Here is a 72089-nt window from a genome sequence, read left to right as displayed (position 1 = left end):
TCAATGTTTGCTACAGCCTTTTCTGTTTTACATTTGTGTTAATTTTCAACAGCATTTAGATGCCTATTCCCAGGTATCTAAAGGTTTTGGTCTCCCAGGGTATTTGTAACATGGGTAGGTGCTCTTGCGGAATCTCTTTATATCTCCCCAGGAGAAATATACACAATTTTTTGGGGTTGACTGCAATGCCCGAGAGCGACGCAAATCGCTCCATCACTTCTAGGATGTATTGCAGGTTTTCCTCCGGGTATCTTAAGTATAGCAACATATCCGCATACAGTGATATTAGATGTGATCCTCCTTTTGTGAAAATCCCCACCTCTCCATACTGTTGTTTTAGGTATATCGCTAGGGGCTCTAATGCAAGTATATATAGCATCTGGGACCAAGGGCATCCCTGTCTGGTACCTCTACCAAGTTGCCATCTTTCTGAAATAACCGCACCCGTCTTAACTCTGGCCACTGGCGAACTATACAATAGTTTAACCCATTTCAGATACTTGGCCCCTATTCCATATTCCTGTAAGGCCGCCATCAGCCATGGCCATTTAACAGAATCAAAGGCCTTCACTGCGTCTAAGGAGACAATTGCAACTTCCTGCTCTTCTCCTTCTGTCTGTTCCATGAACTGGTGGAGCCTCCTAAGGTTATCTGATATACTTCTGTGCGGGACATATCCAGTCTGATCGGGATGTATACGTTTGTGTATGACCTGTCTCAGTCTCCCCGCTAACACAGCTGTGAGGATCTTGCTATCCTGGTTCAGCATGGATAGTTGTCTATAAGATCCGCGATCCATGCTTGGCTTATTCGGTTTAAGAATCGGGACAATTATCGCTTCCTGTAGGGATTCTGGCAATTTTCCAATTTTGAGAGCTTCATTTAGCATAACCAGCAAACGGGGAAGCACTTTCGTCTTATATGCTTTATAGAACTCACTAGGGGGTCTGTCTGCCCCCGGAGCCTTGCAAGTGGGTAATGCCTCAATCGCTGCTTCTAGTTCTTTCAGTGTGATTGGGGTGTCTAAGTTCTCTCTTCCCTCAGCACTCAATTTGGGCAGGCCAATGTCCCCAAGTGTTTCCACTATCTCGTCCCATTCACCTCCCTCCGTATCTCCATACAATTGTTTATAAAACTCGAGGAACCCTTTGTTCACTCCCTCCTGGGTATCGAGTATCTGTCCTTTCTCCCCTTGTATTGCTCTAATCATCTGCCTTGGTGTCTCACTTTTGTATAACCATGCAAGCAACCTCCCCGGTTTGTCCCCCGCCAGCGTGCTGTTTCTTCGTGTATTTCCTATAGTTTAAGTTACATAATCTTTCCCAGTGTTCTTCACAGACCTGCTGTAGTTTATTTATAGTGTGAGCCCCTTCTAGGGTATCATCTCCTCTGCGCATAACTGCCTCCAGTTCCTACTCTGCCTTCTGCAGCCCTTGTAATATGCTTCCTTGTAGCCCTTTGGATTTTTCCATCGCTGATCCCCTCACCACCACTTTAAATGCTTCCCATAGGGTGCCGGTTGATTTTTCGCTACCATTATTGTTTTCAAAATATTCAACTATTTCCCCCCTCAAGTCCTCTCTAAACGGTGTGTCTTTCAGTGCTTCGGCCCTCAGCCGCCACATTGGAATTCTAGCTCTGGGAGCTTGGTGCTGCCATGTTAATATCAGCTTTTTGGAGTTTGGTACCTACCTGGCAATATGAAGGCAGGCAATAATTTTTCCTATTTTTAAGAAGGGTGACCCTAGTAGCCCCCTTTCTTATAGACCCATCTCTCTGCTTGATACCTCCTTCAAAATCTTCAGCCGTGCAGTTTTGGGACGGCTAGAACAATGGATTTCTGACTCTGGGGTTCTTAGAGAGACTCAATATGGTTTTCGCCTGGACCTAGGAACTAGGGACCAGGCTTTGAACCTGTATTTGGTGGGAGCTATGTCCGTACATGTGAGGGGTGAGCCTTTGTACTTAGCATTCATGGACCTGAGCACCGCGTTTGACAAAGTAGACAGGGCTAGGCTCTGGGCGGTGCTCAGGTCCATGGGTTGCCCGGAGGATTTGGTCAAGGTCCTCCAGATAATCCATGAACATACATCGGCTTGTGTCAGATTCGGGGAACAGGGACAGTGCACAGCCTTTTTTGAGACCTTCTTGGGCGTCCGCCAGGGCTGTGTTGTGGCCCCGGTATTGTTTGCCCTTTACATACATGGTGTCTACCAGGCATTGGTTAACTCCCATACCGACTATATCATGGTGGGTGGCGTCCCCCTCCCAGTCTTAGGTTATCCCGATGATATGGCTTTAATTGCCCGTACCCCCAGAGCTTTACAATGCCTGGTGGATGTCTACACCCAATTTATGGCTTCCCATAAACTGACTGTGAATTCACAAAAATCAGCAGTTATGGCATGTAAGAGTTCTGGTGTTAGACATCTCAAGATGCGCACGATATGGAGTGGAGGCAAGCCTATCCCGAGGGACACCAGCTTTGATTATCTGGGAATTTGTTTTACGGAGAATTGGCGAGGGTTTGGCCATGTCGATAAGCAATGTATGAGGATGAGACAGGCGCTTGGGGGTTTGTCCCGCTTTCAACATAACTGCGTGGGGCACCCAATCAAATTAATTCTCGAAGTTTACAGGGCTCAAACAAAAACTGCCACTAATTATGGAGCAGCACTGTGGGGTATGGAAAGGATTCCAAAAATTGAAAATGTGGAGAACTCCTTTCTTAAAAAACTGCTTGGGCTACCACAGTCTGCTCCAAACTATGGGACACATTTAGAACTGGGATGTCCACATATTGCCGATGAGTGGCTATTGGCTCCAGTCTTGCATTGACTGGCACTATGGGCTAACCAGAAAGCCACTCTTTCACATAAGATCATAAGAGCCCTGGTGAGTAGCTCAGCTGTAAAGAAAATCCCCTGGACTAATGCACATCCAGAAATGCATTAGACAGTTACATTGTGCTAATCTTGTCTGCCCCTCAATTTTCTTGACCCCCTGTGCGGTCAGGGCATACAAACAAATGTTTAATTCCATCTTGGTGGCAAATAGGCAGTCCGCTGCCTTGGGTATTCTTGCAAACAGAAGGCATATTGTGTTAAAATCTGCAGATGCTATTCAGCCGTACTTGCTCCACAGTGATAATCCTGCAGATCGCTGGGCCTTGACCCGAGCCCGGTTTGATTGCTTATGCCTAGGGGCACGAACAAAAAGCTGGACTCATAATGTGCCACCTACAGCTTGCACCTGCTTTTAGTGGCCAGTGGAGGACCTTCTACACTTTGGGCCTCATTATACGGAAGGCGGTAAGGGTTAACGATCACCGGTAATGGTACCGGTGACCGTTAACCCTTACTGCCTTACTACGAGGTCCCTTTGCGGGTTGGTACTTTAACACCTGCTTTTTAGCAGGCATTAAAAACCAACCAGCAAAGGGACCAGGGTGCTAATTACGGTACCGCAATTTGCGGTACCGTAATTAGCACCTTCCCCTTTCCCATTATGCCATATGGGGCAAAAATGGGAATGGGAAAGGGCAATGGGGGAAGGGGGAATTACCACCCCGCCAACCTTGGAATAGGGCGGTAATTCCCCTTTCCTCCAAGGCGGTGCCAGTATTTTACCAGCATGGACCAAGGTGCTAATAGCACCTTGGTCCACTGCCTACCGTTTAATGAGGCCCTTTGTGTTGTTTTGCCCACATTACAAAGACCTAAGACAAAAAACACTTCTGCCACTACTTAGGTCCGCTGGCTTGTCTCAGGCTAGGCCTGCTTTATGTTATCTGCTTTCAGCCGCTACAATGCCAGTGGCCTGGGCCATGGTGGACTACTTGAGAAGGGCCTGGTATCGGAGAAGTAAATTCACTGTCCAAAATATGATCAAACCCTGAACATTTTATTGAATCGTTTGGACGCTTCCTGTGGATTTTATCTTGATTTACACAGGTGCACATTTTAATCTTTTTTTATACATATGTAATGTTTGTAAGTTAATGCCGTGGACTTTTTTTTAAAAAAATGTTGAATTGGATTTTGTATTACTATGCAGTTCTATTTTGTGTATGGTTTATGGATAATTTGCTTCCGAATAAACTTAATATGATGATGATGATGATGATGATGATGAGTTAAGATCAGCGGTGAGTGATCTGAAAGGACTCTAGCTTTATATTCAGTGCACACTATCTCTCCTATCATCTCCGGGGAGGCAAACAAATAGTCCAGCCGTGTGTACAAATTATGTGGTGCCGAATAATGCGAGTAGTGTCTGTCATATGGGTGGTGTAGCCTCCACATTTCTTCCATCTTAAAGTCTCGCAACAGGGTCTTCAGAGTCTTAGCTGCCGGGGTAGGTTTATGCAATTTCCCATCCGACCTGTCTACCCTGGGATCCAGCGTACAGTTGAAGTCGCCTCCCCATATGACCGCACCCCCCATGTATGGGCCTATTTTACAATATAATGTCTTAAAGTAGGCCACTGTGTCTTGGTTCGGGGCGTATGTGTTAATGATGCATACTTCTCTGTTTTCTATCAGTCCCCATACCGTTACCATCCTCCCATCTGGTTCTGCCGCAGATCGTAATAGCTGAAAGGGGACATGCAGTGCCACCCAGGTGATTACCCCTCTGGCATATGCTGAATATGTGGCCCGCACGGTAGTTCCTTTCCATTTCCTCCTTATCACCTCTAGTTTTTCCTTTGTGAGATGGGTTTCTTGTAATAAGGCTATATATATTTTCTGCCTCCTCAGGTACATCATGATCTTATTTCTCTTTAGGTAGCTATTTAGCCCCTGATATTCCAGCTGGCTACCTTAAGATCTCCCATCATTCATCCATATCCGGTTCCGCCCCATCCTCATTTGTCTTCTGTATTTTGCGCCTTGGCGCATGGGCGTAGGCTTGTCTCCTAAATAACATCACTGCACACTCCTCAACTCCTCTCCCACCCCTTCCCTTCCCCAACTGTTGCCCAGCTCCATCCCTGGATCTCAGGCTATCCCGCATTTAGTCTGTTCTCGGCGCTGCCGGTACTAGGAGCACAGCAGGGGGTTACCACACTACCGGTAACCTAGCTAAACTATCAATAGGGCTATAAGAGCGAGTCCATTGTGTCTCCCACAATTTGACATTATTACACGTTCACATCTATTTGTTCAGCACATAAATTGTCTATTCTTGTCAGCCTTGCCCTGTCTTATATTCAAGTCCCAGTGAGCAATGTATACAGCACCTTGGTTACTGCAGTCGCTGTTTCACTTGTCCGCTCCGCCCTCCTTCTGGCTGACCGTTTCCAGCGGGCAATTCTTGGCGTCCAACCCACCACTCTGTCGCATCCTAGGGGGTCTCAAAGAACAGGGCCCTGTTCCTGTGAAACACTTTCAGCTTAGCCGGGTACATCAGCATGTATTTGTGGCCCGCTACCCGTAATCTCTTCTTCGCCGTCCCATAGTTCAATCGCCGTCTTTGCACCAGAACTGTATAGTCTGGGTACGCCGTAATAGCCACGGATGTTCTTTGTATTGTGCCACCTTTTCGAAAGTATTCCAGTATTCACTCCCTGTCTCGGTAGTTCAGTATTTTGGCAATTATTGGTCTCGGGGGAGCCCCCGGCGGTGGCTTCCTTGTCAGGCCTCTGTGTGCTCTCTCCACCGCGAATCCTTGGGTGAGCGCCCCTCCTCCTATTTCTTGCAGCAGCATTGTCTTGACGTAGTCTGTTGGGTTAGGTCTCTCCTCGCCCTCTGGGAGCCCCACGATGCGTATGTTATTTCTCTGGGCGCGTCCTTCGGCTTCCTCCGCTCTGTTTTCCAGGTTGCTTACATGTTGCTTTAGTATGTGAATCTCTGAGGAGTGAGATGCACATGCAGCCATGTTTGAAGTCATTTCTTTCTCAATTTCGCCTGTGCGTTCTGCTATTGCTCTTACATCTTGTCTAAGTAAGTTCACATCCTCCTGCACTGCGCCAACCTTGACTTCCAGTGTTGTCTTGAGTTTGGTCATAGCTGCCTCCAATTTAGTTTCCCAAGCTAGTTTCCGGTCTGCAATAGCTTCAAGGATCCGTTGATCATTGGGAGCTGGAGTTGTGTCCAGTTGTGGGGTCTTTTTTCCTTGCTTCTAGCCCCTTCCATTGGTTGTGGCGTCCTTGCAAATTCTTCCAATGTGGGTTGCTTCCCCTTTGCCTTGACCTGCTTAGACGCCATCTTGGTGTTGTCGTGTGCCTCAGTTTAGGATGGCACGGCTCTGACCTCCAGTACACCAAGTCTGTTCAGCCATTAACAATGTTTCTTGAGGATTAATGCATAGGCGATTAATTACCACTGGGGTCAAGCAATGAGGTTTTAACAAGTTCCTTCGTTTTCCTGATCCTGTAGGCTAATGCCCCTGCCTGTGTTATAATATGTCAAGCTGTCACCTTGCAGGTAGTTTGGATGAGCGACATTCTTTCTGTGCCGGTTTATGTCGGCCACTGTCACCTTTCCACAGCATCTATGGCTTCTACCTTCCGTCTATATACAATGCTATCCTCCCACTATGAGTGGTTGATGTTGGAGGGAAGCACCATACTTGTTGGTGCAGTGTCTATGCTTTTTGTCCTTAAAGGCTGTGTCGCAACATTTGTTGTTGAGTGCACTTCGGTGCGGCTCCCTGCATTTGACAGGCCCCTCAGCTAGCAGGGTCAGACTGGTTTTGCATGTCTCTTGCTGGAATCCAGGCAGTGTTTCGCTCTACAATACAGCCATATGCAGACAATATCCCATCAGGGCACGCGCTCACACATACCGTGCAGGACCTGGAAATTCAGCCTGTTCATGCCCCCATCCATCTGTGGTCGTTGTGGCCTCTTACCGCCTTTCCAGTTGGGTTCAGTGCCCATCCGGTGCGCGCAGTCCAGTTCTCTGCCATTGCATCAAATATGCAGTCTCTGCGTTTCATGCTCCACCGGGTCAGCAGGGTTCAGCTTTCCCTGTCATGGCTTGCTGTCCGCCACCGGTCCTGTGTGTGTGGAGGGTATTGGGGGGGCTGGGTGTGTCTGCCCCTAGGTTGGTTTGGTTAGCACTCCGGCAATCAGCCCTGCAATATTCGTCGGGGCGTTCGGTGCATGCGTCCGCAGTGCCCGAGTGCCATGGCTCACTCCTGCGGCTTGGATTTGCTTTGTGCGAGTTGTGCGCCTCTGTCCACAGAGCCCCAGCAGTAGGGCAGCATGTAAAGCACCCTAGCTCTCCAGTCAGTCCGGGCTCGCTGGTGCTCCGATCATCACGCTTTATGCAGCGTTGTTGGTGGGCATTGTTTACTACAGTCTTTAGAACGCTGCTTCATTGCTTTCGTTTCGACTCCAGCAGAGAACGATTCCTTTGTTCAAGTGCCTGCGCCATTTTCTTTTTCCTCCGCCGCAATTTGTACACTCCACACTTATGCTGATAACTTCTTTACCGCGTCATGAGTCCTCTTGAATGCACGGTCTCTATGCTGACGCAGCATTCATATAGCCGCAGTTCCACTTATAGCACTTGTGCTATGTTATTAGTTCATGTAACTTGCAGGATCTTGCAGGATCGACGGGAGACACAAAAAAACACGTGCTCTTACATGGCTACTAAGCCACGTCCCCCCTCCACATGCCATCCTTACTTAGTTTTTACTTGTTTTAATTTGAGTCGTGGGTTTTGATTTTATGGTTATTTAAGGGAACAAGATACAGGACTGCAAATCCTATTTGTTGATGACGCACAAAAAGAGCTAAAGGTGACTTTACAGGAAATGCGATGAAAATATGGTTTGCCAACAAAAAAGTGTAAGAGGAGAAATTAAACATAGCCCATCTTTGTGATCATTTTGTTTGTCCTTGTGAAACAACGCTGCATTCATTTCCAAAGGCACAGGGTCCAGGTTTATGTATGTCCTGCCAGAAAACTGTGTATGATTAGTGACTGGTCATGAATTCAAAAATACACTTTGTTTTCAGTGCACATTCTCTGCAGTTTATATTCACAAGGTGATGCTTCAGAAAGGGCAGAGAAAGACAAATAAGTAGCTAAAGTTGGACTTCCGAAAGTCATACCCAGGAAAATAAATGTGTGTAAGTATTTATAACGTTGCCCCAAACCAAACAGACACACATGCATTAATTTAGTTAATTTATGTATTCAATTGTTTTGTTATAACGCACTTACGAGTTTGGATTTTAAGTGCGGATCCAGGAATCGAACCTCTGTTGCTCTGCATGGTCTTGTTTTCAAGAGCAGTAGCTCCCTTCACAGACAGAACACGCACATACAATTGATACAAATTATAGATCAAAACATTCAAGCAGCTAAGAACAATAAAAACACTTGAAGCCACGTGCACCGATTCTCATCCCTCTGACTGAGAGCTGTGAACAAATACAATGACAATCCTGCATTCAAGTCGGTGTGCTACCATAAAAGTTACAGACTGCTTCCCTTAATGCATTCCTGGACACGGTGTGGCTATTGGTTTTTGGAGTAAAGTGCGGAACAGACGTCATGGCCTCAACAATACAACTTCATTATACTCCATATCGCATTAGATATCCGGGCAAATTCAACACATTTCCTGTTTTCGCTTCATCTTTTTTGTCGTTAATGGGATCCATTTGAGAAGGAAGGTCAGTTTTAAATGACTCGGTTATCAGTAATTTGTGTATTAAAAAGGTTCCAAGATAGTAAGGCTTTCAATCTGAGCAGGATCCCTGGAATTTAATTAAACGCGAAAGCTTCCGGCCATGTTTAGCATGGTAACACACGACAGTATCACCACGATAAGAAACATCAATGAAGATATGTGACAAGGGGAAAAGCAGGTGAGGTTCACTGGCTGCCAATCAAAGTCTGCACTGAATTTAAAACTTTAACCATTGCACACCGCTGAATCTACAAAGAGGCCTCTACCTCAACAACAGCATTGCCCAGAAATACCATGTGCGCCCACTATGATCATCCGCCAGCCTCACACTGCTCACCCCGCGATTCAGTAGCAAAAGAGCAGGAGGCATGAGCCTCTGTGTTGGTACCTTCTCTCTGGAACTCCCAACATCAGAAACGAGTGCTACCACCCAACCTTCAGAAATCTTGTGAACACTTGGTTGTTCAACAAATATGAATAATGTCTCAATTCTTCTATCTCTACTGTTTTTCTACCTCTGTACAAACTCAGTGAGACTGCTGGGTTTGGGGGATACATAAATGCAATAAATAAATAGCAGGCCTGATTATGAGCAGGTGACAACGGCAAAAGCAGATGTTTTACCACTCCACCAAATCTTGACGTTCATTTCTGAAACTCTTTCAGCCGCTTGCTTTTTTGCAGAGGAAATTTCCTGCATACAAAAGCAGCATTGCATGCGGTATTAACCATGCAATATTACCGTTTGTGGTTATAGCACATGACATTAATGTAGTCTTTTGGACCAAACTCCGACATAGGGAATAACGGAAGGGTCTGCATGACTCGGGATGATGAGTACCCTTCCTGTTAACACACTATACCACATGCTGTAATGATAAATTAGTTTGGCGGTTCTACCAGAGGTAATACCACCAAACACATATTCAGGATCAGCATTTCTAAAGTATGCCATCTGTGAATGTACCATTTTTCTGCCAGATGCTCCCATTCTGCATGTTACCTCATTTAACATTTCAGTGGCAAAAAGGAAAACACTATTTTGAAGATAAACAGTACACCTACCATTATGTGAATGGACAAGATGCCCCAGTGAACACAGAGAACATTTCAGCCACACATATAGACCCTAACATGCAAATAAATATTGGGCAAAATATGAGGACCAATCGCTTTATAATTCAGTGGTCTTCAAACCTTTTCTTACAGAGCCCCTCCTTGAGTAAAAATGTTGTTTCTGGTCCCCCCACCTAGGGGTTGGACACCCCCTAGCGGGCCCAAAGGATGTCTAGGGGGATCCTAGGCTCTTTAAAAAAAATATAAGCATATTTAATACTGCTTATATTTTCTATTGAAAGCAGTCACCTTAATCCTTTTTTTTATATTAAAAACAGTCATCTTAATCCCCTTTTAAAGAGTCTCCCCCCTCCCCTCCTGGACATCCATAATGCCCCCTCTAGTCAAGTCCCCCCCAATCTGAAGAGCACGTATATTTTTCTGTGCACAAGTTCCTGGTTCAAAACAGGGACTGTGTGCAATAGGAGGCACTGGCTGGGGACTCATGGGTTCCATATGATAATTCCGCCGCAAAAATATCGCGATACAGAAATATCGCCATATTTCTGCAGCGAAATTCACAATGGACCCTGCGGGGGACACCCCTGCAACCCCCACATGATTGTTTAATGTGCGGGGGACACGCCTGCAACCCACACTCCCACATAATATCCGCAATAAAAATATTGCCTATGACGAACCAAACGGCCATATTTACAGCGATATTTTTGTTGGGCATATTATTACCTGATACCGACTCATGGGACTCGCAGCCAACCCCTCCGTTCATACTGGTTGGAGAGGCACACTCCTGACACTTAGGAATGCTGTGACTAGCTGCCCCTGGGCAAGTTGGGGCCTGAGCTAAGCCAGCAACCGGCATGACGTCATATAAGTTCACTCCCACTTGGGCTGCACCTGTCTTACAAGAGATGAGTCTAGTTGGAGTGTGAAGAGCTGCTGTGATGCTGCAGATGGAAGCACCCTGCTGTGAATCACAATGCACTCTGGTCTGTAGCAACCTCTCCCACAGCACACCCTTGTCTATATTCTACTGGTAGATTAATTTGAAAAGTAAATAACAACAAAAGTGAGTTTTATTCTCCACTTGTGTGAGTTCATCGCAAGTGGTGTCAACATTGTTGTTGATTTGGGCATAGTCCACTCTTCACCTCATAGGGATTGTAAGTGTGTTTTTGTCCAGAGCATCACTGACATTTCAAACCAGTTATGGCTGCGGTCTACCTACCCCTTGTTCACCATGGCCATCTTGTAGTAACAGACAGTCACACATGGGCGAGCTAATGTTATCTGCTCTTGTGGCTCAAATCGGTGAAAACGCCCTTGCCAATGACATCTTTGGCCACCAGAGAAGAACAAACTCTCTACGCATTTATGCAATCACGCGTCACCCTGGAAAGGTGGAAGACGATGGACGATGTAATGCATATACACAATTACTTTTTCTGTTCGTTTGTAATTATTTATGTCATCAATAAGATCATATATCAAATAAAGAATCCAGTCGAAACAGTAATTTAAGCATTCCTATAAACCTGTTATTGTACAAATATACCATTGTTATTAAAAAAGAAAAACACTTTTCCATACGGACAGTTATCATTCTTCATAAGCATAAAACACACGATCATTTTTATGCCAGAGTGTCCAACCAGACTGCTGTGAATATTGAAGACTAATGGAAACATGTCTATGCTCTATTGGGAGCAATGATTCCGAATGATTCCAAGTCATTTCACGTTCCAGATATCAGTCCTCGTGGTATGTTTCGTGGCATTTCTAGATCAAAATGAGGTCCTCTGCAAGACAGAGGGATGAGAACCTATTTTCAGTCTTTAATCCGACAGCTCTGAAGTCAGAGTGGTCTATATTTGCAATGTTTGTCTTCTAACCTTGACCAATTCTTTATCTGCATTTCACAGTTGCATTTACAGAATGTTGCTCCAGATAACTGGAACTACAAGTGGGCACACCGGAGTTGGATCGTACAGTGCCATCACTATGAGCAGTTGGCCATTCAAAAGGACTGCAACAGAAGGGTCGCTGGAGTATCTGTGTATCGGAAGGGTCAGACCGTGACACATGCATCCCTGCAGACAGTATCAGTCAGAGACAATAACAACAGCAGTTAACCATGGAACCTCACCTGGCCTCACCCCATTAAGACATCACACTTGCCTCTTGTGCATAATAAACCACTTTCACTCACATATGCTTCCATCATGCCATGAATTGTCCATAGTGGAAAGCAGTTTCTGTTGTTTCTCAATCTATGGTCACTTCTGATGCGTTTCACCCATGATGCAAAACCTATATTGGCTTTGCTCTAGAAAAAAAAGATCTCTTTAAAAAAAAGAAAACGCTTTGAGCAAAACCCCTCCAGAGAGGGTACCCCATGCCCCTCCAGCCCACAAGACTTTTAACTTCAAACCTCTGCAGGAAGTTGAGACTCTACAAATCATCAATGACCTTAAGCCGTTGAAATGCCAAGGCGACATCTGCCCTGCAACAGTGGTCAAAGACTGTGCTGAACGGCTGTCTCCCATCATAACATCTCTAATATACGCCTCCTTCACGTCAAACATAGTCCCAACTAACTCAAATGATGCCTGGTCCCTCCCTTTGCTGAATAAAATGCCATTTGATCCAGGCAGACCCACTAACTATCGCCCCATCACCACTGTCCTCTGTCCGCAAGAAATACTTGACAGAGCAGAATATATGCAAATTCAGTAATTTCTGGTAGCAAACAACCTCCTAGGCCTACGAAAGTCTGGCTTTAGACCTGGTCATGGCACGGAAACAACACTTCTAGTCCTAAAAAATCAAATGGACAAAGTCAAAGATGCTGGCAAGGCTTCCTTGCTAGTCCCGATGGACCTGTCAGCAGCCTTTGACCTAGTGTACCATCAAATCCTATGCTGACATCTGACCTCAGAAGCCCATTTTTCAGAGCAGCCCACTACTTGGATCTCATCCTTCTTATCCAATATATGCTCCAGCGTACTCTCAGACATAGCAGCAGCCCCTCCAACACCCATCTCCTGTTTCGTCCTGAAAGGTTCTTGTATCTCTTCCACGCTCTACAATATATTCAACAAGCCCATATTTGACACCTTAGATGGCTTGGGCTTTTCCTGCATGAACTACACAGATGATACGCAAATACTTCTACCTTCACAGGCACCTACACTCTTGACTCCATTGCACTGCATTCTATCTACCTAGCAATCCAAGCATGGATGGCCGCCAACACATTCAACCTTAACGACGAAGAAAATGAAATTCTCTTGACTGGCTCACAAACCACTCTGAATAAACATGACCCCAAATACAAGTCTCTCACCATCAATGGCTTCACTATACCTGTCTCAAACTCTGTTAAAAGCTGAGGCATCTATTTTGACCCCACCCTGTCCTTAAATATGCAGGTCAATGCTATTGACCCTTCCTCATTCCACACCATGAAGTTGATCAATGTGTGTAGACCTTTGCTTTCATTGGACAGTTGCCTTGCCATCGCCCAGAACCTCATAGGCTCCAGGCATCACCACTGCAACACCCTTTTTGCAGGCTCCTCTATCCGGAACCTTAATAAACTCCGAGTCATTCATAATAATGGTCTCAGGACTGACTTGAACATCTCTAGACGGGTACATATATCTGCTGCCAGAAAGATGTGCACTGGCTCCCTATCAGACAAAGGATCATCTTCAAGTCTCTGGCTATCACGCACAAGTGCCTAGCCATCACTGCCCCCAAGTAACTATCTCAAAAATTCCAAAAGGTCAATTGCATCCGACCTATCTAGTCAATACATATGAACACACTTGTCGCCCCTAGATTCAGGAGGAAATGATGCAGGGGTACAAGCTTTCCAGTCATTACTTCTGAGAACTCTGAGAACTGGAATGCCCTCCCATTCCACCTCAGATTTGAAGTGTCGTATTGGCTATTCCGCAAAGAGAAGCTTAAAACCTTGCTGTGCCCAGGAAATATCTTCTCCTGGCCATACACTCTAAAAATCCTTGTGCTATCACCTGCATTTAAGTGTTGTTGTCTTACTATATGCACTGTCTGAAATACCTGCATACCACTTACACCTATGTAACTAGCGCCCTGATGCCTGAGGGTTAAGCGTGCTGCTATAAATGTAAAAAAAATAATAATAACTATCTTATTCCTGTTCTCATACTCTTGTGGCTAAATGAATTGCATTGTTAATAACCCGAGCGGGTTAATTTTTGATGTATAATTACAACTTTCTGCTCTCCCATCCCAACTTTGGTTTAGAACTCTCTATTTTCTCAATTTAAGCATCTTTATCAAACCCACAAATTGAAAACCAAATGATGCAAAGAACACATTGGAAGTTGTAACTGTTACATGTGTCTATTACTAAAAAGAAACGAACAGCCTATCACTGACATTATCCAATCCTTCACAAGTAGCAATGATGGCCATTAATGACAGGAGTACAGTTATTGTAGTGTTTCCCGAATTCATTTGCAGGATCCCAGAGCATCAAGCTCCCATTAGCCTCAAACCAGTGACCGATTTTATTTCTGGTTCCTCTTGGCATTCTAACCTATTGATAGGCACTTCCATTTTGGTTTCTGCACATGATCAATACATTCAGCACATATAGGTGAAAACAATACACCAATTCCAATAGGTTGACATAAGGCACAGTATCTAATACTTCAGTCACAGGTCACAATAAAGCTTAAATAGATCAGATCGAAATGTTCTTGTCAATAAAAGCCAGGCAGTAGGCTCAGACCAACAAGCGCAACAAAAAAAAAATACAGACAAGCAAAACCGCGGTGCACCCTCCTTAAATGCAACCGGACAAATCTTGTGACCAAAGATCAAGAACCACTGTCCCCATGCCTCTTTTAACTCCCAATGCGCCTCGGACCCAATGGAGTATGATTTGCCCCAGAGAGGGGTTTGTTACTAATGGGGTCACCCAAGGGGGACACAAGGGCGGAGACAGGGGAGGAGCTGACTGTGATCCCATTTTTTCTCAACTGCCCATGGCGATTACATCTTGCCAAGACATCCCTTGCCATGTGAGCGTCTCTTAGGACCAGTTTAACAATCCCCGTTTTGGAAGGGAATTTGGAGAGTCTGGAGCACACTAGCATAGAGCCCTTGGACACAAACCCACAGTCCCCCACATCCCAAATCCAATGAAAGCATTTATTCAGAAGAGCATCCTTTGGTTCTCTTGTAGTATGTGATAGTTTTGGGACCCCATGGAGGAACACCATGGAGCTACTGCGACCTTCATGTATAGGGTGTCCAGACAAAGAGCTCCCCTGACTGGGGGTTAAAGCGTGAGCCACCCTGGTCACTGGGTGCATGTTGCCCTTGGCCGTCAGAACAATGTTCCGCAATGGAGGGGGCTCGTCCCCCATGGTTAGGCTCCCTGTGGGCTCCATCATTCAGGGTGGCACTGGATGTAGGACCACCTCTGGTCGACTCTCCATGGGTGGGGGAATCAGATGAGCATAGGCAAGGGGGGGGGGCAGGGGCACAAGAGATGTGTCCCTATTTCAGAAGCTATGTCAGAAGCTGGGTACGGCCCCTCAGACGCAGCCCGTAAGGAGCCCTCCCCTTCCCGTGCCTCCCTACCCCCAGCCCCCTGACCCCCTTAATCAAAACCAGTAACCCAATTTTTTATCTCAGCCAGCTCAGAAAGCAGGTGTTGACAAGAACAATAGGGCTAGCATGCAATTTTCTCCTTTTGGGTGGGGATTGGCAACCCAAAGAGGACTGAGACGTAGGAAAGAGCTGGCCCCCAAGCGAATATCTGTCATGGGCTCGCTCCATGAGCTAGATGGAAGGCTAAGCTGCTTTCCCTCATCCAAACCATCTGAGCCCAGGTCCCCTTGATCAGAGGCTGTGGGCACAAGAGAAAAGGGGGGGTGGGCTCATTGAAGAGTCAGTGACGTCCGTGGGACTGTGGTGACAGGGTTTGTGCCAGAAGGAGGATGAGCAGGCACCAGCGCCAGATATGGGGCCAATGGAACACGACATACAGTCAAGTTTATAATGCCCCTGGAAATACTTTCACAGCCATTAGCCAGGGTATCCAGGAAGACAGCGGTGGTCACACTGTCAAGAACCCTCCTAGGGGTTAACAAGTTAGCAGTGGACACAGGTTCATCTAGAAAGGAGCTGGCCAGACCAGGAGTAAGGTATGGGTTTGAAACAAATCCGTGGGTAATCCTAGGGGGCCGTTGCAGGGGCCCCACCTGATAGACATGGGTGCAGGGTAACTCAGGTATAGACCCCCCTGGAGCCCACCCTGGGTCACAAATAAGGTCCTAGGACGGTTGGGAAGCTCCATACACACTAGACCTCCCAAGTCATATACCATTCCCCTTCATTGCCCTGTGTGCTTTGCTTGACAGACCCCCCCCCCCTCTTTCTTCGGCACATGATTGGTTTCTGGTGTGCCAGTGACACCATGGGGCCTTGTATGTTCAATAGAAGGGTAGGCTTGGAGAGGTAAAGGGGGACAGGGTGAGGAAAGGTCCCCTCCTTCCGTTACACTGGCCATTTACACGGTGGCACCCCAAGGGATGCTGATCCTCAAACACACCAAGTCGAGAACAGCCGTAGGGTTCAAATCCAAGTAAATACATCTCACCTCATCTCACCTCACAGAGGTTGTTCTGTGGACTACTGCACTGATCTCTTGTGCCTGTTTGAACTCCACTCTGGCAGGCCGCGAACACCCAGGTGGGAGCAAATACCTGCACCCTTTCACCCACGGCTTCCACCCTCGCAGAGTTCAGCCCGCAGTTTAAGTCCTGGAGGGGGCCGGGCTTAACAGGCAGCGTGGAGAGCATTGACAGACTCCAGGACCCCCCAGCAACACCCACGCCCTATCACCCGCAGGCTTCCACCCTCGCTGCTTTCAGGTCGCAATTTAAATGCTGGAGGGGTGGGTCTTAGCAGGCAGCATAGCAAGTGTTGACAGACTCCAGGACCCCCCAGCAACACCCGCACCCTTTCACCTGCAGGCTTCCACCCTTGCGGGATTCAGCCCACAGTTTAAGTCCTGGAGGGAGCGGGGCTTAGCAGGCAGCGTAGAGCATTGACAGACTCCAGGACCCCCCAGCAACACCTGTGCTCTTTCACCCGCAGGCTACTGAGTTGATTAAGCGATAATGACAGACTTTGTAGGGTGCTCTTTGTGTGCAATGTTTTTTGGAAATTGTTCAGAATGTGGTCTAGTCTATATCTACCTTCAAGGCAGTAATTTCACATTTATTTTTTCAAAGGTTGGCGGGGCTGCCAATTCTTTCTTTATTTTTGAGAAGGCCAATCCATAATGCATTTCTCTGCAACCTTCCTTTCTCTTTGCAGTACCACCAGTTCTTGCCTCTTGCCAAGCCACAGTTACAATGTGGGGTAAGACTGCTAAGCATGTCCTTGCGGCCATGCCATCAATGCTGAAATACAATCATTTTGGATGGTATTTGAGACACATGTAATGAAACACATATAAATTCCCTGCGTGGAAACATTCTGAAGGCCCATCAAAACTCTGGCCAGTGCTTTGTCCCATACAATCTTCACAAGGGCTGCATGAGCCAGTGACACAGACATCAGCCAGTTCTTCCTCCTGTCCTGCTCATTGTCCTGCACTATCACACAGGCATGATAGTGTCTGTTTGCATCCCAGGAATGCTTTTTTAGCAGCATAGTGCAGAAGTGATTGCCATTCTCCAATCAGTATTTCTTTGAATCAATCACGCTTAGTTCTTCACAAAGCTGTTTTTCCTCCAGCATTAAATCTGTTGAGAACTGAGCCTCATTACGAGTTTGCTGGTCCAGGAACTACGGTACCGGTTAGCATGCCGGTACCCACTGGCGGTCGCAATCATAGGGCGGCAGGGTCCCACCCCTCCCTTTTAGGCCCCCCACCAGGTCTGAGTGATGTAACAAATTCAGAAGAAGTCAGAAGTTCTTCTTCTAAATCTATTTATATTTTCCACCTCGTGGGGGCGCTGTGGCGAAACACTGACGACAACTTCCTTCCTACTGTTGCAGCCGGCCCATGAATAGGATTCCTTTTCATGGGCCGGCTGCAACAGCGGGACGTGTCCCGTTTTACATTGCTTTTGCTTATAGTAAAGTGCGTGGAGCTTATAGCTCCACGCACTTTACGTAACCCTTTTAAGTAGGATGCTGGTGGGGTGCTTGAGGGGTGGCCCCGCCAGTATCACTATGTGCGCAAACAGCGCAGAGAAGATCTTTAATCTGCAGGGAGGTAGGGAGCCTCCTTCTCTCCCTGCATAGATACAGTAATCTCATTGGCTGTTTGCCAATGGCTGGCAAACAGCCAATGAGATTGCTGTATCTATGGAGGCTGCCAATGACTTGAGTGTGGGGGTGGGGTGATGGCCCAGGCTGCATCCACCCACACGCCTCTCTCTCTCTTCCTCCATCATCCTCGTGTTTTGAACGTGTTCGTGGTGAGCTGCCCTGCTGCCCACCAGAGAGAAAACAGTCCGCAGTGCAGGCCATAGAAGTTTGCCCTCTCCGACTCCATCCACCGCAGAGTAAGTCCAACTGTTCTGTGGCCACAGCAACTTTTACTTGTTGCTTAGTTGCCAAGTTGCTTGGCCTTGCACTGCTCGAGTTAGTCGGCTGGCTCCATTAGAAGCCAGTCGAGCAGACTCAAGCTGCACCTCTCTCGTCTTGCGAGAGAGTGGTGCCTGACTGCTTCTCAAGGTGTACTGGCCTTGGATATGTGTGAAGGCCTGGCTCCATTAGAAGCCAGTCGAGCAGACTCAAGCTGCACCTCTCTCGTCTTGCGAGAGAGTGGTGCCTGACTGCTTCTCAAGGTGTACTGGCCTTGGATATGTGTGAAGGCCTGGCTCCATTAGAAGCCAGTCGAGCAGACTCAAGCTGCACCTCTCTCGTCTTGCGAGAGAGTGGTGCCTGACTGCTTCTCAAGGTGTACTGGCCTTGGATATGTGTGAAGGCCTGGCTCCATTAGAAGCCGTTGGGCACCTCTCTCGCAAGACGAGAGACTATTACCCATGGATGTTTTGTACGTATCATGCTGAATACTACAGCTTACAATGAGCAATTCGGTTTCACGCGGGAAACGAGGATACCTTTTCTCCAAAAGGTATATGAATCAAAAATAGAACACACGTATCTTTGAATCATTCCATGGGTTAGCGTGTGGAGTTGGACGCATGTATTGCTTTTTTAAAATATTGTTCTCCTCCGATGCCTGCAGTTCCTCCAGCATAATGCTGCTGCATGCAGATCCGTGTCCCCCCTGTGACAGCAATTGTCTGCGAGGTCGGCAATTTCACACACCGGGAAACATGCTGGTCATTTTAAGGGTGGTCTGTGAAAATAATTGATTAGACACGAAAACTCACATTCAGAAAAGCAGCGCATGGAGGGATTTCCTAGATGTTAATGGCAGTATGAGACATATAGCATTGACGTGCTTACGGGTTCACAAAGATGTTAGCCACCACACTATGAACTAACCTCAGCACACAGGGATTTATAACTGGACCAGTGTGGAGTGCGAGAATGAGTGATCAATAATTTTGAAACAAATGACACTCTCCGGATTTGCAGGTGCGCAGAGAAAAGGTTTGAAACAAACATCGCCATAGTCACGTGACATGACCTCTCTCCATTCACTTTTAGTAGATTTTAGATACTGTTTATGCATAACATGTAATTTTACTCATGTTTACCCATGTGTCTCAGGGGTGCTGCTAGGCCTCTGGCTCAGAACGAGTGCCCTGGTCCAGAAAACATGCACTCACAAATGCAAGCGCCCACAAGACCTCACCCTACCAAGCAGTGTGCAATATAGTACACACACAGACAGACACAGCACATGGCCCACTTTTTGGGATACCTTTCTGATTACTGAATTGCGCATATTTCTGTGAAAGCGCAACAGGAGCTTTCGCTTTGGGATTGTGGGTGATAGGGTATGATAAGTCATTTATAGCACGCTTGTACACAAGTGTTTCTAGGCACAAGTTTGGACTTTTTCTTACTTGCAAAAGTTCTAATTTAACTGGTGTGTGAGCTCAGGTAGCGACGCAGCAAATGACATTTTAATGCACTGTTGTTGTGTTGCCGCCAAACTCGTGTGTCTAAAAATGTGTCCTTCGAGCGCAGGGCAGTGGGTCTCGAAGAATTTCAATGATGAATTTCTTTATGCATACATCATAGTACCAGCTACTCTCAATACAAGCTGCTGTAAAATACACTTGCACTGTAAGAATAATTTACCACCATTAGTATGTAAAACCTAACGCTTTTTATGTTATATTTTGGTGGTATTTGGACAGTAAATAGCTCATTTTCAAGACCATTTTTCCAAAAATGTCACGGGGGAGAACCCCCCCACGCCCCGTTTGGGTGGTGTGGGCTTGCGCACAGCGCGCGCCTGCTCCCAAATTCCCGCCTGCCCCACCAGCTTTAAAACTCACCAGCCGCCACTGACGGTACTGTAGTTCCCGGACCGGCAAACTACGAGTTCTGTGGAGGGTGCCTTCCCACCCGCCAGGTCGGACCTGGAGGGTGGAACGGCACCCGCCCGCAGAACATGTCGGATGTACCAGCACCATTCTCAATGGTGCCGGTGCATCCGGCCTACCCATTCCCATTCAGCCCTATGGGGCTCAAATGGGAAGATCATTTAATTCCGGCGCCCGCGAAAGGGCAATTACCGGGTCTGGCAAGACTACCGCCCAACTTGTAATAAGGCCCCGACTTAAACGTAAGCCAAATATAAAATGTATGCATGCCTCTGGAAAGTTTGACTTTTAAACATCTGGATCGAATAACTCTTTTCTTCTCAATCACAACCAAGTAAGAGCATTCTGTGACCGGGACCAAGACAAAGCTTTCAATTGTTCTATTGCACACACACTGGAAATGATAAGTACAATATTTTAAAATACATCTAAGGCTGTCACACTAACCACCAACTACCATGCCAAGCCCTTTTCCTGTTCATGCATTGTTCAATGTTGTCTGCTCTTATCACCACACATCATCAATTCAGGTAAAAGGTACTTCCTCTGGTATTTGAAGTAGAAGTCTGGAAATTTCACAAATACTCAACATTTTGGTGAATATCAACTCAATAAACAAAAGTGCATAGAAACTAAGCATATGACCTGCATATGGCCTGCAACATTACCAAGAAGTGATTGGGCCCGCCAAGAACGGATGTCGTGTGTCACAGGATGCCACAGGCACCTTGCATTGTTAAGTTAGTTCCCATAACATGTTTTTGAAAATGAATCAATGGTTTACCAAAAGCTGTACCATTAGTTGACATGTTGGATTTCAGCCTCAGGCAACCTCAAAAGCTACATATATAGGGTTTTTCAACATGCCTTCATTTGGAAATTCATTTTCTTTTGCTTTCAACTTAGTAGTTTGTTACTTATAAATTAGTGATAAATATGTTTTAAATTATTTAAATCTTTAATATATGTATTGCTCTTATTTTTATATTGGCTCGTACTATCCCTTTTTGAAGTTCTTACTTTCGAAATGAAGACTTTCTGACTTTTAAACTAGATACACTGTATTTTGCGTCACGTTGTTTATTATCTGTACTATTTTTAAGTTCTTCTGAAACATCTAAAAGTGATATTTCTGGTGCATGGGATGAAATCAGTGATATTGCAAAATGAGTCTCTTGCAAATATAAGACATGCTCTGGTGGGGTAGATTGTAAAAGATATTGTTCTGATTTGAATACTGTTACCTCTTCTTTAAATAATGTCTCCTGTGTGGGAGACATTGCAAAGAGGCCAAGGTGTTTGAGAACCTTACATGCACAGTGTTTACCTCTAAATCTGGCCACTGCTTATGGGCGTCTTTCAATATTATATTGGAGTTATATTGTTATTATATGTGATTGCTACAACACCAAATCTGACCAAGACATTGTTGTTTGAAAGCAATCATCCCTTTCTATTGTTATGGGCTGTGGTGTTTCAATCTTTTCTTCTTTTTCCCAGGCCTCTGTGGGAAAATAGTAAAATTACAAATTAGAATGAGTGTGTGATTCCTTGATGATTAAAATCATATGTATGAATAACAACACTTTCTAAACAGGTAGCATAATTATATTTGGAAAATAAATGCCCAACTATTTATTCAACAGTGAAAGAACATCAATGTGGGCATTATTTTACTGACAAATAGTTGAATTGTGGTCCCTTGCTATTCATACTTGTTTTTTTTAGGAAGGATAGAAAATTGAAAATACATACTCATTATTCACATTTCTGTAACAAATGGCTTGTGTTTTTTGTGAGATAAATGTTCAAAAAATATAAGTATAGACAGGTCATGATTTACCAAAAAAGCAATACTGCTACTGCACAAAGCACATTTGACTGCCAGGCATGCATGGACTGCAAAGTGTCTGTGGTACAGAGAATGCACTGGCTGCCCCATGTCTTTTCCTGTGGACAAGAAATTAAATGTTTGATGGGTAAAAGGCACAGTTGTCACATGAGACTCTTTGAAGGAGAAACTCATTCCCCTTGGACTAATCACTAACACTAACCAGACAGATATTAGTGACATGCTGCTCAGTATTTTAACACAACAGACCATTCACTCTACTGCACCAAGCAACTGTGACTGCCATGCCTGTGTGGACTGTGATGTATGAATGGGCGCAGAGAAAGCACCAGCATGGACCTATTGTCTGCTATAGCCAAGGAATTAAATGGTGGAACAGTAAAAGGCACACAGATCACATGACAAACTGAGAGGGAGCAATACATTCCACTAGGCCTAGACAGCTGTCCGTGATATGCTTGCTTATAATTTAATTACAAGAGAGCATTTACGCTACTCAGCAAAACATCCAGGAAATTCATACCTGCAAGGACTGGGATATGTTGGTGGGTGTGAAAAAAAGAACTGGCCTACCCTACCATATCCTGCAGAGAAGAAATGAAATGGTTGGAGAGTAAAAGGCATGGTTATCACATGAGGATATGGGATGAGGCGATACATTTCAATAGGCATAGATATTAGACATACGCATATTAGTGACATGGTTGCTTGTAATTCTAAAAGAAGTGAGCATTAACTGTATTCCAAAATGCAGCTGTGACTGGCATACACGCCTGGCCCACAATGTGCAGGAGGGTACTGAAGGAACACTGGCTGGCACTGTCTCATTCTGGGGACATGTGCCAAGAGGAAAAGGGGAAAATGAGACATAACAAGTATACATCCAATACAGCAATATCTAGGATTGTATACCTTTGTTCTATAGTATACTCACTGCCCTATGTTGATGTTGAAAGAGCATTGGTACATCTCCACTTTCTCCAACATTACACAAAACATTTTCTTTCATGCACAAGGCCGTCATTACCCCACTGAGATTGGCAACATCCAAGCTTGCATTAAATGGGATGTGTTGGTCTTGTGTAGATACTCCTGGATCTTATAAACAAATGTTTTATGATTGCCCTTTTGTATATAAGTTGTGGCAAGAGGTGTGGAGATTCTTAAAAGCTATATTTAAAGTTGATATCCCTCTTTCTTTTACTAATGTTGCCCTAAACAGCATTGCCATTAAAAAGGTTACTTTACATTATTCCTCCGTGTTATATGACTTGTTAATTGCCATTGCCATCAAGCTTATTACTGCCAACTGGAAACATTTTCAGAATATCTCTGTTAAAGGCTAGTGGAACAATGTTTGCTACATTCATAGAATTGAACATTGCACGGCTATATACCTCAATGCTATGCCCAAATACAACATCAAATTGGCTCTTTTTATCAATGATCTTGATTATCATAATATGTCTGCACATGGTTCATAAATGTCTTCTCTTTTATTCTCAATTGCATCAATGTCAGCAATGGTTATAAGTCTGTGAATATATCACTGTTGATCTATGACCACACTTCCCAAACGCGCCCTCCTTCCCTACCTTTCCTTTCCTTTGTTTCTTGTCTGTCTCCTTGTCTGTCCTCCAGTGAGTCTAATGGTTAATGACTCCCTTTCTCTTATGCAGACTACATACCTTTTAGATTTTTATTTCATACATTCATGGCATTACTCTGCTTAGGTTTTACATTTATCCTTATGGATTTGTCTTATTTCCTATATACTGATGTTATATTAGATTTGCCTCATATTTTGCTTTCCTTGTATCATTGTTATCATAATGTTGATACTACTTCTCTTTTCTTGTCAATTGCTGGGATGTATTGTTGTTCATATACTAAATCGAAGAAAACGTATTAAACAAAAAACTGTTCTGCAAGCCCATATTAATTACCAGCCTGCATGAACCTCCAACACAGCTATAAAATAGACAAAATGACCGACCATAAAAGGCAATCTGTGCCCCACACATTACCTAAGTACAAGAAAGTTAGCCAGACTCCTTGAATATACAGTTCCATTCTAAAGTGCCCTTTCTAAAGTCAAGACATGGTACTCTCCATGGAAATTCGAAGAGAGTAAGTGCCCATGATTTCCGGGGCAGTTTCTTCCCATTCTCCGTGTTTTTATTCTATTCAGTACAGATTGATTGGCATTCTCGGACCACAGTTGGAAGGAGGTGCATTGATGCCATTTTTCCAAAATACCTTACACAAAAGACACAAAATGTTGACTTTCACCAATGTAGACACTAGTTGAAATGGTATGGCCATTTCTTGATTTGGTTAAATAATTCTGTCACTTTAGACAAGCAATTTCCTCAAGAATTAACTTTAACAATTTGGCGTTGTTACAAATATTTGATAGTAACATGTAAAAAAAATTCTTATTATCAACCAATTGATCTCTGTGCAGCAACAAGAGGATATTTTGCACCAAATTCAGTTGGTAGTGAAAGAACTGCTCCAATTCCTTTAATCTCACTAACCTCTCTAATATTTGGTTTTGGTGAGGGTTTTGTCAAACAAAAACAAAACAATATATATACACTTTGGACTGGTCTGAGCAACTCAACTAAGGAAAACATCACTTTAAACATTCAAGAACATTTTGCTGTGGCAGAATGACAGCATGGGCGGTGAAATAGTGGGTGAGGCACTCCCACAGACCAAGAAGGATGCACTTAACTCAAGTATATGATCTAGGTCTTCTTGAATTTGGAATCCTATTTCTGTGTGACTCCTTTCATGAGTTGGAAACCAATGGATTTTTGGGAGCAGCTTTGTGAGAATGTATCTCAGCATACAGGCTTCCGGCTTCTCCAGTGTCATTTTAAAGGACAGTGTAAGTACGTCTGAGTTCCTGATGTCATGTGTCTGTGACTCAGGAATAGAATCCCGCAGATTTTGTTCTGACTCATTTTGCAAGAATCGTGTGCCTGGAATGACTTTACAGAATATCCATTGCTGATAAGATTCAGAATATAGCTTATTTCCCCAGTCTTGAGCTCCTTCACTGAAGCCAACATTGAATTAGGAAACACCCCTGTCAAGTCTAGCTGCTACAAGAGTCGTGATGTGCAGTATGACATTCGGTCTCAGTGGGCCTTCATCCACTGGTGCTGATGCAAAAGTGAGAAGAAAAAGGCTGGCTTTGTTACTTAGACAGAGTACACAATCAAACAGATCCAGTGCTAGAAGATTCTGGGACAGGATCAGAGATTCAACCCAATTCATGTGTGAGAGAAATCATCACCAGATCCAGATTATACAAAGCACAAATAGAATGTTCAACCTACAGGAGGAATTAGCCATTCATATTCTTAAAAGATGCATTACTATGGCAGAACAAAATGCCTAGATAGGGCCTTTCTTTTTTACTGACGTTAACACCAAACGTCCTGGATGTACAAGCCAATGTATTCAAATTATTAACAAGACTGAAATTGCAAAACTACTTTGTCCTGTTTCAACCGCCTTCAGTTTCAGCATATAAAACATTGGATTTTTCATACAATGTTAGTGAAGCAACAGGGCCCACATGAATCTTATTTTTCTGAACTCAAGTTGATTGGAATTGTTATGAACAATCACTTGTGATTTGGAAAAACTATATGTAAATACAATCTGTCATGATGCCAAGAACTCACAATCCTTATGTAAAAATTACAACATAACTATCAGAGGAACAAATGTGACAACATTGTAATTATGTACAGCATTAAATATCACCTGGCAGTATTGGACTATTTCCACAATCTGAATTGTTATGATCAATTATTGCATAATCCCATTTGAGCACTTATTAATAATACCAGAGCAGATGATACTATGGGCTGGAAAAATAATGTTCAACAATATGCAATTGTTTATACACCATGCATCACCATCAAATACTAGGTATCTAAGATCCATAAGGAAATCACTGACTTTCAAGAATGTGTATCAATAATTATATATAGAATTAAAGGACTCAAGACTCCAGGTCACATAGCTGTCAACCTGGAATTCTTAGAAATACTACAGAAACAGAGGGAATTGGCATTTCATCTCTTGACATAGAAAAATATTAAATATTATATTATATTATTTTTATTATGTTATTTAAAAGAAAACATACATGTCTACAGAACATGACATTTAATCCGTCAAAAAGTGGCAATACCAATTTTGAACCAAATGTCTTATTTAACAAACTTTGATTTGATTTTTACAATGTTGCAATTATAGACAGTCACTACTTATAACCAACATCAAATCAAAAATTATTATAAACAAAAACATAACAACATACATAAGTTAACATATCTTTTTTGTACAACAATTGTACATTAAAATAGTAGATTACTTTATACTTGTCCAATGTTGACAGGTATGATTAAAATATCCAACGTGTTTCCGTCCTCATATTTTATTTTTGACATTCATCAGGGAAGATGGTTAGATATGTGTATGTGACAACTTTAGTAACCACAAAATGACAAAACTGGAAAATGTACAAAGATCTAATTACTAGATTTCAATATACTACTAAAGGGACAGCAAAGGTTTGGTAATGAATCAAACTTGCTTTAAGGAAAAGTGGTACCTTATCTTATTCATCGATGCATAGACGTCTCTCTTGTCTATGGTTTGCCACGTCCATCTTAGGAGAAATCCCTCTTGAAAACCTGCCAGAACTAGAACAATATATATAGGCTTAGGTGTGAAGTTAATCAAAATAATTGTTAACTTCAGTCTTATAAGTTATCTTAATACTTACTACTCTGTCAAAGGGTTATTGTCCCCAGAAATAGTCTTCAAAATCCATTGGCGTGGTGACACCCCATTTCAACCTATGAATACAATGTAGCCCATTTAGTTATAGATCAAAATCAAATTGTGTACATGATGTCAATTAGAGAAAACACTTACCTCTCAGTGGATCTTAAAACGGTAAATCAAAAATAAATTCAGCATTCAGGATCAATTTTTTTCAGTAGTACTGATCTAAGTTTGTGGACAAAAAGAAACACAAAACAGCCCAACAATCCGCTATCAAGAGGTTTCTGAATTTCAACTCTGTCTAATTTTGATTATACATGTACTTAGTATGTAGCCCAATATTGTCTCTCATAATCATTTGGAGATTTCTTGTCAAACACTTACGGTGCCCGAACCTATACATTAATTAGATCTTTGTACATTTTCTCCTAGAATCACTCATGCAGCCACCAGAACCACAGGAAAATCTTTCTATGCTGGTCCACATGAAGTTCAGAACTACTTATCCAGTTTTGTCATGGTGAATAATTCCAGGCATAGGCTCGCTCAGAGACTATTTGTGCACAAATATTGATAGAGTTCCTTTTCAGCGAGATTAAACATGAAATCCTATATCATGGACACTGGAGATGTCTTTAAGAAACATAATCAAATGTCCTGGCATCAGGGATACATATTGCCCATGGATGTAATAGGTTTATATACATCTATTAAGCATGAACATGTCAAACATTAGTTAAGTATTTCTAAGAGACAGTAGATAAAGTGAGCTATATAGACCATAATTACATATTAGTGTGGTTAATAAAATGTACATTCAAGAACAATAGTTCCTTGTATGAAAACATATTGTATCATGTAACTCAAGGCACACCCATGGGAGAAAAATGTGCACCAATGTTTGCAAACCTACTCATGTGGTTTTTTGAGGACATGCAGCCTGGCATTCTGAAGATTATTCTATGATGTTAAAAGTAACATATTGAAATCGCTATATCAATAATATTTTCCTTGTATAGAATGGCAAAACAGAAAAACATAGGAGATTTGCACAACAACTAATATTACTTCTTTAAATTTGATAATTCCAGTAAACTACATTTCATCTAAAATTATATTCTTGGATATTGGAAAATACATGAGAAACTACAAATTGGAAACTTCCTCTCATAGGACTATTGCAAGAGACAACTCAGTTTCCAGGCACAATTGTTTTATCCTGTGAGACTTAAGGAGATAAGTTCTTGAGAAGAGATTTTCAGGTATAATAGGAACTGAACACAATCTTTGGCATGCACGTGTACTATCTGAAACTTTGTTGGCATAGTACTGTAGTTTATGGATTCTTTGTTTTTCTCTATCTCCTCCCCCCTTCTCTCATTGCTTCTTTTCTTTCACTTGAACTAGTAGTAATGCTGTCAGGCCTCGTGTGCTAGTCACTTTTTGTTAGATCATTCAGAAACTTCAAGGCCTAAAAATGTCTTCTGTATTCCCTTGTTCCGTTCCCACCTTGAAATGCTTTGAAGCACTTCACTTGTGTATAAGCTCTTTACAAATAAACAATTATAATTACAATTACAACCAACAGATTTTATTAAACAACAAAATGAAGTTGCATCCAGATTCAGAGCTTGTGGATAGTCCTCAAAAACTCTTGTATTGATCAAACAGAAAGTACCTTCATGGGGCAAAAAAATGTTACTTGATGCAAAGATCAAGGATACTTCTAAGCAAAACAAAAACTAGAATCATATTAGACTGATGTACGAGCTTTCACTTGTACAATACAACGTTTTGGACCATCTTAAATTAACATTGGCTTATCCGACAGATGGACTCTGATTTACAATCTGAAATGTAAAACCATGCATTAATTACATACAGAAAAGGAACAACAATCCAAAGCTTAGTGAATCTCATTATGAACATACAAGAAAGTGTAACCCAGTGGATGCAAAAACTGAAGGTTTTCTTTTTTATATGTGTGAATTGTTTGCTTCATAGTTATGCAGATAACATAAGAATGAATCACCAACTTTTGGGATACAAGATTTCATAATGTGCAAAAGTTGTTTAATTGTCTATGTCATTATATGTGTGTGTTTTCTATTATCTATGTGGTCATTGATTTATTTAAAACAATCTTATCTTGCAACACATCATATTTATTTGAGCAAAGTTATGGCAGAAAAAGTCACGAGTCCACAGCGCTTATACAGTGATTAAGAAAATAAACATCAAGGCTGCGGGTATCTGGGCAGTGTGGGTGTACTGCCAATACACATCCACAGGAATATTTGAAGAAAAACAAAGATGTTCCCAGTCTCACTGCGCCAAGAAATTATAATTAGTTGTTTGTGCAAAGAAAAGCCTTTATTGTTTGTGAGAAGAGAAGCCTGACACGTGTTTCAAGCTGTGTACAGCTTTTCATCAGAGGCTTAAATTGCATATTACATCATTTCCATACAAATTGGGTAAAGTTAAAAATAAAACATACACATGATAGTTTTGTGCAAAGAATTGTTACATAAAGAACATAGGCACAAGTTGTGAGCAAGCAGTCCAGGGCGCGATGCAACCACAAAAAATATAACACATGTTCTTCACATGTAGGAAGAGTAAAAAAGTAGAAATTAAGTTACCAAAAATTAACCAATTTCATTCGTAGTAGTCCGTTGACAGACAAACAAAATAAGAAGAAAAAGAAACATGATTTTAGAAACAAAAGTTGGCCATAGCAGCGCAATCAAGTTCCACTTAGTAAGCTAAGTCTTATATCAAAGACTGTAATGTATTCCAAAAATAAGTACCTTAGGTTCCAGCAATAAGAACTCCACATTTAGAGTAGGACAATGCCAGTTACAGTTCTGTAGGCAGATAGATTAAGTAATTACTGGAAAGCCAATTGCAGAAAAATATTACGTAAGTTACCAAAACAAACCGTAATGCTGTCAATAAAATCAATAAAAACATACCTCAAAATGCCTCGCAGTTGCGGAAAGCTAATTTAGCCAAAGAAACCAGGAAAAGAAAATGAATCTCAAATTAGTATTAAAAAAAACACCAAAGTACCCATTAGATTAACTCCAATTAACTCGTGATTCAAAAGGACTGTGGACAATTCCTGACTGGTTAACCAAAAAAGCCAATTAAAAGTTAAAACTACAACATGGGGAGAGCAAAATAAACAGACCTACCTCAATGACCGCATGTTTCAGTCTACTCGTGTTACCATTGCACAATGTACAAAAGAAAGGTAGGACTAAATATACTGGAATGCAGTATATCACAATGCATGGCCTTCCAAGTAAGACAAACAGAAAGGGGCAAAAAGGATCGCCATGTTGGGTGAACTAAACACACCTTTAGAAAAGCCTAACTTAGTGAAACCGGTCCATAAGACCAAATTAGCCAAAAAATAAAAGGGAGAATTTAGCAAACAATTATTACTCATGTTTTGCTGATGAAATTTATTTTTTGTTTAAATTTATTTATTTATTGAAATATATATATATATTTTTTTTTTTTTAGAGACAAAATCAATTTAGAAGTAACAAGCCACCGCTAGTCATGAATAATTGAAGTGGTATTTAAATAAACCAACAATTCCAATGCACTAAAAAAAGTCTGGGGCCTGAGTGCGCTGCTACTGAACAACATTACAAATAAATGCACATTGCACAGTAATAATACACGTGGAACAAGAATATAATTACAGGAGGGGCTCCCCCCAAGAGGATAATTAAAGGCACTTGTCAACCCCAACAGAGGAAATATGAATTATAAAAATATGGCAAACTCATGATCTGAATTAAGTCCTTCAGAAACAGTGCAATATTTACAAATTAATTTGGCCTCCAATTGTCGTAATTTTAGTGTAAGGTTACCACCCCGGGGGGCAATGACACTTTGCACAGCCCCACAAAACGAATGTCATTTTTGCAGTCCATTTGATGAGATTTTTGCCAATGATAGGCGAGGGGGTATTTAGCATCTTGGCTCCCAATGGAAGCCAGATGTTCACGAATTCTAATTTTAAGTGGGCGAATAGTGCTCCCTATATATTTCAGGCCACAGGTGCATATAATGCAATACACTACAAACTTAGAATTGCAGATGCTAAATACCCCCTTGCCTATCATTGGCAAAAATCTCATCAAATGGACTGCAAAAATGACATTCGTTTTGTGGGGCTGTGCAAAGTGTCATTGCCCCCACGGGGTGGTAACCTTACACTAAAATTACGACAATTGGAGGCCAAATTAATTTGTAAATATCGCACTGTTTCTGAAGGACTTAATTCAGATCATGAGTTTGCCATATTTTTATAATTCATATTTCCTCTGTTGGGGTTGACAAGTGCCTTTAATTATCCTTTTGGGGGGAGCCCCTCCTGTAATTATATTCTTGTTCCACGTGTATTATTACTGTGCAATGTGCATTTATTTGTAATGTTGTTCAGTAGCAGCGCACTCAGGCCCCAGACTTTTTTTAGTGCATTGGAATTGTTGGTTTATTTAAATACCACTGCAATTATTCATGACTAGCGGTGGCTTGTTACTTTTAAATTAATTTTGTCTCTAAAAAAAGGAAATAATAATATATATATATATTTCAATAAATAAATAAATTTAAACAAAAAACAAAAAATAAATTTCATCAGCAAAACATGTGTAATAATTGTTTGCTAAATTCTCCTTTTTATTTTTTGGCTAATTTGGGCTTATGGACCGGTTTCACTAAGTTAGGCTTTTCTAAAGGTGTGTTTAGTTCACCCAACATGGCAATCCTTTTTGCCCCTTTCTGTTTGTCTTACTTGGAAGTCCATGCATTGTGCTATACTGCATTCCAGTATATTTAGTCCTACCTTTCTTTCGTGCATTGTGCAATGGTAACACGAGTAGACTGAAACAAGCGGTCATTGAGGTAGGTCTGTTTATTTTGCTCTCCCCATGTTGTAGTTTTAACTTTTAATTGGCTTTTTTGGTTAACCAGTCAGGAATTGTCCACAGTCCTTTTGAATCACTAGTTAATTGGAGTTAATCTAATGGGTACTTTGGTGGTTTTTTTAATACTAATTTGAGATTTATTTTCTTTTCCTGGTTTCTTTGGCTAAATTAGCTTTCCGCAACTGCGAGGCATTTTGAGGTATGTTTTTATTGATTTTATTGAAGCATTACGGTTTGTTTTGGTAACTTACGTAATATTTTTCTGCAATTGGCTTTCCAGTAATTACTTAATCTATCTGCCTACAGAACTGTATCTGGCATTGTCCTACTCTAAATGTGGAGTTCTTATTGCTGCAACCTAAGGTACTTATTTTTGGAATACATTACAGTCTTTGATTTAAGACTTAGCTTACCAATTGGAACTTGATTGCGCTGCTATGGCCAACTTTTGTTTCTAAAATCATGTTTCTTTTTCTTCTTTTTTTGTTTGTCTGTCAACGGACTACTACGAATGAAATTGGTTAATTTGTGGTAACTTAATTTCTACTTTTTTACTCTTCCTACATGTGATGTACATGTGTTATATTTTTTGGGGTTGCATCGCGCCCTGGACTGCTTGCTCACAACTTGTGCCTATGTTCTTTATGTAACAATTCTTTGCACAAAACAATCATGTGTATGTTTTATTTTTAACTTTACCCAATTTGTATGGAAATGATGTACTATGCAATTTAAGCCTCTGATGAAAAGCTGTACACAGCTTGAAACACGTGTCAGGCTTCTCTTCGCACAAACAATAAAGGCTTTTCTTTGCACAAACAACTAATTATAATTTCTTGGCGCAGTGAGACTGGGAACATCTTTGTTATTCATCATATTTATTTGCAACAAAGATCGCAAAATCTCTCGCAGCAATTAATTTTACAAATCTTCATTGTATGCGGGATCTGTGAAAGTTGACATTTGTGGCTGCATTTCAATACCACCCCTTTCAGGGGTAGCAATTGAAAACATTTACTATGCAAACAGGAAGCCAAAATGATTTATGTTCTTATTCTGTTATATGCAGCATAAATGTTGATCATGAAATCAAATTGAACTTTAAAGAAAAGATCACTAATTCAGTATGAAAATGATATGTCTCATGGACATATTTAGATAGAGAAATGTCATTATTTCTGTTTCATATTTGGTGTTTAAACTTTAAATGTCACAACGATGATATCCTTTACTGTATTTGGCAGTGTTGCACTGTATTCTGAAATGTGTTTTCACTGCCAACAATGACAGCTAATGTTGTTATAGCATATCGAATATGGAGTTTGTTACTGGAAACATCCTGAGTGGTGACATGATGTCATTTCACTAGGAAGTGTCTAGAATTTTAGAATGACATCATGATATTGATTTTACATGCTACATTGCATGGCGAAGAGAGGTCACATCCCTTTAGCTGACTCTCGTTCCTTGATGTCTTGGCTTGTTTTAAAATTGGATGTCGTTGTGTGATGACAGCACACCTGAAATTCAGTCAATACAGTACTGACACAAGAGGTACCCTACAGTTCTATTCTGCTCAAATGTTTATCTAACCATGGACGTTGATTAACAGATATGAGAGATACATTTGAAATGCTAATTGAACTTTTTTTGGTTATTGTATTTCAAATGTATTGACCTTGATAAAGCATGCTTTTGAAACATTTACCATGTGTTGGTTAACTTTGGAAAATATGAATGTGGTGCTCTATGGGCCACAGCAGGGGGTAACGGCCCGCAACCCCAGTTAATGGCCCGGGCAAAGTGACATAAGGCCATTAGCCCCTTGGGTTACCAAAAAAGCAACCCAGGGTTACCGAAGCAGCAAACCAGGGTGTTAAAAAAATGATTTTCCTTCCTACAACAGAACGCTGCATGCATCCTGTTGTAGGGAGTAAAATCCTTTACCAGCATGGGTGCCATGGAAAGGGACGGCGTGGTTCCATACGGAGACCCTCTTCCCTTTCCATGGCGACTATGAGAAGCTGAGAGGAAGGTGCGGCTGTGGCGGCAAGGGCCGCTGCAGCCGAAATAAGGTAAGTGGGTGTGCAGGGGTTAATACAGAAAGCAAACAGGGACGGACGGTGGTGGGAAGATGGCGACGGGAAGAGCCTGTCGTAAGGCAGCTTGGAAGGCGGGTTTGTGCCGGCGGTTCAAGCCTGCGTTACTAGCTACCTGATTGAGTAGGGGGGTGCTAATGCATCTTTGGATGGAGGCAATATAGTATCCAACACACAACATAGCGTGGATTATAAATTGATATGATTGCAACCCATAACTGTGGAGCATATTGTGATTCTGCAATGGTACTTGAGTAAGAAATGGAACTCGTACCTTATGGGATACATTGGAAGCTATCAAGGTATATACATAGCGTGGTCTTGTATGCACATGTTTGAGCATTAACTATCAGCTGTATGATGTACTCGCTCGTCTCTGCTGATATTTAATAAATAATTAATTCACCCCTGCATGTTCTATCGGCCATTGTACTTTTCTTCTATGTATCTATTTCTGTGAACGAAAATACCAGGGTCTAATTTCCGTTTGAAACATGCTGGATAATCTTGTTTTTAAAGATATATTAGGGTAAGGGGTCTGGTTATAGTTGAGCATTGTGAAAGCACAAGTAACCTGTGTTTGAGGGTCCTACCAGCCTCCCACCTTCTCTAGTCAAACATGAATGCACTTTAAAATAGGTCTCTTCAGAACGTCTTCAAAGATGCTCAGCATGTTATTATAGACACACTAATACACCCCACCTGTTATATCATTGAGAACACACCCACATCTGTGGTATAAGCACCTGAAGGGATACTGGGGACTTAAGCCATGATTCATGGTGCACGTGGCATTTGGAGAAGTGCATTGGAAATACAGAGCAAAATCATTACCAGTTATTAGTTCATAATAGGATATTTACATCATGCCATTTTGACAGGGTGCCAATGTCAGTCCTACTGAGCATGATTGGGTGAGTTTAAGTTAGAAGTTCTGTTGAATGGTTTATAGTGACTTTTTCGAACGTCACATTTTCGAAATGCCATTTTTTTCGACACCAAAATGCCTAAAAAAATCAAATGTTTTATTTTTTATTTTATTTTTTAAATGGGGGGGTTCCTCCCAAGCCCCCATTTTTTGACACTTTTTTTTATGAACGAAACCAAAATAAAACATAAAATAAAAAAAAACATTCAGAATTTTTTGTTGGCATTTTTTTTTTACAAAATGGCATTTTGAAAAAAATGTGTTTTCGAAAATTTTACTGGATACCCTTTTCAATATGGAATTGTGTTTGGCTGATGATTGGAGCACAGTAACCAGGCAACAATTTAAAAAAAAATCATCTGATTGCATGGCCATTAAGCGAGATCATGTTAGGATTGGTTGGGGTAAGAACAAGGTATCAGAGCTATCAGAGAAGAATACATCCTGATGAGCATTTTCTCTTGTAACAGCGCCACACTCCCTTTTCCCATACATAACCTAAGCAAGTACCCTCTCATAAGTACTGTAGATTACAAATAGTTCACCTTTGTGGGGGATATAAATATGTTGATAGATAACAGAGACCTTTCAAGAAAAAAAGGTCAAATATTTACTACATTTTAATCAAAAGATCCAGACACTAAAATCCAAACTAGGGCAAACCGTGTTCTTATCCTCTGCCACATCCACATCTCGGCCCTTGCTCAAGTCAAAGGAAACCACAGTGTCGGCTTTTAAAAGAAGGTGGTTGGCACCATTTTTCGGACGGACCTGAGAACTGTCATTGTGTCATGGACTGTTAATACATCCAAAACCGAGGTCTTGTTACAAGGGTTGGGGGAGACTGGACTGATTGCTGTATGATGATCCATTAATGGTCAAGAAGGCGAAAGAAGCACACGCCTCCATCTCTGTCTTTACAGGTAGGTCCTACCCCTATGTCTGTGGCTTAAAGAGGTGTGCCGGCCCTCACAATCAGCCACTCCAGGTTTCCATACTGCAGAGCCATTTACAGGACTCTAAACCAACAGCATGGGAAAACTCCACCAAGAAATGAATTGTGACTTAACCCCTTAAGTGCCAAGGACGAGTATGCTCGTCCTTTTTGCATAGACTTACATAATAACACTTAAGGGAAGTAGAAGGTCATTGTGGAGCAGCCTGCAGCTCTAATTGCATTTCATTTCACTTAAGTGGCAGTTGATTCCATGATTTTCTGATTGACTGCAGCACCTAGAGGCCCTGCAAATGACTTACATCTGCTTTATAAATCAGATTTAACATAGTCCATGTCTGCGCATTCAATTTGCTAAATGTAATATTTTTTCTTTCATTTAATTGCAGAGCAAATCCACTGCTCACATTAAAAGGTGTCCTGTTTTAGGCAGAGATGTGAAAACAAACATATTTCATGATGGCAACTGACGCAGATCCTGTATTTGTTTGTTTTGGTGCCAGGATAATGTACTGTCCAAATGAAAAACAAATTAATGAAAGGACAGCAGATGCACATCGATGGACATATCAATAATAACAACAGCGTGCCATTGAACAAGTGCATTTGGTTAAATCTCGAGGCCCATGGAGGAGAGCAATTAAGATGTCATTTCATCGACACAATGAAATGAAACAATAATAAACTGAAATGAAGGTGTCTGTGTTATTGTTTGTGCAGGCAGCACTGGTCATTATAGAAATGATGGGCTATCCAACTCGGCTCGAAATCTTGGCTTGTTTCTTTTTCCGATTAGCAAGCCAGTTTTGCATGCACACAGGAATTAGCTTCAAACTAGGCATTTCCAGGCTTCTGGGTAAACTATCACTGGTTGCCCCATCAAGGGCCCTTTTTTAGTTGTGGCTCATACAGGTGGTGCTAGCCACATGTATAAACACAACATTTTGAATAGAACGTATTTGTGTGCTTGGCGCCTTTTCTGGCATTTGTGGAACAATACATACTGGGCCTCATTACAACTCAGGCGTTAAGGCTTAACGCCGTCGTTAACCCTTAACGCCTGATTCCAATTTTAACGGCTGCTTTTAGCAGCCGTTAAAATCCATGGCGCTAAACCGCCTTGGTGCTAATTACGGCACCGTAATTTACGGTGCCGTAATTAGCGCCTTCCCCACTCCCATTATGCCCTATGGGGCAAAAATGGGAATGGGGAAGGGTAAATGGGAAATGGGGATTTACCGCCCCACTCACCTTGGAATGGGGCGGTAAATCCGCCATCCACCATGGTGTAAACGCAGTTTACACCCTGGTGGTAAAGTTGGTGTACTTACCGCCTGGGTCGTAATGACCCCCACTGCATTTAACAGTGAAATTAGTATATTGCTCCCAATCTATGTACAATGCCCGTCCAGAACAACAATGCATGAAGTATCATTTTATCACAATGTGAATCTGCACTGGTTACCTGACTACTGTCTGATCTCGAGTCCAGCGCCCCCAACCCCCAGTTGCATACCTGCACTGCCTCCCTGGCAACCCTGCACTCTGGGACTGTTTCTGCATCCCTACAGCCCCTACTAGCACTTGACACCTGATTTCTGCACTTACCCTTGCACTTTCCACCAACTGGCTGCACTTTTATTTACTGTCTTTATTTATTTTACTGCTATCCTATGTACTGCACTGTTTCCCCTTCCCCCCTCCCCTGCACTTGAGCGGTCTCAATCTCACCTGGCCTAGTAGGATCGTTGTCTCTGTTTTCCCTCTGTTTCCCCTCCCTTGCCTCGTTGCCCCTTGAAACACTTCTGTATAGGCACGTTATAATTGCCTTATCATATCGAATCATATTACAAGTCGCCTCCTTGACTTTCAACAGGGGTCAAAAACCTACCTTCGATTGTGTGCCCACAAAACACACAGGTAAAAACATTCGGACATGCATCATTGCTACAGCGATGATGGATCAGAAGTCCGGACACTTGCTTGGGAGCTGTGGGGTGGACCCTTCCCACCAATCTGTTTATGCAAGTATGGAACATTCTAGATAGAATTTGTTTTTATTTATGTCATGCTGTGTTTTGGGGTCAGTTTTGCTAATTCTGAATCATTAACTTCTGCAATTATTCTATTGCTGATGAATTTTGAGTTGTGTGCAGGGCGAAATAGCAGCAAATGGGGAATTGGGCACTTTGGGGGAGTTGAGGGAATCTAGATCATTTCCGTCCTTCTGCTGGGAACCTGCGGCATTACCGCATGCAAATTGTGAGAGTGTTACCTGAGGAAGAACGGGGAAAAGTATATCACGACAGGGTCAGGGGCACTTTGACTGTAGGTGAAGTTAGGGAGACCAAAAAAAGAAGAGGGTTGGACATCTAGATTTTATGGGGCACTGTGGAAGACTCTTTTATTTGAAAGCATTTTCATCTTGCCACTTTGATCAAAGAACATTGTGTTCTCCATGAAACATTCACTTGGGAAGGGGTGGCCCACTCACTGACTTTGTGTTTAGGTTCTCATGGGACATTTCCGAGGGAAATGCCCACGGAAATGAAAGCGGGGGAACCAAAATAAAAGGGTAAACACTTGTCAGTTTCCACAGTGTTTTACTCTAATGGGTGGACATTGGCTGAGGGCATCCCTGAGGGCCGTGGCCACTTGCAACGATTGAAGGCATTGATTGGCCAGTGGCACTTTGTACATTTCAACTAAAGGGGCTAGGGGCTGCAGCTGAAAGCATGGACAATTGGCAATTGACATTTATTATAAGTTATATATAATTTATGTGTACATAATTTGGATGTGGCTGCTGACCACTGCTGGCCAGTGAGTCACAGTGTTTCACCTTAATTGGTGCAACGTAATATGGGCCAAGTCGATGGCCAGTAGAACATCATTATTTTAGTGGAAAGTGGTGGAAGGTGGTCAGCGGGATATGGTTATTTAATGCTAAATGGAATATAGGCCAAGACCATATCATAATTGCTGCAAGGTGGCCACTGGGCCAATTTTATTTACTACGACATGCTGGGCATGGTACAACAAAAGAAAACCCTTAACATTCAGAGAAAAAACATTATTTAAGACACACTTAAGTTGAAACAATTTATCGCAAACAAACACATGACCTTCGGCAGGTGTTGAAGCAGACAACAACCTTAATTTAGAGTCCTCTGTGACTCAGCCCATGAACGCATAGATGATACAACATATGGGATCAGCAATGACATTGCAAATGATCTCTCATGAATGGCATCAATGTAGGGACTCTGAGCTAAGGTTGTTGTCACTTCCAACACCTGCTGAATTTCATGAGGTGTGTTGTATTGCATAGTTTCACCTTAACTGTCTCTTAACTAAAGATCTTCACTGCATTTTGCGTTTTTTCTTGGAGTATTTACATATATGAAGTATCTCTCTCTCCTTCCATCTCTCTCTCTCTCTCTCTCTCTGCCCCCTCTCTCTAGCCCTTTGTCTCTTTCTCTCTCTATGCCCCTATTTATATGAAGCTCTCTCACCCACTCCCCAATTCTACCTCTCTCTTTCTTTCTCTCAGTCTTTCGTGTCTCCTCTATTGTCTCTCTCACTCTCTCTATGTCTGCACACCTGTCTCTCTCTATGCCTCGCTGCTGATGTCTCACTACCTCAGTGTCTTTCTTTTTGTTCTAAATCTGTCTGCACATGTCTCTCTCGCTCTTTCTCTCACTACCTGCCTCCCTCAACCTATATCTATCCATCGATGCATCTCCCCCTCACTCTTTTTCTCACTCTCTCAATGGCTCTATACATATTTAAATATATGTCCTTCTTCCTTTTCCACTATCTCTCTCGCTCTCTCTCTCTTTCTCCACACACACATACATGTATATATATATCTTTGTCTGCTTCTCTCTGTATCTCTGTGTGCCTCTTTTTGTCATTCTCTGTTTCTCTATGTTTCTCTTGTTTCTTTTGATTTACCTTGACATCTCTCTCCCCATCTCACTCTATCATGCTCTCTGTCTCTATATATAGACCTCTCTTTCTCTTTCTCGTTCTCTATGTCTTTCTCTCTCTTTAAGTCTCTCTTACTCTCTATGTCTAGGTCTCTCGCTATATATATGAGCTGTTCTCTGTCTCTCTCTCTCTCTCTGTCTCTATGTATGTTACTCTCTATGTCACACACTATATGACACATCTTCTCTCTATGTCTCTCAATATCTCCATCTCTTTCTGTCTTTGTGTAGGTTTGGAGTCCCTCACTATGTCTCTTTCTCTCTCTCTCTATATATATATATCCTTCTTAATGTCTCTCTTTGTTTCTCTCACTCTTTCTCTCTTTTTATGTTTCTTACTATTTCCATATGCCTCTCTCTCTCTCTCTATCCCTCTCTCTCTCTCCCTCTCTCTCTCTATCTGTCTTGCTCTTTTTCATTCTCCCTCTCATACGTTCTCTCTCTTATGCTTTCAGCCTGTTTAATTCTTTTTAAAGTAGCCCCAATATTTCCCATCCTTGAACTGGAGAAGGATGTCCTGGATTGCACCATGCCTTAACCCATTGTATTTAGAGTTTACCATGCCCCCAGCATGGGCTATTTATGGTCATCATAGTTTTGATGGTGTATATCTTAAATACAGCCCCAGCGCTGCAGAAACGTGGCTCTTACTGCAGCTGTCCAATGGGTAACTGTGACCTCTGAACCTGTTCTGTGCCACTAGAAGTGTAGGCTTTGCAGATCAGGATAGTGATGCAGCAAGACACAAGTACACACTATGCAATTGATGTGGAGCTTATGAAAGGGGAATCTGATCAGCAGAGATGTAATTTCGTGCATCATCTTATTAATTAATAAAAATCAAAACAGCCAGGGCTTTCACACCCTTGCCAGATGGCAATTAATCACACTCGTACTGTTCCTAACCCTTTCCTTCTTTCCGTTGTACTGTTGGCAACTCTTAGCTCAAACAACACATACCCTTTAGAATAAGAAGAGGGTGTGGGAACCCCACTAAAATAGGTTCTGGATCTAGTAGTTTTCACTCATATTACTGATGCCTCCATGGTGGGCAATGATGAGTCTTGAAACTGTTTGGTGTGCGTAGTATTGGTTTTAATGGGCAGGCGGTTTCTGCATTCTAAAAAGCACTGATGTGGCCATTCAAATGAGAGAAAGGCCATTCACACGAGAAAAAAGCCAAAATGTGTTTATACGAATGGGTCTTTATGAAGGCTGTGATGTTGTGTAGAGTTGATCGTGCCAAATGATGACGTGGTGATATGGTGGTTTGCCGTGCGTGCTTTGGTGGTGATTAAAAAAGGATTCGTTTGATAGTCATACGTTTGAAATTTACATTGGTACATCCAGTTATCATGTGCACTGAACAGTGGTGAATTGTGAATGCGACGTGAGATACATATACATGTACATTGTTCAAAATTACATCAGTGACCATTGAGGCATGACCCAGGTGAGTACGTATTCACACAATATGATCATGGTGTTCTGTCTGAGGGATTTTAGAGCTTGCAATTCCTCCGGGATGAGGTTGCCAGTTCTCAATTCTTTTTTGCATCTCATTCTGTCCTCAAGAGTATGGAGGTCACGGGTAACAGCTTGTTGGACGATATCAATTGCGTTATCCCCCTGTGTGTTGGGCGTGAACTTAAACTTTTTCTTGAGTTCTGGTATGTTCAGATTGAGTTCTTCTATGTCAAGGTCTTTAAGGATGTCTCTTTTGGAGTGAGTCTGATCAGCTTCATCATTTTCCAAATGTACAAAGAGATTAGTTAGTTCCTGGTTTTCCATATTTATGTTGCTGATTGTAGTTTAGTCTGTTTTGCATGAGGCCAGGTAACCTTTCTAGCGAAAAACATTTTTAGTTTAAGTTTTCTGGTGTATTTAAAAAAGGTCTATGTCTGCTTCAATAAGATGAACATTCGCAGTTGAAGCAAAGGATAAACCTTTATTTAACATACTGGTCTTGGGTGAATTTAGAGGGTAACTGGATAGGTTCTGAACCAAGTTTAGCATCTTGCTCCCTTTGCTGCAATTGTGTATGCGATCTTGTGCGCTGGCATCTCTGTGTGCACTGCCCTCACCCCTCTCCTAACCTCACCACATTTATTCTCAATGAGCTGCTGGCACCAGATTCAATTGCAGCAAGTATGCCACATCTAGACCACTGTATGTTGGGCGCTGTGCCCCACATGGTGGGCACCCATCCGCCCCCTACCACCAAACAGCACCTTCTATGCAGAACTCGCAATATTCTAGAGACCAAATGGACCTCTACCCAACAGGGTATCATAACGCGCAATCTTTGACTGGTCCCACTATACCTTCCACTTATCAAACGCCTGCACCAGATACAATGCCCCACACCCTCAGACCTTGACACCACCCATTCTCCTCTTCCTTCCAGATGCTATTCAGCTCCTTATACAAGGACCACCTCAGTACTACACCCTATTGGTAAGGGCCTTCTAATCCAACAAATATTTATTGGATACAAATGTACCCACATTTTCTACAACAATTTCTCTCCCTCCTTTTCTCGTCCTTGGTGCAATTTCTCATTGTGTGAATACATACCCACCCGGGTCATGCTTAAAAGGTCACTGATGTAATGTTGAACTATGTACATTTATATGTATATGTATGTCACGCAACATTCATGAAACACCACTGTTCTGTGCACATGATAACTGGATGTACAAATGTAACTTTCAAATGTATGACTATCAAACCAATCCTGTGTTTAATCACCACCAAACCCCGTATGGCAAACCAACATATCACCACATCACCATTTGACACTATCACCTTTACACAACAGCACAGGCTTCATAAAGACCCATTGGTCGAAACACGTGTTGGCTTTTTTTCATATGTGAATGGCATTTATCACAGATGAATGGCAACATCGGTGCTTTTAAGAACGCAGCAACGGCCTGCCCATTAAAACCAATACTACGCACAACAAACGGTTTCTAGCCTCATCATTTGCCCAACATGGAGCCATCAGTACTATGAGCGAAAACCAATCTATACAGCAACTATTTTAACAGGCTTCCAGCACCCTTTTCTCCTACCTCAGTACACAGGACTTTGGAAGCATTGTCCGCAGGAATCCTGCAATGGCAGCACAAGGAACTACAGAATCCACAACCATATTAATCCAGGAATTCATCATTCCTCAAAGCTCCCCTCCTCTATCTCTACTCTTTAGTATATTGTGCATCCCCTGTGTTCCTGCTCTTGTAATAAAACATTTACTAACAGTTATTGTATGTACTTATGAATTGTATTAATTGGGTGACTGGAGAAGAATTCAGATAGTGGCATACTGTGGATTTGCCTATTGGTCGGGCCACATTACTCTCCACAACCATTTTGAATACCTGCTTAATGTAGTATGTCAACCTTATCTGGAGTCATATCCTTCCACCAAAAATCTGAAATGCCCTTCCAGGGTTTTTCCCTGTTGGTGGGCTTGCACACACACTTGGCGTACCCCTTAGGTTGTGCCTAGATCAACTTGATAGGATTTAGATCAGGAGAATCCACAGGAGTTCATACCCAAGTGAGCCCCTCTTTCACAGTGAAGTCTGCCTCGGATGAGTGCTTCAGGTCACTCTCCTGTTTGATGTATAGTTTACAGGCGCCCTCTGGTTATTGCTGCCTTGCATATAGTGAAAACCACTTAATAATTGTGTTTCTTTTTTAAAGACATGTGTGGCCAATAATAGCCAGGAGATGGTGGAATTGTCGGTGCTTCCTCTGGGATGTTTACAACAGGGTTTAATGTAGGCAGATGTTAAGTGTTATGAGCTGTTCCTGTTTCCGGTGAGTGGTACATGAGCTTGCGGTGGTACTGTGCAGGTGTTCTTTTGCATGGGATGTTCTTGTAGATGTCTGTTGAGCAGGGGTCTGTTGGGGTGCCGGCTTTGTTGCTTTCCTTTATCAGTGTAGGCATCTGTGGAGATTGCTGCAAAGCAGTTCAGCATTGTGAATGCTTCTAGTGATTTGTTGCAGTGCAATCATTGCTTATGTCCTTGTGATAGCACTAATGACTTGCTGGATCTTCGTGACCTTGTTTTTAAAGTGGGTTGCGAGGTGTTCACATCATTTCAGTGCTGAAGTGGAGACTTTATTGTATGATGTCAGGTTTCTTATCTTGTTAATGATGCTGAACATTTTTCTGTGTATGCATGCTTTAGAAATGCTTTCAGGATATTGCTTTTATTTTGCCTTTAGGATTTCTGCATTATAGAGCATATCTGTTTTTTGGTACATCATTGTGTCCTGTTGGTTATAGTGATTACTAGTATATAGAAAATAGACGGGTGGTGGTGTGAAAAATAAGGAAGAGGGCATCATTTATTATTGACTAAATAGATTTAGGTTTACGTTGAGAAAGAAAGAATAACCACCAAGTGTTTTGTAGGTCACCAGGTTTTTATTAACTGTTCAAAAATATGTTTGTGTAATATTTGTTTGATGCCTTTTTATTATGAATTGTATGTGTACAATTGTTGGAGAGATATATGTTTTTAAAAGTAGAAAATAAAGTATATTTTTGACATTTTTGGAAATATTTTTTGATATTGATGATATTTTTGTAAAGGAAGGTTGTCAGCAGAAACTCATTGTAGAGCCAAAAAGCATCTGAAAAACAGACTGTACTGTTGCAACAGGTGATATATGTCTTATGTAGTTGAATGCCGGTTTTCCTATTGCTTTAATATGGCCAGCGGTCCTTTCTGAGTTAGTGTTACAGTGATTCATCCACGCATGTTTGAATTTTCACTTTGTTTTCTTCAAATCTCAGAGGTGGAGGACATGCCATTTTGTGGCCAATTTATTTTGGAAGGGGTGAAGAGTTTCTTGGTTGGTCTGGAATCTAGGACTTCTGTGATCCATTGTTGTAGTGCATCCTTTATTTCTTCCTGTGGGAATGTGCCCAGGAGAGTCCCTGTTAATCAAATCTCTCACTGTGCCTCCTCCACAAACATGACTGCAGTCATCATGTCAATAGCCAGTTATGGCTCTAGTTCTTCTCAGCCCATGGTTCATGTATGTCCTGCATATTAGAAATAAAACACTGCCGGTATCGAAAGTTCCCCCCGACTGTGCTCACAGCACAAATCACAATACTATAGAGGGGTTCCCTCGCTCTTGTTAGATTTGTAAAACTTGGGGTTCACCTTGTGTAACCAGGGGTAATCCAGACATGGACTCCTTGCTCACTGTGCCTTAGAGAGGCTCAGGTTCACCTCACCGAGGAGGCCGAACAAGGCCGAAAAACGTGTCTGGGGTTTCTGATGGTACTCTTGTTCAGAAAATAATTGCCTAGCATTTCAGTGCTGGCCTACCCTTGTGGGTGGGACCAGACTGATATGAAAATCAATATTTCTCCTCTGTGAAGGGTCAGTGAGCTAATGCGTGGATACAGACCCCCTCTGTGGACAAAATTCTACAGAACAGGTTAGTTAAACCATGTTCGTTCTGAGTAGAGGGGCTCCCACACTCTTGCTAAAACCAGAAAATATGTTACTCAACACTCTCATGAAGCACTTCCCCAACTTCCTCACTGAAGCACTTCCCCGATTTCCTCCCCACCAGACTGCTATACTACTCTTTTACCACCATGGACAATTACTAATTTCTGTAGTCGCTCTATCCTGCATGCTCCTTGTTCCTTGCACAATTGTCAGTCTTCCAGAAACAAAGCACCTAACAGAGTGTCCCTGACCTGAGTCCAAGTGCAATAGACAAATAACTACCCACTAAACAAGACTGCACAAAGCAGGATTTGCAGGTAGGGTTCATTCATTTGCATCTCCCACACCTATCCAGGAACACATTTCAAAGCTTTGAGCAGTTCTTCCTTGTACTCTAATACAGTATCATCATCTGGGCCTGGTTTCAGCTCAAATTCAATGGTTCCAGACTCTGGTAAGTGCATTGGTCTGCCAGTGAGGATTTCATGTGGACTGAATCGTGAAACCCAGTTTGCAATTCTTGCATGCTCATCATGGCAAGGTGTAGCACAATTGACCACTTCAAACCAGTCCCTTTGCACATTTTTTAAATTTAATTTTTCAGGGTCCCAGTTCGTCTTTCCATGAACCAAGCGGATCACAAATGAGAAGGGAAATGGAGCCTTTGCTGAATATGCAATATCTTACAGGGCCCCTTGTTCAATGTCCCTATAAAGTGTGTTCCGCAGTCACTGCTAATACTTACTGGCACTGTGAAACGGGGACGCAGCTATGTATCAGAGCTTTTTCTACAGTCTGTATATCACCTTTGTGGGTCAGAAACACCCCTATCCATTTTGAAAACATACGTATCACAACAACAATGTACTCATGACCTGCAGCTTTTGTCAGCTAAATGAAGTCACACTTTTACTGTGCAAAGAAGTCCATGATGCTCAGCATACCCCCTAACTCCACATTAACGCTCATGCCAACATCCTGTTTTTAGCAGAGTTAACACTGGAGACATAACTGCTCTTCCAGTTGTGAAAATGTAGGGCATACCATTACCTCTGTATTTGGGCTACCAACCCTCTTTTGCAACATGCACCACACCATGGAGCACTCATGTGAAATAATCCAAAAGTACTTTTGGGAACAATCACTCTTTTGTCACAGGATCTTTCCCCTCCTCCCTTAAGCATTTCCTTGTGCGCCCCCAGTCCTAAAAAAAAACCTTCATCAGATCCTACGATCTCTGCCTCAACCCCTGTAAAATTGAGTTCCTTCCCATTGGGACTGCTGCTCCCTCCTTCTCCCCTTCACTCTGACCTTCCTCTTTGAGCTCTCCTCCTGCACCCTCTTCTGAAGCCAGAAACCTTGGAGCCATCATCGACTCCTCTATCTCATTCATGCCTCACATTCAGATCATTGCCAAGAAGTTCCATCTTCAGTGCTTCCTTCTCAAAGGAATTCTCCCTTGTTTCACTTTCCCCCAGAGGCTAGATGTGGCCAAAGCCCTTGTTCTATCTAGGCTTGACTATTGCAATAGCCTCCTCCTGAATCTACCATCTTCCATTCTGCGACCCCCTCCAGCTAATCCGGCATAGGGCAACAAGACTTATCCTTGGCCTTATGCCCAGGGACCGCATCTCTCCTGCGCTATAAAGTTTTCACTGGCTCCCGGCAGCTACATAGATTAAATTCAAATCCCTCTGCATCATCCACAAGGCGGTCTGGGCCCAGGCACCACACTATCTTCAACTTTATTTGACTACATACTCTCCCTCTAGACCACTATGCTCCTCTGGCTCCAGCTCTTTACGTGTAAAGCGTTTTGCTAAACAGAGGGCAGGTGTTCGTTCACTCTCCTCAGCTGGCTCCCTCCTATGAAACAGCCTCACCCTCCCTCTCTGCCACAAGCAGGATCTTCTTAAATTCTGGAAGCTCCTTAAGACTCTTCTCTTTACTTCCTTCTTCCCTTCTTCTCTCCACTGATAATGCCACAGTTGCTGCGATTGGTGTCCTGGATCCTTATGCATCCTTGGGCCCTGACCTCTAGCACCCAACAGGCCCAGCTCCACTTGCACTTACACCCTCTGCTCCTGGAGGCTCACACTTACAGCCCTTGCGGCTCCAGGCCATGTAGCTCTCAACATTCCTAGCACTTCATCTGTGGCTCACTTATCCGCAGCCTATACCTCCAAACTGATAAGGGCTAGCGTATCCTTCTTCACCATGGACAACTCCATCACACTGGCCAGAGCCTTGATACTCTCCAGGATTAATGTAACTCACTATTTGCCGGAACAAGTATCAGAAATATCAAAAGACTACAAATAGGACAGAATAATGCCATCAGACCTGCACTAAAAACTTATGTGGGGACAGTAACAAACACATTGTGTCCACTAGGCATTTAAAGTTCTTACCCTCACAAACAAATGTCTCACCAACAATGCACCAGCTTACCTTAGTAACTAGATCAGCAAACCCCAATCCATCAGACCCACACGCTCCTCATACTCTAATCTGATTGCCACCCTCAGATACAGAAGACAGAAAGCAAGAGAGTTGAGCTTCCCGGTAATAGCATTGCAGTAATATCAGCCAAACTGTGGAACTCCCTTCCCACAAAATTAAGAAACGACACATCCCTCTGGTCTTTCAGAAAAAATGTTAAAATCCTACTATTTAGACTAGACTCACTACAATAGATACTTAGTCCGTCAGATCCTGAGGCTTCCCTGCTTGTACTGACGCAACTGCCAGGACCAACATTATGTATGATCAGCCTGTTATCATAACTTCCGGGAACACCTTGATTTCTAAGTAAGTATTGAGATATTGAATATGTATTAGATCTATGTACCACCTATTATGCACATTTATATGTGCAAATGTACACATGTATATATGTCAATGAAGCAAAAGACAAAAAAACATGTAACCAATTTCTTAAACGACAGCACCTAAATGCCTTTGGGCTACATGCACTTTACAAATGTACAAATAAATAAATAAATACATTGTGAAGAAAACAACCTGCTCTGCTCCTTGCATTGTCCTCAATACCTGGAACACATACTTGTATTTCTGCAAACCAGTACATTTTGTGTACGGCAAAACCCTAGACTGAACTTGTCTTTGTGGCATTTTTTGTTTAAGCAAAGGGATAAGAGTAAAGGGTACCCCTTATTGTTTAATATGCAAGGTATTTGTCATCTCGTAGGGCTTGGTATGCAAGGCACTGTACCATCACTATTTCTTTGTGCCTCATGAATGATTCTAGAAGGAAACTAATGTGCTATGCATTCTACATATCTGTACCTGCAGCTGTCAGGAAACAAAGCATCCCATAATCATGCAATATCCCAAATGCATAGTATGAGTCTGTGAAAACAGTTACCTGATTACCGTTAGCTATGGTGCATAAGCGTGTCAAGGCAACAAGCTCAGCTATTTTCACAAAATCAACACCTGGGAGTTACCCACTTGAACCACTGCATGTGCCGTGCACACTACATAACCTAGTTTTAGTTCTCCTTTTTCATGAGAGCCATTCATATAATACTTATCATTAGTTTAGTAACATGACATATAATTAATTTGGTGATGTCTAGGGTGTGCTGCTCTAGTTAAGAGGCAAGACCTGAGCTGCTGACCTGTCGACATGGCAAATATGTGCCTGGATTTAACACTGAACATTGTATGAGGCTCACAATGACTACATTTTAACAAACTAAGTTCATATTTGTTGAGACGAGATGCTGACAGATGCTGTGTCTTTGATTTGATCAACAGTGCAGTTGCTGAATTCAGCACTGGCACAATGAGGAGGATCCTAGCATTATTCGGCTGTGGCCACTGACCGCAAACAAGGTAGGAGCCCTGCTGCCACAGGATGTAATGCTGTGCTACAATAAGCCATCAGTCGATGTTTATGACTGTGCTTTTGTGCCAATACTGCATATGCCTATACCTCTTTCTCATGACAATACCAAAAGAATGGCTTTTGGTAATCAAGCAACCCCAGTGCAGGTGATTTGGCTAGGGCTTGATGTATGTTCATAAATGCTTCCTCTGCCTTCTCTTATCACTGTAATGGTTCAGATGTGTGCACATGAGTAATTTCTTACAATGGGTTCATAGTTGTAGTGCAACCTTATATCCACTAATGGCAGTAACCAGTTGCTCCCCCAACAGGATCTCATTTGACTTCATTGAGGCTTGTTTATTAGGGCAATTTAAAAATGGCTTTTATTTCAGAATTATTTCAGAATCTGTAATATTCCTACTTCCTGCTGACACATTGTGCACTAGATAATTCAATGTTTCCTTAAATAACACCAATTATTGTAAGGTTGCTTTAAGCCCCATCTCAGGTAGAGTGGCCAAAAGTACCAGAGTGTATTGCTACATGCCTCGTAGGGAGACAACCTGATCATACTGTACTGCCACTGAACGCTGTGGGACTTTAATATCATCTAGATCATGTTAGAAAATGTGGGAGAAGGGGGTTCAAACTTTGGTGTAGCCCTATGGAAGGTGGCACCACATATACTGCAGCCCAGTGTGAATAAAAGCAGACAAATACTGCCTTTCGGGTGTATAGGAATGTAAAAGAATGTAGAACATAAATCAACCACTTGCGTCTGATGAAGGAATACATGACAATATTGTTGCTGGTGTTTTGGCAATCATGATCATGAATAGGACTATTGCATGTATGACTCGTAAATCCTGTGCACATCTCAGTACATCCTTCAATGTTTCTTTATGGCTACGATTGGAGTGTTGCATAGGCTGGTTGTACGGACACATTTTCTGGCACCAATAATGATTTGATCACTATTGAAATACCTGCTTTGTGGTATCTACTGGAATTCATACTGAATACATGTTGTGTATTACTCCCACCTGAATCGCATCCTGCAACCAATAATTTCTGAGGCTCCTTTGACAGTATATCTTCTAAGTGTTCCTGGTTTGCTCCTTCTGCCCCAATCCTTAATTCTTCTATGGATTGTTCTGTTCGTACCATTACTATGGCCCTCATTACGACCCTTGCGGAAATCAACCGACCGGACCGCCATAGCGTAAATAGCGTTTCCGCCATTGCACGATGGAGCAAAGTGCGGCTCATTCCGACCCATCGGGCACGAGCACCACGCCATGGCGGAAGTGCAAAGTCCGCGATGGCGGAAATGACCCCAAAACGGCCCACACCGCCGCCGTACGGCGCCCTAGGTGCAATACCGCCACCCATCACAGCGGACACCGCAGTGAGCGCCAACCGGAAAGTACGGTGACCGTAAATATACGGAAACGGAAGTAAAAGCATGGTCCCGGAACGGGAAACATCACGCCGTACACCTATAAAACCACAAAATCCACACAACCATAAAAAATACTACCCTGAGACACATCCCAACCCGTCATCCACCCTAGTGAAACCAAGAAAAATGGGAAAAGTAGCGAAGAAAGCGTGCGACCGCAAGCGGCAGGTCCACTTCTCCCGTGAGGAACTCACGGTGCTCACGGAGACCCTCCAGGAGAATGCTGCCGTCGTCTTCTCCACGCAAATGACCAGGACGGCACTTGCGAACAAAAAGGCCATATGGGCCCTGGTGGCACAGCGTGTAAGTGCGGTGGGGACCGCACCCCGCAACCCACAGCAATGCAGAAAGCGATGGGACGACCTGCGGATACGCGTCCGTAGCATACTTTCTGCCAACCGCAACATTGCCACAGCTACCGGGGGAGGATCGGAATCACCCATCAAGTTGACCCTCTGGGAAGAAATCTGTTCCTCCACCATTGGAATGGAGAGCATAGAGGGAGTCGGAGGGATGGAGAAAGGAGTGCAGACATCCGAAGATTCAGGTAGGTGTCCCAAATAAAACAATGCCAAAACCACAATGTCCAATCATGTGAAGTACCACGTGCCCACATAGTGCAACAGGAACACATGTCCAGGAGAACGTCCACATACATAGGCCTGATAGCACACTTTAAAACTCACATCAAATACATAAATAATTAAAAATCCTAAAAACACCCTCTACACGTGCAGCAGGCACACCCTAACTGCAGGCTGCCAAACAACTGCACCCTCACTCCACACACAAATGAAACCACCTCCAAGGCCCAGACCCAAATCACCCTCAGGTACCACCCCAATGCATGTGATACATTGCCATTCCAATTCCCACAGACCCATTAATAACGCTCGCCCTCCTTTACTCCACCACAGGGTCCGATCCAAACGACGAGCTCCAGGACACCCCTACCAGCACACCTGCAAAGAGGGCCAAGACCAACGGCCAAAGACCCTCCACCTCAGCTGCACGGATCAAGACACGGCAGCAGCACAAATCAAGTGACAGCACACAGGAGGGAACTCCAACAGGCACCCCAGCAGCCAGCATGCCCACAACACCACCGCCACAGGTCCCCCCAATGGATGCCACAGTAGGCACTGCTTCTGGTGGCAGCAGCACCATAGGTGATACTGCATTAATGGCAGCATTGCACCGACACAGAAAACGGGGATGTCGAAGTTAGATCCATCCATGACCTGTCTCAATCCCCCTGTCTGTTCCATCCCGTACACCATGAGGATACCACGCAGGGGCACCCACAAGACGACGACTGGCCATCCCCCACAAGCCCTGTGGCAAGGCAACATGAGGTGATCAGCCCCTCTGTGACACCACCGCAAATGGCCATGGCCCAGCAGAGGCAACAGTCCCTCGACCAGTTAATCGTGCAACAGCAGCAACTGGCCACGCTCCTCAAGGACCATGCCGATGAATGTGGGGGCACTAAGGCAGACATAGAAACATCAACTGAGACACTGAGGGCAGAAATGGAGAGAAGTACAGAGACACTAAGGGCACAAATGGAGAGTAGCACCGAGAGCCTGAGAGTACAAATGGAGAGTAGCACCGAGAGCCTGAGAGTACAAATGGAGAGAAGCACCGAGAGCCTGAGGGGGGAACTGCATGCGACGTCCAAAGACGTATGTGCCGAACTTGCCGCAGTGCGCCGTGTGCTCACTGAGCTCTCACAAACCCTTAGGGACATGCATGGACGTGAGCAGGCAGAGACATCATCCGTTGCAAGTTCCGTCCAGGGCAGCCCCCAACGTAGATCTGGGAGGAACCTGCGCTCCACAGGCAGGGGTGCCCCTGATACCCGCAGAGGGGGCTTGCAATAGCGACAGCCCACTGACAATGAGCATCTTTGGACACTGGTGTTCGGGGGGGAGGTAGGAGGGTGGAGGGGGTGTGTTGGGCTCACTTGGGTGGCGGGTCGATAGGGTGTTTAACATGATATCACATATGCCATAAACAATGCACGATCATGCAATGAGATGTGTGGACATTGATCTTTGTGTACGAGGCCATTATAGGCGTACAGTCCATATTGTGCATGTCCCAGACACACACAGTGCCACGAGTCCCGTGTCCATGTATCAGCCACCAGGCGTGAGTGCTAGAAGCATGCATCTATGAGATGCTGACGAATGTCACGGCCCTCCTGTGCCTCGCAGACTCCTTGAGGTGCTGCCACATCCCCACCCTCATCATGACCATCATCAGGTGCTTGCAGTTCTGCGTCAGGGGGCATGGGCACATTTCTACGTACGCACATGTTGTGGAGCATGACACATGCCATGACCATCTTTGCAACCTTCACATGGCGGTACAGGAGTGCCCCGCCAGACCTGCTGAGGCAGCGGAAACGAGTCTTCAGTAGGCCGAATGCCTGTTCTATGACTACACAGGTACGTGAGTGGGCATGGTTGTAGTCCTCCTCATGCTGGTCCCGTGGGTTCCGGACTGGTGTGAGGAGCCATCTCTTCAGTGGATACCCGGCATCACCTGTATGTGGACAAGAAAGGAATATTGAGGAATGCCATTGCTACGTACGCACCCCCCCCCTTCCTGCCAGGTCATTGCCGCATCACATACCCCACATCATCATGCATGAAATGAGACTCACCGAGTAGCCAGGATCTGTTCCCTGCGTGTCGCTCCATGTAGCGTGGTATAGTAGAGTTCCTCAAGACCATAGAATCATGGGTTGATCCAGGGAATCTGGCACAACAATGTGTAATGATCCTGTTGGAGTCACACACCATTTGTACATTCAGGGAATGAAATTGTTTTCGGTTGTGGTACTGGGCCTCCATGGCATGTGGGACGACCAATTCCACATGGGTGCAGTCGATGGCACCAATGCAACCCGGTATGCCGGCAAGTGCATGGAATCCCACTTTTGTGTTCGTAATTTCCTGCTCCGAGCGTGGTAGAGAGATGTAGTCGTCTGCGTGCTTCAGGAGGGCATCGAGCACTTGCAATAGTGTCCGTGAGAACAGTGGCTGTGATATGCCATGCAACTGTCCGACTGTGTGCTGGTAGGTGCCTGTGGCCAGGAAGTGTAGTACAGACACCACCTTCAGTAGGGGTGGGATGGCGGTTGGGCTATCTATCATGCTGACAAGGTCAGCCTGTGTCATGTCCACAATGGCGGTTATGGTGTCCCGGTCCAAACGGTAGAGGGTGTGGATCTGCTCATCAGTGAGGTTGAACGGATGTGCTCGGAGGCGTGGGATTGCGGGCTGCCTGCGTGGTGGTAGTGGCTGTGCTGGCGGCCCTTGCTGGCCCTGCCTTGCCCTCCTCCTCCTCCTGCGTCTCCGCCGTGCGGCCGGTAGTAGTTGGTGTTCGTCTTCTTCTTGAAGTTGGAGTACTTGCAGTGCTATCAGGTCCCCCAGGGCCAACATGGCTAGTCCTGCCGGTAGCATTTCGGAGTGGGTGTGGTTGTGGGAGGAGATTGGGTGTGCAATTTATGTGTTTTCAGGCTGTATGGCCTCCACCTGTGGTGATTCATTCCACCTGTGCAAGCTGCACTCCCCTTTGGGCGAGCACGTCCCGCACACAACGCTGCAATTCGACGAATGGCATCTTGCTATTGCAATCATGGATTTGTACCCGATGGCAGTGTAACATTGGTTGATATGTTCATTCGGCTATGGTCCCATTGTTTCACATACAATCTTTGCAGTCGCGAACAGACTTGTGAAGGGTCAGTGGAACGTAGTACTCGAGTAACGGTGGACCCTCATGCAACACTGTACCGAGCTTCACCGATGGGCGGGGCGTTCCATTTGTGAGTGAAGGCAGTTGCCATTTTCACACACAGCCGCACTAGATGGATTAATTTGTGGTTTCAAGCGGCCACAGATGCCTTTTCGACGTGATGTTGCAAATGAGGAATTCGAAGGGCGGCGCTTTCGGTTTTCAGCTAGCGGCGAGGAGATGCCCACAGGTCTGACTGCAAATATAACGTTCTATTGTTCAATGTCCTTGGGACAGGGGCCATGGCGAGGATGCAATGATTGATATGAATAGTATGGGATGCGCAATAGCGACGTGGGCGATGAGGCCGGACGTTCCCAAATACATGTTACTTCACAACACTGGAATAACGGGCTGGGGCACGGTGGATTTTGCAGGCTGCATAACGCACAGACTCAATGGAAATTCCACATGTTATGTGAGTATGGAAACAGGCGTTTTCATTACGGGATGAGGGAATGATGTATGGATGCATGGACAGATGATTTGATACAGAGTTTGCCATGTACAGGGCATCTTGGAATCTATCCGCCTCCCCTGCGCTATGTGATGCAGGGCTGCCATAGTGGGGCCATCGTCTATCTGGCCTTGTTGAGCCCTCCCTGTCTCGACGCGCCTTCAGACACTTGTGTCTATGCACGTTACCAATCCCATCAGATGGATTCTGTTTTAACAGACGCATGCACAGGTACACTCGTTTATGATAGTGTTTTCACCTCGATATAGATAGTTATGATTCGCAAGTGGTTTTTGGGTGGTGATGATCCTTTGGAGTGGGCTAGCATGCATATGGCTGTGGATTTGGTGTGATCATTGAAGTGAGTAATTCAAATGTAGTTCTGATGGCCATACTATTCTTTTTCATTTCATTTGGTTGACAGGTATCTCCTCCCCTTTTGCCACTGCCATCTGTATGCCACTCCTGCAGATGGATTTTACTCCCGACACCTGCTGCTTCGTGTTAATCAGTGGAGCAGCATTACGATCTTATGGGACGATCGCCAATGGGCCACATGCCCTTACGCAGTACTAGTGGCTAGGAGCAACATTTCGGCCTTTCAGCTGGACTAGTGCCTCCCTATTGGGACGGCCCTGCGGTTCTAGGCGCTTCCATGTTGCCTTTTCGTACGGGAATGTAGCCCCTGTGTACCATGAAGGAACAGGGCGTCACACAAGAAGTAGCTGGTCATTTATTGCGGATGCAGGCCACGATAATGAAATATATTTTGGAGTTCATGGCCTAATGGCTGTATGGGCTTGGTGAATTTGTTGTGCATTAAATTTCTATTCTGATATGAACCGTGTAGCGTTCTTCTTTGCGAGTGATGTGGCATATTCCTATTTGGGGAGCGATGTATTGTGAGGAGATCTGCATTGGGTTCCAGCTTCGGAGTATAGTTGCGTGGTACTGTGCTGGGCGCGTTTGCCTACGGAGCCCAGTGAGGTCAGGGATAAGGGCTGCTATTATGACTGTTTTGATGATGTCATGCTCAGGGGCGGGGGATTAGCTTTTGTGTAACAGATGCCGGTCAGCCAGTTGGATTGGTGGAATGATGTGATTATCGGAATATTGCTGGTCACAGGTGCCTGTGTTTGCGTGCGTTTCTTGGTGGGAGACTGAGGTCATGTCCATTTGTATAGCTTCTGTATTCGTGCCATCTGTGCCCTGCAGCTCCCATTGGGCACTCTTGAGATTCATTTGTTCGTTGGCAGGCATGGATGACTAGTACATTTCACTGGTTGCATTGTGTGACTTCATTGCACCTACGGGGGGTTGTACAATGTGGCCAGGGAGCGGTGTACAAGCACTCAGTAGGGCCGTTTACGGTTGGTTCGCGATGCCGTACTTCTCACCATGGCGGAATGGTACTTTCCGCCGTGCTTGATGGCGTTAGGTGCATGTCCGCTAGGGTCGGAATTCGCGTACCGTTGCGCCATGGTGGTAATTACGGTTTGGCATGGCGCGCGCGCGCGTGCTTGGTGCAGTTAGCGTTGGCGTTCACTACGGTGTCGCTAATGGCATCGTACTTTGCGGTGACGGGTCATGATCGCACCGAGCGCTATTCGATGGCGGTATTGCATTTCCGCCATCGTTTTTCGATTTCCGCCAGGGTCGTAGTGAGGCCCTATGTCTTTATTTTCATGTTTGTCTGAAATATCTAGAAAAACTCCATCTGAAGCTCATTAAATGGTGCTCCTTAATTTACACAAGTCCCTTCTACATAAATGTACCAGTGACAACAAGCACAAGTGAAATGAGTTTTGCAAATGGACACTGTTAACGGTTTGGTCACAAAACGAGTACCTGGATTTTTAGCAACACATACAGCTCGCACAGTTTAAGATTACAGTGTAACACTTGGAATATATTTACATTTTATTGCTGAATGATTTGACCTGTGTCTATATATAAGATAGGGTATATATTTCCCATTTATTTCATATTTGATAAGAAGACCTTCTTGATTTACTGCAATTAATGTACGTATATAAAGGTAATTTGCCCATTGGCATTCCTAACCATAAATTTGTTGCTTGGCCTTTGGTTGAAAATTCTTCATGATCAAATTTAGAAAAGGAGGGGTAGAGGGTACAATAGCTCACACAGCTTGAAGTTGAGGCCACTTTGAGCACTCAGACTTGCATAGACCCTCCTGTTTGCAATAATGACCTGCTGTATGTATTACCTTCCATGAACGTACTTGATGACTCTGGGGGTTGGTATTACCAACTCCATGAGCTCTAACCATTCCCCAGAGTCATCTGGATCCTCACACAGCTGCTGGCACCGCCACCCACACTTACAAACAGTACTCACCTCCTCCCTTACTGTTGCTGCTGCAATTCTATAATTGAAGTGTCATAAGCTTACATTCACTCAATTCTTCTTATGTTCTTGACAAGAAATACAGTGATTCACTATCAATAACAGTTCCGTGATAGGCTTTATTTGCCACCCCACACAAATGTGACGGAATTTTAGACAACAACCCTGAACAAAAGCAGCCGCCACATCTTTCTGTGCAGTCTAAGCACACTGATTTACCCCCGAATGATGAGTGAAAAAAACTTTAAATTGATCAAGATAATTAGCAGGAGAGTCATCTTTCTTCAATTTACAGTTATTTATCTTGGGCCAGTCTTTCTTTCTTGGGCACACTATTGCAACTTTCTGCATCAAAGGATCTCTTGCTTGTACCAATTTAACACCAATTTGCATGTCCTCAGAAGCCCAACCACTCGGAATTAGATTTTGGCATGCCTCAGCTGGTATTATCACTCTCATGAGCAGGTACATGTCAGCCCAAGAAGGGTTATAACAATGAATCACTGCCCTCAATCCTCAGTAAACTTTTCTGCTTCCTCCCTGACATTTGGAAATTCTATAGACATATTCCTCAAATCTGCTGATGTCTATGGTGCATATACCATTACCAGGCTATCAGTAGCATCAATACCCACTGCTGGTAACTTCTTTAGTTGGGCCTGCAATTGTGCATTCACTACAGCATGAATTGCAACTGCACAAATGTGGGACAAACTTACAGTGGTGGACGTACTAGTTGCTTGCCCAATAGGGGCTTGACCTAGGGGCTGATATTGCATGATTGTATTGGCATTGTAAAGACTGGAGGGGGATATCTGTGTACTTGATCCCTCTATATAGTTGTGACAGAGGCACAGAGCACCCCAGCCAAGCCTCTCCATTAGGTAGCATTGGGCGAGCTGCCAGGCTTAAGCTCTCAGGAGGTGAAACAGGCTGTTTCTTAAGTACAGTGTTTCCCCAAGCCCCCCACAACGGAATGTCCACAAACTATGTTAGGTGATAACACAGCTTCTTTATACCAATTAGGTTCCTCCATTTATATACATATAGATAATACCACTTTGTACTTTGGCAATAATATTTAAAAATGGCAAACATATACACTCTATGTGGTACCACACAATTCTTATATTTAGTAAAGTATGCACCAACTGCAGAAAGTTTCAATTAGGCATGTGAATTCTTAAGTGAGGTGTAACAGCATAGATTATGTCAGGGAAATTGGTAGAGTTTCTCGGTTTCACGCAACGATTCCCGTCGAGGATGGACAACCCTTGGAAGAAGGAGCCACGGGGGTGCTGAGTTCAAGAAGAAGAATGGAACCAAACTCTCTGAAGTGCAGAAGTATGGCTCTTCGCGGTGCTCTACTTTGGTCTACGATTTCTGTGACTTTAGGAGTCCTGGGAAGATTAAACTTGCTGTGGGCTCCTAGAACGTTTGGCAGATGAGAGTAAGACCTCTGGGGACCTTTGGCGACTTCTGGTGGTGATGGGTGCAATGGTCACATTTGGTGTCGGGGTTCGGGATTTTGCGGTTTGCCGACATTTGGTTCTTCGGTGCTGCAGTCATAGCACAGACTTCTGGATGGCTTCTGGCAACTTGGTTTCGACCACTGGAGTAGGGCATGGACACTCACCAAGTCTGGACCGTCGGGACATCTTTGTTGGATTCTGGTGGTGGGAAACCCATCAGAAATACTTCCTCTTCACTCAGCAACCCTGGAACTTCTCCAGCAGGAAAAAGTGGTCAGTGATGATGGCAAGGATGTTTCTCGAAGTATTCTTCAGCAGTTTGGAACTTTCACAGCTCCGGGTGTCAAGAAGAACCATACCAGGGAACCCCCTCTTCTGGGCGCTATACAGCTACAGGCTTCCAGTGGTCACAAATGCTCCTCTGGACTCTGAGTGATCCCACTGGACTTCTTCGATTCAGGATGTCCAGGCACTCCTCTTCTGGATTCACAAAGACCCCTTCTCCGCATGGCAGGCCCACAGGACTGGCTTCCAGGTTACTTCAGATGAAGAGTAGCAGGTTGCATGATGGTCCCTTCTAGCTCAAGGAGAGGTCTTGTATCCTGGTCCATTCTTGGATCAGTCCTTGGAGAGATGCAGCAGTTTTTGGATTTTGATGAATAGTAGCAGCCACAATCTTCTTCCTCCAGCTGGACTCCAGAGATCAGGTTTGGTTTCGACTTCAGCTTCTGAACAAATCGGTGAGTTCAGGGACCCTAGTTATACACATTTTTTCCCAATTCATCTAGGCTGAGCCATGCTCAGTCAACTAATCAAGCAGAACGGCATTCATGCAGGCAGGCAGCAAATCACGCTCACAGGTATTCAGGCCATTCACTCCAGCCAGACACCCATAACTACGAATGTGGATTAGGACAAGCACCCAGCCTTTCAGCACACTACACTGCATTCATATCAGTTTCAGTCAGGGCTGTCTCCAGCATTGTGTCACACACAGACACCAGACTCCACAAAAGGGAAGGTGAGTTGACTCCCAACTCCATTCATACAGGTCCCACCCCAACTCCACACACAGCCCCTGCGAAGGCCATATATTGTATTTCCACCCAACAGCCAGTCAGGATGAAAAGACAGATGCAGGGCTTCCCAGGACTTTGGGAAACAATGTAACAATGTAAACAATGTAATAGGCAATAGAAATGGCCATCTTGCCTTCCTTCAGGAATCCAATGATTCCTATGGCAGGGCCTGGGTGTCCCAAAATGGAGGCCACTCAGAGTCACTGTCAAGTCAGCATGTAGCTACTACCAGCCTATACCCTTCTCTGCGGGCAACATACAGGTGCCCAAAACACATAAGGGGTACAATGGTGTTCCCCCACCCATGGATGCCATAAGGGTATCCCATGGGTGTTGTTCACCAAAGGGAAAGCATGAAGAGCTGCACTGCCAGAGGACCAGGCTGGACCTCAGTGGCAGAAAAACATAGAGAAAACACACACATGGAAGTGGTAAGACAAGGACTAGGAGGCCCTGTCCCTCCAAAAGAATGTTCATCATTATAGGTGTGCTAGGCTCTTTGGACTGATTCTTCACATTTCATGGTCAAATGATTCCCCCCTTTTTTACATAATTGTATGTACCCCTTTTTAATTGGTTCTAGTTCATAATATCTGATTCTAATTGTACTTGTATTCTGCCACGGTAGAACAGATCCAAACAATGAGATTGAATGTTCTCTAATCGCTCCCACCCTCGGTATCTTTTCTTCTTTGCACCACCCTCATCTCCTTTCCTCTCTATTTTCCTACCTACCTATAATCCCAAATCGTATTATTCTGCATTGTGGTTTATCTTTTTTCCTTAAATCATTCTTTCATTCACCCTGATTAAATGTGGTCTCTATTTAGCCTACCCTTTCTGTGTCTACCCATGTTGCAATTAAACAATGTAGGCTTTTGTGCAGCCAAGAAGAAACACCAACCTTCATTGTCAGTCCATCATCAAAAGCCCCTCTAGAGGCTTCAGTTAGGACTCTTATCTATCCATTTTTTGCACTGAGGGATTGGAGGGGATATAGTGCACCACTTGTGACTGCTAACTCTCTGTTCTCTCCTCCTTTCCCTTCCCCCTTTTCCTATCTCATCCCCTTACTTTCTTCTATGCACTTACTCTATCAGAATTCTCCCTGGACCTAGTATGATAGCAACCTCGTCTGTCTTCTCATCCCTCCACTTACTGGTCCCCCCCCCTCCAGCACTATCTGAAATGTCATCAGGCCTAGTACGATAGTCGCTTGTTTGTTCCTCCCCTACCTTTATGCACCCCTCTTCCTCACCTCTTGTTTTTCTCCGGCTCTAACAGAAATGTTGTCAGGCCTAGTAAGGTAGTCGCCTGTCTGTTTCCATTTCCTTCCCACTCTCCCCCTCCCTTCCTTATCTGTGTCGTTTATATGTCTTAGCTCTTGCAGTATCTGAAATGTCGTCAGGCAGAGTACGATAGTTAATTTCACATCCCTACTCTTCATGGACTGTAAGAATGTCATTGTATTTTCCCTTGTTCCCTCCCTTGCCTTGAAGCACTTTGAAACACATTGTGTACAGGCGCTATATAAATAAACTATCATATTATATCATATCATGATGGCCCCAAATTGTTGAAACCTAACTCTATCAGCAAATAATACAGTAACCAACCTCGGGTAACAAAGATAAAGGCAAGATCTATTTCCATACTGCTGTGCAGAAATGAACATTGAAACTGGTATAGTATATCCATACCATAATTGGGGCCCTCAACAACACAGAGATCTTTGGGTTTTCCTAGGGTTTTACATAATGAGCCATAAACAGCAAAATAAGTATGATGCATTTAGATGATTTCATTAATGATTCATTTACTAAGAGAGCATCCTCTGACCTGGAATGGTATAGCTGTACAGCATCATAAAATACCTGTAAAATTCCACTCTTCCTTACCCACATGATACAGACCGCAATTTATAGTGGATTATTCCATTTCATGTAACACAACTGGATCATGCACCTAGTACCCATATGACCGCTAATCCGATTCAATGCACAGGGCGTGTTCCAAGGCGTACCTGCACTTCGGACTTAGGCCACTCAGACCTATGAGCTCTCATGTGTGTGCCAACCAATCAAATCTCTCACCCTCCCAGCTCCCAAAACATGGCAGTGGTATCTGCAATATCACTCAGTTATGGCTGCAGTTCTACATTGCCCAGATCTCATTTATGTCGGAGGTTCATCAGACAAACATTACTGTTTGTTTTAACAGTGTGCAATTATGAAAATATTAAATACAGGACAATGCTTTAAAGTATTGTGGATGCAGGCATCATGAACAAATGCTGCAGTGTCAATGCTGGCATATATTATGGGCAAGGAAGGGGATTGTGTAAACATGTCACAGAGGCAATGCTGAAACATGTCAGAGACAGAGGTATAATGAAAATGTGCTTCATAGTGCCATTCAGGGCAAATATGGTGAGCATAGGCATCATGCAATGTTGCTTTGCAGTGGCAATGCTGGCATGTATTGTAGTCATGGGTGTCATGAAAATATGGGTTACAGCGCAATTGCTGCCGTACTTATGGGAACTGGCATCATGGACATCTGTTGCAATGGCAATCCAGGCATGTATTGTGTGCAATAACTTCAGGTAAATGTATTTTAAAGTGCACCTGGGTACAGTTGATGATCTGACAGTGCCTAGTGGAATTTGTCATGTGTTTCACTACAGGACAGATTGTAAATTGTATGGCTTTTTGGAAAATAATTCTGAACTCTGTGCTGTAAAATGCACCATTTCTACCCAATATCTGAAACGTTTTCTTGAGTGGAGTCCCACCCTGAACACCCCTAAATGTGAAGGGACTCAATCAAGGTGCCCACTCACTGTATCTGTCCATTTGAGGAAAAATATCTAGACCCATCCACTTTTTAAAATTCACCAGCCACCACTGCCCTTTGCTTTTCTATCACAAATCATTATTAGATGAAACACCCAGGCTGCAAAAGTGGTGCCCTGCTGATAGGGAGCTACCGGGTTATGCGTGGCAGGATGGGCATTTGCACATGAGTGGTGAGAAAGGTTGATGGAGCAACAGAAAACCATTGTCATCATTGAATAGGACATTTCATAGATGGATCCTTAGAGAATGGCAAACTATCTGGAGAGGACAAGAAGCAAATGTGGATTGAGAAGCCACACCAGGTACTTAGAGATCAGATGAGTCAAGGAAAGACCCAGGAGATAATGGTGTGGACTAGGTTGGCGCTGGAGGAAGTTGGCGGGAAGATAATGCATGGATGCGAGACCTTACTGATAAAGCCCAATCATGAAGAATGAATTGTGTCTAGACTTGATTGTTATTGCTTAAAGGATATATAGGATATGGCCTAGCAGTTCTGATGCTGCTTCCGCGTTTAAAGTATCGCCAGACTGATTTGCACATGGGTGCTGGTCTTTTTTTTAAAACAACAGCAGAATGTAAAAAAGGTGATGTAACAGTCTGCTTTGAAGCATTCACCGTTTGATGTTTCCTTTCTGCGCTGCTAATGTGGCCTATGTCCCTTTACTCAGTTCATCTTGTAAATAATAACTTTGTCCCATTGCACTCTTCAGCCGGCTCTTGTGCAGCAAGCAGAAGCGCACCCTCTTAAGAGCATTCGGCTGAGGGGACCGTTCACTTGCCAATCAATTCCCTGCGTGCAATGAAGGTGTATGGCATGTTGCACAATGTGAAAAAAAACAAGATTAAGAGGCACCAGGTGTGTGGGACTATTGTCCAAAACACGGAGTGATCGATTTTTAAAATTGATTTACATCCCTAAACCAGATGTGCCTGTAATCTTGAGTTCAGGCTGAACTCCTGTCTCAGTGAGATTTGTTCTTTTTAGTTCTGCCTCCTTTAACCGTGCTTCTTTCGGTCAAGATAGCACAAGTCAGAGCGGCAGTGCTTTAATTTTTTTTTGTTATTATTATTTTTTTTTATTGTGTTATGGCATTGTCACAGTCACCAGAACTATACAAGCCTTTCACAAAATATTTAAAGCACCTATTCCAATTCATTTACACAATACACACACAAAATAAATGTCATACATTAAGAACACATTTTAAGCTTATCTAAAATTTCACTAAAAAGATATAACTTAATGTATTTATTTATTGGAGTTTTATAAGCACAAAATGCGAGCACAGTCAATTTGTAATTGTCTTTGTAATCTATTTTAAAGCCTCACTTGGCTACACAAACAGGTGTTGTGTCGTCATATTCTGAAATTGGTGCTGTAAAAAGAACCAAAGTAGAATGTTTCCGAAGGAAGCCTATTTTTAGGCAAATTCTCGAAATGTTTGTCAATTTCTGGAACGGGATCCTCTACTGAATTTCACTGAGGAAATGTCCACATAATGAGAGTTAGGGTGCAGTGTCAGGTGACTAGAGTTGCAAGATGGTGAAATGTAGGAATTGGAAGCAGGGGTCAACCCAACAAGGGGCAATATGACGGTGTATGCTTATGAAAAATGGTGGATACGAAAAATGATACAAGCTTATAAAAGTATAGGAAGAAAACACACTTCAGGGGTTAATTTTGATGATAAATAAAATGAGAAACAGGCACAGAAGGAGAAGGAAAGGAACATCTGTTGATCGCCCAAAAATCACAGTTGAGTTCTTCGTGGGGCATGGAGGTCTAAACTCACCCCACTGTTCCAATTGAGTCAAGAGCACAGACATGTTATCTTTTAAGGCCCTAATTTCACTTACCAGTTCTTGGTGAACACTGCCATTCTGGCAGTCCTTTGGGGCTCTGATTTAATTCAGCAGATCCTGGTGCGCGATGCCAATCTGACAGGTACACGCCAAAGATGTATCAACCTTTTCCACACCACCCCCTTTTGGAGAAGATTGTGATCTGCGTCCAGATTTAGTACTTTTATATATTGGACCCTTTTTTGAGTTCTTGGTGGGTGCTCTCTTTTCTTTTAGGAATGGCCAACCATTTATCCGGGGTGTTATCTAACGATGAGAATCTATTCATTAGGGGAATAGACGGATCAATCGTAACCTATTCCTCTGGCGAATCTTCCACTTCCTCAGCCTCAAGAGCACACCCACTCTCACTGGCCATCACCGCTAGATCGGGAAGAACATTCACCACATGTGGGCAATATAACTCAATGATGTCATGCACTGAGGTATTGCTAGCATCAATTGGGTTTACCGGGAGAATGTCATTTCTCCCCCCTTCTTGCCCCACCCTTTTCTCTACCTCAAAGACTTTGAGATGATCTTTAGTTTTCCTTGCATTGGGGGCGGACTGGGAGGCTTTACTATTAGTAACCGAGACATGATCGGCTTGAGTAACCAGTAACCTTAAAAGGCTCCATAGCACCACCCTTGGTTACACAATTAGATCCTGCGCACTTTACTATAGCGTGATTACACGCAGCAGACCCCTTCTTCTCATCAAGGCCGGGGCCATCAATATTCTGCAAAACACCTTTAATTTCAGAGATTAGAACATTTAGCTCCTTAAAAAGCTCAAATAAGTTATACAATTTCTTTTGCCTTTTCTTGGGGCGAGATTGAGCCATTGGTCTTCCTCTTAGACATATTAAAATATAACTAGTGGCGGATTACCCATCTCCCACAAAATCAAGGATCAAACCCTCACACAGTATATAGCAGTCCGGCAACACACAATGAAGACGGTACAGCAAGGTAGGATAATAAAAAGAATCCACATAATCTGGGAAAAGGGAGGAAAAAAAGGTCAAGAATCAGACAAGTGAATCCCACAGGGGCAAGCAGGATCAGGGCATGCCCGAATGGATTAAGGGGCTGCCTGAGTTCGACTCCCCTCCCTTGCTCCCTGCACTTAAACTGAAAGAGTAGCAGGGCTAGTGATGCAGATTATTTTATTTTATTTATTTTATATATTGGTTAATTGTAATGCGCCTAGGTCACAAAAAGGTGTTTCAAAGCGCATCAAGACAAGGGAGGCGTACAGGGGCGATAAACACAACAATAACGTTTCTACTAGGTCTTGAGACATTCGGTTCGTGCTAGTGCAGTAACAGAAAGAGGGGAGAGGGAGGGGAGTGTAGGGGAGAGCAGGGAAACCCTACTAAGTATTGAGACCATTCTGGGTCTGCAGGCGCAATACAAGAATGAGGGGAGGAGGGGAAGTGTAGTGGGAATAAGCAGGGGAATAGACAGACAGTAACGTCTCTACTAGGTCGTGAGACAATTCGGGGGATGCAAGTGCAATAACATAGAAGAGGGGGAGTGAGAGGAAGGGAGGTGCAGGAAGCGGAGGAAGGAGTGAGTTTAGAGGGAAGGAAGAGAAGGGTTCAAGTGCAGGTGAAACAGGTTCAAGCAAAGCACAAGGCTGGACTGAAGGAAAGACACTGGATTGGGTGCACAATGGGAAAGTGGAAAAGTCTCACTCTTGGTGAGGGGGGCTACATCACAAATGCAGGTAAAAGATAGGTCACACGCACACATGGAAAAGACTCACCCTATGGTGAGGGGGGCTACACAACAATGCAGGAACAATAGGTGAAAAGCAGGGACAATTACAGTACATGAACAAGCTGTCAGTATTGCCTCAAGGAACAATGCAGTTAGTGCCACAGAAGGAGAAACAGGCTGCAGTTGGAATACAATTGCAGCAGCAAACTGCAGAAAGTCAAAGATGAGTGGCATTGACAGGTATGAGTGGGCGAAGTACAAGTTAATGCAAGATCGCTGCAGTGCAGGCAGCAGGAAGGCAATCAAGAAAGAACCGGTCTTCCTTACCTAACTTGGAGTGTGGTGCAGCAGCTAGGTGACGTCTCGAGGAACATAACAAGGATCAGCAAGGTGCAGCGGGATTAACAGGACAGAGATAACGAGCGGTGGGCGCCAGGCTACTGGAAGCCCCGGACAGGCCCAGACAGGATATGATGTAAGGTCATTGGTTGCGGCCCTTAGATCGGAGCCAGCTTTGCCTGCCAGCTCCCTTTGTATTCTAGTAAAAATAAGGGTACAGCCAATCGCAATAAGCAAAGGCAGGATCAGTGCATCCGTGATGTTAGGTGAAATGTAAAGGGGTTGGGCAGCCATGATGGAAAGGAGCAACACCCCATAGAGAACAATGAAAGCCCCAAAAGGCTTACCAACACAGAAGAGTTGTGGTGCACAAAGAATCTTCAGTGCACACTCCCAGCCAAGGATCTCAGTAGGCCCAGTAGAAGATGATGTAAGGCCCTTGGATGTGGCCCTTAGATTAGCAGCAAGAGTTGACCTTACTTCTCTAGTGTACTTTTCTTGCTGGGCTTATCCTACTTCCTCCATGGCCCATATAGCATGTAAGACACTAGAGGGCAAATCATGAGAAGATCCACTGCGGGCAGCACCTAACACCTTGGCTCACCAAGCACCTGCGGCACTAAACACGTGTGTATTAGCACGATACAAATAAAATATCATATCATATCATATCATATCAAACACCTTTGTCTGCTTGGGCTTCCGGGAAATCCAATCAGTCATTCATTGTTCAAAATTCAGCGATATGAGGAATTTGAACATCCGTATGGTGGATGTTGTTAGGAAAGATTTCGTAATTGTAGGTAATTTTCCTTCCATGTGGCAACCCCTAAACTTTTTGCTGTTGTTTTTCACCTTGTTCTCGACTTTGCCAGAGAAGTGCAGCCTTCTGCTGCACTCCTCTGGGCTTTCGCTCCTTTCTTACGGGGAAACTGACATGCCCTTAAGACAGTCAGTACCAGGGAACGCTGTTTTCCGTAGTTTCTTTTATCATGTTGCGGCTTTCGTGCAACATGCCACAAGAGGGCACTGTAAGCTAAGTTACTGCTCTCTTGGGTCTCTAGCCTTCTACAGGCCCTAGATACTCTTTTAGGATTGTAACTGATCGGTGCAAGTGATTCACGGACGGGAATGGTGGCAGCGATCGTTTCTTGTGTTTTGAGCTCCTTTTGGCGTTTTAAGTGCGTTTCTCGCGCTTAGCCCAAAATGGTGGCCTGGTTCCCAAAATGGCCAGACCACGAGGCTCCTTTGTCCTGTCCGCTGACCGTCTTGCTCCCTTCACCTTCCCCCAGTCGAGCCGACCCGGGGCCTTCCTTATTTGGGCATGTACTTTCCCGCGAAACACGGATGCTTTCGCGGGCTTCTACATGCCTGGTGTGTGCCTCCAGGATGTGGGCTGGGATGTCTGGTCCCAATACACATCCTGGGTGCCAGAGAGTCTAGGGTGGTGTGAATGCCTGGGACCACCGTGGTCCGTGATAGGTCCACGAATGGTGTGAGTGTTGATGAGCGGATCTCCAATTGGGTCCCCTCCGTTTTGGCGCGAAGGGAACCGTGGATAAGAGGGGGCTGGAAACACCACTACCATGTCGATCTCCTGAGTTCTCACGAACAAAGGAATACAGGAGCCAAGTATCCTGCAACCAAGAGGCTGAACCGAGGAATCGCTGGTGACCCGCTGAAGGACTGCTCCTCTGCACTGCTGTCGCCTTGTGAAACCCTTTTCACCTTTGATCGAACCAGAAGGCCTGTACTGGTACTTTGACCCTTGGAATAGCGGGGACAGCTATTCTCGGCATCTTCACCATCTCCTGCTAGCAAGCCTTCGGAAGCGTCTCTGGGCCATCCAGCAGACTGACCAGCCTACACAGGAGTCTTGTTCTGTAACCGCCGCCAGGTTGTGTAGTATTTCGAGTCCATGTCAATCTCACGCGATTCGTACACTTGGCGTTCCCAGGTCTGAAGTGAGTAGTGTACATTTGGCTCAGATACACACGGCCGCTCCGTTGCCCTGCTGTGGTAACAAACTGTGCGGGGCCACTTCGTTTGGGACGTCTTTTACTCAACTCTGCTGCTGCAGACTCAACACGACGACGAGACGTCCCCTGCTCTTCTGAACCTGCCAGCGACTGAAACTGACGCGGAGAAGTCTGGGTCTGCTTGCATCGGGGACCGGTGAGTCGCATAGCTAGGAACTGGTCGCCCTCCTGCAGGAGCCCATAGCCTTTCCCCGCTGTGTCAAAACAGCACGCCTTTCCGTACTCGCGCTCTGCTTCTGCCCACAGTGGAGGCTGCGCTTGAGTCGCGGAACACTGTTCTTCTTCATTTGTGCACTAAACTGAACTGCCTGATTTCCCTCGAAGAGACTCCCCTTTTGCTCGTTGGCACGAGCGTGTGCAGGTACTTTTGAGCACAAGGCTCCACTCTTCGTAGGGCTCGGACTTCCTTTTAGTTAGGTGCCTCTGAAGGCGGACTGGGTCTAAGCATTATTTCGCACTGCCTGTTTTCCTTCCCTTTTAGGTGGACTACACATTTCGTGCATCTAACGCTTGAGACTTGTTTGTATTTGTATATATATTGTATTGGTATGGTATGTGTTGGTTTACTAGAGTTGTATTGTGATTTCTCGCTACGGTCATTGTTTTAAAGGCCTTGGAATACATGTGTATATATTTTTAATATAACACCTGTTTGGAGTAGTTTGTAAGTGTCCTTGCTTTGTGTGCTCATTGCGGGCTTTCAGTCACCCTCACCCCTCTTGAGACCTAGTCTTGACCGCCGCGATCGCTACCCTGATTGGTCTGGCTTGTCCAGAGGTTACCCTGTTCCAAGTAATTAGGTTGGCCTTCTGAACTTCTGCGCCGCCAGGACAGAGTTCAGAAATCTGTCTTAACAAATTGGTGTACAGCGGTGGGATACGACTGAAGGTATCCAGTGTTGCGCACGAACTAAGGCATTTCAAGTTATTCCTACCAGGACACGTAGTGAATTGTTGTAGTATAACTTGAAAAAGGCCATAGTCCTATCTAACAGTATGGAAACAAATACCTTGTTAACTTTAAATGCTTCCAAATCAGAAACATTGAAAAAGATGTGTGCGGAGAGAGGTGTTTCCTCTCAAGGCACGAAATTGGATATGATCCAAAGAATCGTGGCGTGGCAAGAAGCGCAGCTTGACGCTATAACTTCTGAGGACAGTGCGGAAGGAGGTGGGGCTGCTCTCACTGGTAGAACCAACGGTTCTGCCGCTACACTGATCCACTGCGACCACGAGGACAGGGAGGATGAGATGTCTAATGTTTCCTCTGCCAGTGCTGATGGGGAGGCTATGCTTGAATTCAAGAAGCAAGAGCTGCGGTTTAGGGAGAAAGAGCTTGAATTCAGCATAGCCAAACTAAAAATCGAACAGGCAGAAAAACAGAAAGACAGGGATCACCAGTTGGAACTGGCCAAGCTTCAGGTTGCAAATGGGTCCAAGGGTCCTGGACATGGGTCTGGGGCCTCCTCTCATCCACGGTTTCCGAAAGATCTGCTCAGTGTGTATGAGGAAAGGAATGACATTATGGACTGGCTGAACGCGTTTGAGTATGCATGCGAAGTTCAACAAGTTGACAATGTTGATAAGATTGCCTGGTTACTCAGCAGACTGCCCCATTCTGGCTGTAGTACCATTATGGAAATGTCGAAGGCTGAGCGAGCTGATTTCGCAATGTTAAAGCAAACTCTCATTTTAAAGTTTGGGAAGACTCCGGCCCAATATTTGAAACGATTCAGAGAGTATAAGAAAAAGGAAGGTGGTACTTGGGTATCTTATGTCACCGAATCCTTGAAAAACTTAACTGGCTGGGTCGAAGGTTATAAGGTTTCTACCTTTGAAGGCATGATAAATCTTGTCATGCTGGAACACATTTTTGCATCTTCTTCCCCGGAGCTTAAGCAGCATTTGGCCGATTCGAAGGAGATAGATCCTAAGAAGCTGACCATTGCAGCAGACTTATGGGTGTCACATCGAGTGTCCCATAAGGAAAAAACTCATCCTGGTAAGCAGGAGGAAGGGAAAAAGTCCAAAGATAAGGAGGGTGGAGAATCTGATAAATCTTCTTCTCAAAAGGGCCACAAAAAGAAAAATAAGGGTAAGACACAAGAGAACTCACAGGGTAGTGGAGGCCAGCCTCCGAAACAGAACTTTGGTTACAATAAGCCTCCCTATGTAAACAGACCCAATGGATCTTGTTTTGCTTGTGGAGCAACTGACCACGTGAAGGGAGATCCCCGGTGTAAGGTTAGACCTTTGGGGGTCCACTCCGCTAATCTGGCCTTCTCCTCCTACGAGGAAGAAGAGATTACAGGAGCATCCTTCTCCTCAGACTCATTTCCCAGCGGGATAGAGGCTGAGGTAGTTTTAGTTTCCCTGGGTTCCTGCGAGCCTAAAGTCGCAGAGGCTTATGCTAGGATTCCCAATAATACCAAGCACTACTTTAAAGACAGTGTGCTGATCAATGGAGTAGATACTCCAGCTCTTAGGGATAGTGGGTGCAGTCGAGCTGTAGTGGATTCTACCTTGGTAGACTCAGAGGAAGTTGCCAGAACTACTCTGATGCCCACTAAGTTGGCTGACGGCCCACCCTGTATGTTCCCAGTAATACCTGTAAATCTTACTTTAAATGGTACAGCAGTCAGGATTCCAGTGAGCATTCAGAGAAACGTCCCAGGAAAGGTCTTGTTAGGTAATGATCTCAGAGCTTTAGGGCTCGTAGGAGACACTGCCGAAAGACCCTACACACGGTCTGAAGCACGGGCAGCATTGGCCAAGACCAATACGCCCCAGCCGAAGGGGAAACCCAAGGCGAAAGGAGTAAACAAGTCAAGACGAGGGAAAGAGAATATTCCCCCGAGCTCGCCTACCACTGCGGTGGAGGAAGTTGGTCAATCGCCCGGGCCTTACGAGGAGGTGGTGATGCCTGAAGTATTTGACCCCAACGATCATCCTGAACTAAAAGACTTGTTAGTAGAAGGTGGTCCTGATAGGGACGAATTCAGTAAAGGCCAACGTGAGTGCCCATCTCTGGAAGGCCTAAGGAGACAGGCCTGCTCCCAGCTTGAGGGTGAACCTCCTGGGACGCATAGGATTTATTGGGAAGGTGGACTCCTGTATAGTGAGCCCACAGAGTCTACAGAAGGAGACCATAGGAGGTTGGTGGTTCCCCTTGCTGTTAGGCCCTTCCTCCTGCAGTTGGCGCATGAAGTGCCCCTTGCTGGTCACCTTGGTATTAAGAGGACCAAGCAAAGGTTATCCATGCACTTCTACTAGCCCAAGATGGGGGTGCAAGTAGAAAGTCACTGCAGGAGTTGTGCCTCCTGCCAGTTATCTGGTAAGGTTGGCTCGACAATCCAAGCTCCATTGGTACCACTCCCAGTTGTGGGGGTACCATTTGAAAGGGTAGGGATCGACATCGTTGGTCCT

This window comes from Ambystoma mexicanum, chromosome 7q (assembly GCF_040938575.1).
Source record: "Ambystoma mexicanum isolate Mex_15411 chromosome 7q, UKY_AmexF1_1, whole genome shotgun sequence".
Lineage (NCBI taxonomy): Eukaryota > Metazoa > Chordata > Amphibia > Caudata > Ambystomatidae > Ambystoma > Ambystoma mexicanum.
This window is presented reverse-complemented; position numbering follows the sequence as displayed.